Source organism: Arachis hypogaea, chromosome 18 (genome assembly GCF_003086295.3).
Source record: "Arachis hypogaea cultivar Tifrunner chromosome 18, arahy.Tifrunner.gnm2.J5K5, whole genome shotgun sequence".
In the NCBI taxonomy this organism is placed as follows: domain Eukaryota; kingdom Viridiplantae; phylum Streptophyta; class Magnoliopsida; order Fabales; family Fabaceae; genus Arachis; species Arachis hypogaea.
Window position 1 is genome coordinate 119,278,700 of NC_092053.1, and position 72,089 is coordinate 119,350,788.

At 31.6% G+C, this 72,089-nt stretch overlaps 4 protein-coding genes and 1 long non-coding RNA gene across 5 annotated transcripts; 4 read left to right on the forward strand and 1 right to left on the reverse strand.

Annotated features, from left to right (window-relative positions):
* The first annotated feature begins 15,569 nt into the window (after positions 1–15,569).
* On the forward strand, positions 15,570–25,722 carry LOC112769010 (uric acid degradation bifunctional protein TTL). The gene is made up of 7 exons (XM_025813402.3): positions 15,570–16,091; positions 16,165–16,244; positions 16,325–16,510; positions 23,624–23,841; positions 23,932–24,033; positions 25,057–25,150; positions 25,252–25,722. Exons 4-7 carry the CDS (start codon positions 23,683–23,685, stop codon positions 25,503–25,505), a joined length of 609 nt encoding a protein of 202 aa, XP_025669187.1. The 5' UTR covers positions 15,570–16,091; positions 16,165–16,244; positions 16,325–16,510; positions 23,624–23,682; the 3' UTR covers positions 25,506–25,722.
* Positions 20,002–23,338, forward strand: LOC112770352 (uncharacterized). Its single transcript, XM_025814721.3, has 4 exons — positions 20,002–22,007; positions 22,089–22,400; positions 22,490–22,595; positions 22,664–23,338. The coding sequence occupies exons 1-4, from the start codon at positions 20,002–20,004 to the stop codon at positions 23,336–23,338; spliced, it is 3,099 nt and encodes a 1,032-aa protein (XP_025670506.3).
* Positions 25,723–27,204: 1,482 nt separating the features above from the next.
* LOC140181445 (uncharacterized) lies at positions 27,205–30,135 on the forward strand. The gene is made up of 7 exons (XM_072225016.1): positions 27,205–27,229; positions 27,689–28,069; positions 28,571–28,806; positions 28,883–29,098; positions 29,199–29,291; positions 29,389–29,490; positions 29,615–30,135. The coding sequence occupies exons 1-7, from the start codon at positions 27,205–27,207 to the stop codon at positions 30,032–30,034; spliced, it is 1,473 nt and encodes a 490-aa protein (XP_072081117.1). The 3' UTR covers positions 30,035–30,135.
* Positions 30,136–31,094: 959 nt separating this feature from the next.
* Positions 31,095–42,239, reverse strand: LOC112770354 (naringenin 8-dimethylallyltransferase 2, chloroplastic-like). Its single transcript, XM_072224067.1, has 12 exons — positions 42,084–42,239; positions 38,252–38,538; positions 38,024–38,110; positions 36,968–37,042; positions 36,772–36,855; positions 36,262–36,351; positions 35,076–35,177; positions 34,518–34,613; positions 34,341–34,412; positions 33,749–33,844; positions 32,543–32,647; positions 31,095–31,482 (listed from the first exon to the last, which is right to left on the reverse strand). Exons 1-12 carry the CDS (start codon positions 42,133–42,135, stop codon positions 31,441–31,443), a joined length of 1,188 nt encoding a protein of 395 aa, XP_072080168.1. The 5' UTR covers positions 42,136–42,239; the 3' UTR covers positions 31,095–31,440.
* Positions 42,240–58,085: 15,846 nt separating this feature from the next.
* LOC112772772 (uncharacterized) lies at positions 58,086–58,813 on the forward strand. Its single transcript, XR_003187654.3, has 3 exons — positions 58,086–58,179; positions 58,278–58,370; positions 58,446–58,813. It is a non-coding gene; the product is annotated as an uncharacterized lncRNA (long non-coding RNA).
* Positions 58,814–72,089: the final 13,276 nt, after the last annotated feature.

The following is a 72,089-nucleotide window of genomic DNA, read 5'->3' on the forward strand; positions in this document are numbered from 1 at the left end:
TTTTCTCTTTATTAATTCAAATAAAATAGTAGAAGTCTTTAACTCATCATTTTCCAGACAATATTTCAATAAAGACTCGGATTTTATAGAAATTTCGGCAGCACCTCCCCTAAAACTTGGACTTTTGCCACCCGGTTCGGGTCCCAACTAAACCGTTTCTCATTCCTTTTCAACAGCTCAAAACCAGAAATCAATTCAAAAGCAAGCTAAATCCAACAGTCGCCTCACTGGCACACCTCAAGGAAACCATTTCAAAAATCAACTCAATATCAACCAATTTAACTCATTTATAAAGCTTTAAAGAATCGGTTCAGCAATAAAACATTTATCAAAACCAAATCAATTAAAGCAACCCAGGCTGAATTTCAAGAGTATTCTATCTTTCACATCATCAAAATAATTGACTCAATTCAAACCGATCCTCAACAGATTAAACTCATTTCGAATCTTTAAAGAATCAACTTCAAACATTATATTTCACAAGCCACAGAATAATTAAGCCAAACCAACATCCATAGTCATTCGAGTCAATCAATTAATACATAAGGCAGATACAATCACCAAATACACAATATCTCACATCAGTACCCATATGTAATAATTCCAATAATAAACTATAGTTTTTGGAAAGCGCCCCTACCTCAAAACGCAATTCCATAATCCAAACGTCTCACAGAGTCCTTTCCGCCTCAACCCGAACTGACGGTAATCAAAACCTCAGCTCTCAGCCACTTTCGCAATATCCATAGAAACACTAATTGCAACATACAATAACCGAGACTCAATCTTATAGCGATTAATGCTGCAAAACCTCAGCGTATGATAACAGAATAGTAACCGAAAGAGCTTTCATACCGAAAACGCTTACCAAAACTAAGAAAGAACGGCCAAATCAAGCAACAGTAGTCCCGGCGGTGGTTCTGGCAACAATCGCGCTACACCCGATGACCAGAACGGCAGCAATCAGAACTCAACCCGCAACAAGGGAAGAACTACACCGAGTAACGGCAGCCCCGATGGTGGTTCCAGCAACACCCGCGCCACTCCCGGTGAGCGTAATGGTGGAAGAAGCAATGCAGCCACTCCAAATGGCAAGCACGGCGACGAACAACACCAGCAGCGGTGAATGGCAGTAGCTCCGGCTTGGGTCCGGCTGTGGCAACTCGCGATAACTCCTAGCACAAACAGCCTCAGTACAACTCTCATGGCAGAGGTGAATTTTAACGGATAAGGAATGCTGAGGACGGTTTAGTGCTTACCAAACGACACCGCTTCAGTGGCGGTTTTCGGCGGACAGGCACGGCGGCGCGGCCCCAGACAGCAGAGGCGATAGCGAGCACTGGGGTTCAGTGAGCAGATTCGGCGGCGAGAGGAGGCACGAACGACGGCGGCAACAGCAGCACCTTCCTCCACCCCACGCGTGCGCTCTCTGTTCGTGAGCCGCCAAGGACGGCGACGAAGGAGACCTTGGTAGCAACAACGACGCGGCTCCAAGGTGGCAGCAGGAACCTTGAAGGCGTTCGGCCTTCACCGCGATGGCGAGCTCGTGGCGGGCACGACGGTGGCTTCTCCTTCTCCATTTTCGCGCAGCTCCTTTCCTCAAAGCTCGCCTTGATCTCTCTCTTACTCAGGCTAGATCTGCGACTTCATGGTGGCGGCGACGGCAGGACGCGTCGGTGGTGGCGAGGCGGCTGGATGGCGATTGTGACGAGATGGTAGCGGCGAAGCCCAGCACTCCGGTGCGACCTTCTTCCCCCTCGCGTCTCTGATTTCCTTTTCTGAGCTCCTCCCCCGTTCTCTCTGTGTGTGTGATCATTGGGGTGAGAGGGGAGAAACAGGGTAGGGGGTGCGGCTGAGGGTTAGGGAGAAAGGGTAAAATGTTGGGTGAAAATTAGGGATAGGGTTAGTTTAGTAATTTCAATTAAAAATTGGAAACAATATAATAATTGAAATCCAAATTAAATCCAACACTAATTATATATAGAAAATACTATTTTCTCACCAATTTCACAAATTATTTTTAATAAAATATCCAAATCAAATAATTAGGAGTAGTATAATTAAATCCTTTATTTTCCAAAGTAGCAGTATTAATATTGAAAATATTAATTATTTAATTCAAATCATATAGAAATCCTTATTATTTTGCAACTACCAACTTTATACTCTGAATATAGAAAATAATCCAATAATTGTGAAATTAGATAATAACCATAACTTATCTCAAATTCAATAAATCAAAACTTGCCTTAATTATCTTTAATAAAATAATTTCTGAAATTAAGGCTATAAATAACTATATGATTTGAGACTTGATCATAAAAAGACTTTTCAAAGATTCTGGGTCTTACAGGTATCTTTGGCCTTGGTTTTGCTATTGGTATGGAGGGTTTTGTTGATACCGGTTCTGTTGATATTTATTGTTTCACCTTTGATTTTCACCATTGTCTCTGCCTCCTTGGTTGTAGTTGTCTCTCTATCCTTGATTGGGATTGTCTTGCCAACCTTGATTGTAGTTACTACCTTAGTTATAGTTACCGCCTTGTTGGTAGTACCCTTGATTCGGACGGTTGTAATAAGCATTGGTAGCTGCCAAGGTGTAGTCTTCTTGGAGTTGTGGACACTCATCAGTGTAGTGAGAGTAGCGCACAAATTTCACAGACTCTCTGAGGGACTATCTTTTGACATTGTTGTTGTGGAGGAGGCAGGGGGTTGTTGTTGATTGAGCTAGAGCTGCTTGAGTATATTGGTCATCTCTCCTAGAGTCTTGGTGAGAGCAGCGGTCTCACTACTAGAAGAAACTTCCACAACATCCTTGGAATGATTGTTCCTTTGCCTTGCATTTTGGGTAGACTCAGCTAGATCGGTCTCCAGTTGCCACGCTTCTATCGCCGTCTTGTACTTTGTCAGAGAGCCACTACTCGCATCATCTAAGAGGGTCTTGTCTCTAGGCTTCATGCCTTGGCAAAAATAGCTAATCAACACCAACTGGTCAATCATATGATGGGGACATGAGTCAAGGAGATTCCTAAAGCGTTTCCAATACTCATAGAGAGTCTCTGATTCACCTTGGATGATACAGGAAATTTCTTTCCTCAATCTATATGTAACCTCCACTGGAAAGAACTTGTCCAGGAATTCTCTTCTGAGCAAATCCAAGTTAGTAACAACAGCTTCAAGTTGAGTGTAGAACCACTCCTTTGCCTTTTCCTCAAGAGAAACTGGGAAGGCATATAGCCAAACGGCAGTCTCATTCGCACTATGCCACCTAGTAGTTGAGCAGGCTGTTTGAAAATCTCTAAGATGCTTGATAGGCTCTTGAGCAGGTAAACCATAGAATTTACGCAGCAGATTGATCAATGTGGTCTTCAGTTCAAAATCCGCAGTCAAATTCGGATGACGTGCTTGATATGGCTGCAGTGTAAAATCTGGAGCTCCCGCTTCCTTAAGAGTAATTCTTCTAGGAGCTGCCATAGTATCTGCACTTAAATCAACAGAAGAGGCGTCAATGGAATTAGTAGGAGAGGAACTAGTTTCTTCCTCAAATGACGCTTCAGACTCAACCTCAGACAAGATTGGTGAATTGGGTGAAACCCTTTCACCACCCTCAGAGGCTAACCGATGCCGAGCTCGCCTAATACGTGAAATAGTCTTTTCAATTTTAGGATTAAATGCAACTAATCTCGGATCCGGTAATGAACGCATCATTCAATGAAAGAAACATAGAACTCATGGTAATAAAATATACTAAGAAAAAATAAATAATAATTACTACTAATAAACAGAAAACACACCAATAAAAATAAAAAATATAATTATGTAAATATAAAAATATTTACACCAACCAATAATTTAGCACACATATGCAACTCTCCGGCAACGGTGCAAAAAATTGATGGGAGAAAAAATGCCGGTTAAAAAATTCTGATAAAAGTAGCGTTACAAGTACAGTCTTAACCGACAAAAATTTCACTATCAATTTAAAAGTGTGTCAGTTAAAAATAAATAACCGGGAGTAGAATCCCGAGTCGTTTCCCAAAGAGTTGACACAGAATGTAAATTATTGGTAGAATTTTCCTAAATGTTTTGAAATTGAGAACGAAAAATAAATGGCTAGGAAGTAAAGCAATGAATAATAACAAGAGGTGTTATGTATTTGAAATAGAAAGCCTTGGTTAGGGGAGATAATTGGGGTTTCTATCCTTGTTGTCTTCCCCAAGTATAATCATAAAGGTTCATTACTCCCACTTATTTATCCTCTAATAACTGAAGGAAAGTCAAGTGGCTTCACTAACTCTAGCTCACCAGTCCTAATCACTTCATGAGGAAGGACTATAGTTGGTGAGAAATGAGCTAGCCAGCAATGTCCAATTACGATTGATACTTGAGCTTCACAACTCAAGGGATCCCAATTAATCAACCCTAAGCCAAGTTGAGAGTTTAAGTCATTAACATGAATGCCATTTTCATAAACATATAATATGAATAAATAAAAGACATGGTAATTCTGTAACATTAATTAAATCAAATTTTGCACGAACAATAATTAATTAGAATCAAATACGTACTAGAATTAAACATAAAAATAATTCATTGCATTAATAAATTCAAAAATAACAAAATCCAAACATGAATTGAAAGTAACTAAATGGAAAAACAAAATAAGTAGAAGTAATAGGAAGGAAAACTCTAAAGACAATGACTCCACTTGAAGGTAGTAGCAGCTCTCTCAAGATCCAATTCGAAGATGAACTAAGAATGCTAAGAACCCTAGGAGAAATAGTGTTTCTCTCTCTAGAATTCAAAACTAAACAAAAACTAAAGTGAAAGTGAAGTTGTCTTTAGTCTTAGCTTGCCCCCTGCCTCTAGTCTGTATTTTTTGGATTAAAACTGGGTTCAAATCAGCCTAGAAATCGCCCTCAGCAAGTTCTGTTAAGTGCAGCACGTGACGCTTTGTCACGCGTACGCGTCGCTGAACTCCTGCGCTGGTCACGTGTACGTGTCAGTTACGCATACGCGTCGCTGTAAGATGCTCCAAATCACGCGCACGCGTCAGCCATGCGTGCGCGTCGCTCCTCGCTTCTTAGCTCCTTAGTTTCTTGTGTTCCTTCCACTTTAACATGCTTCATCTTTATCCTTTGAGCCATTCATGCCCTGTAAACCTGAAAACACTTCACAAACACATCACGGCATCGAATGGTAATAAAGGAGAATTAAAAATTAACAATTTTAAGGCTTAGAAAGCATGTTTTCAATCGTAACACAAAATTAGGAAGGAAATGAAAAACATGCAGTTTACATGAATAAGTGTGAGAGAAGTTGACAAAACCCACTCAATTCAGTCCAAAATATATCATAAAATAGTGGTGTATCATTTAGTAACTACTCTCGCGAACTCTTGTAATAAACTCTTCTTATTTGTGGCGCTTTTGCCAGGTCCTTACACTTACGAAAGACATGTGACTAACAATGGGAACGATTGTATCTGAGGTAAGCATGATCAACGAATTTGCTGAGTGGCTACTGAAAATTGGTGATGGGTTGGTAGGGGACTCAACGGATGGCAAATCAAAGGTGGAGATTCCAAAAGACATGTTAATAAATGATAGCGCAGATGCATTTCATGAATTGGTGACATTTGTCTACCCAAATTGTTGAGCAACATTAACGACATGGGATACTTCAAGGAAAGATCAATTCTTGCACCCACGTTGGAAGTGGTCAACGAGGTCAATGCATACATAATGCAACAATTAAGTGGCGAAGAAAAAACTTATCTTAGCTCTGATACGTTGTGCATTGAGGAAGGGAACATGGAATCCGAGTTAGAAATGCTAACCTCAGATGTCCTAAATGCCATTAATTGCTCTGGACTACCTCCACACCAACTAACACTGAAAGAAGGCGTGCCTGTTATGCTTTTTGCGTAACATTGATCAATCAAGTGAGTTGTGTAACGGAACAAGACTAATGGTAGGAAGACTAGGCACTCATATAATTAAATGTATGACGTTGACCAGAGACAAAACTGGGCAGGTGTTACTAATTCCGTGCATGAACATGATACTTAACAACTAGACTCTTCCGTTCAGATTTCAATGGAGACAATTTTCAATTATCGTTTCGTTTGCTATGACTATAAATCACAAGGACAAACGTTAAGCACAATTAGATTGTACCTACATAGGCCAGTTTTCAACCATGCACAATTGTATGTTGCTTTGTCATGAGTAAAATCTAAGAAAGGGCTAAAAATTTTGATTCAAAATCATTCATCTGTACTTCCCAATACAACGATAAATGTCGTATATAGAGAAGTCTTTTCGTAACTTAGGCTGAAACAATGATCATGTATTTTATAATTTTTAATCCATAAATTATGAATTCAATAAGTGTAATCTAGAGTTAAACCCCAAAATGGTCCCTAAGATTCCAATTGCACCAATTACGTCCCTGAGATTGAAAAAAATGCACCATATTAGTCCCTGACCTATTTTCCATTAACGACGTGATGACATGGCATGATGATGTGGACTGTAAGTGACACATGTCACTTCATGATTTGGCCACGTATAATGGTATGATGATGTGGTTACCAGTGACACGTGGTATGCTGACGTGGATGGTTGTGCCACATGTCACAATGTTATTTGGCCACGTGTCCGTTTGTGCCACGTGTCGCAACAGTATTCGCCAACGTGTCATCCATTATGTCATCGTTGTATATGCACCAAATTAGTCCCTCACTTTGCATTAAGTGACTCATTTTAGTCCCTGAAATTGAATGTCGTGTACCAAACTAGTCCCTTCACCAATTTTTTCTCATTTTTTTAAATTTAAAATTTTAATATCTTGGATACGCTAATTTCAATTCTATTTTTTCATATATCGTTTAAATACAAGTGCTTTCATAAAAATTTTTAAGATTTTACTTTTTAGTTTTAATTATATAATTGTTTTTAATAATTTAACATTGGTAAATTTTGTAATATATAAGTATGTTATTATAAAAAAATAATTATATGATTGATTAGACACATTTATTTTCATAAAAAAATATGTGTTTTTAACAATAAATTAATAATTAAAATAAACATTTTTTCTCTTATGAAATACACGTTATGTGTAAATGAGCTAGATTGAAGGCACTTCAAGCACCCTCACTACCATCTTTGACCTCTGTAGTCTAGACGAAAGAGGTCAGAGAAGGTAATGAGGGAAGCTTGAAATGCCTTTACATCAACTCCAAGACGGCGGTTTTTAGGGATATCTGCAAGGAAATTTTTTTTTATAAAAGTACCGAAAGAGGTCGGAGATGGTAGTGAAGGTGCTTGAAAAGCCTTCACGTCAACTCTAAGTCGGCGGTTAGGGTATTCGCAAGAGAAAAAATATTTTATAAAAATATTTTTATTTGAAGAACATGTGAAAAAATAGAATTAAAATTAATGCATTCAAAAATATTGAGAATTTTGAATTTATAGAAAAAAATGAGAAAAAACTGGTGAAGGGACTAGTTTGGTGCACGACATTCAATTTCAGGGACTAAAATAAGTCACTTAATGCAAAGTGGGGGACTAATTTAGTGCATATACAACGATGACATAATGGATGACACGTGGATGAATACTGTTGTGACACGTGGCACAAACGGACACGTAGCCAAATGACATTGTGACATGTGGCACGACCATCCACATCAGCATGTCACGTGTCACTGGTCACCACATTATCATACCATTACACGTGACCAAATCATGAAGTGACACGTGTCACTTACAGTCCACGTCATCATGCCATGTCATCACGTCGTTAATGAAAAGGAAAAGTATAGGGTACCAACATATTATCTGCCAACTTCTGCCAACTCTTATTTATAATTGTGTTTCATGAAAGTGTGTTCATGGATGTGTCTAATAATTAATATATTTTAAATACATATATAAAGAGACACATCCAGAAAATATATCTATAAAGATACTTCTATTAAACACAGCTATAAAAAAGACATTTTTATTAGACACATCTACGAACACACTTCTATGAAACACAATTATAAATAAGAGTTGGCAGAAGTTGGCAGATATGCTGTTGGTAACGTAGCGGAACCGTAATGAAAAATAGGTCAGGGACTAATATGGTGCACTTTTTTCAATCTCAGAGACGTAATTGGTGCAATTGGAATCTTAGGGACGATTTTAGTGCATGACGTCAATCTCAGGGACCATTTTAGGATTTAACTCGTGTAATCTATTCAACTACTGACCCACATTAGTTGAGTTAAAAATGAGTCTATATTAAAAAATAAAAACAAAAAGTATCACTACACCAAATTTAATAAATAACTACACTTATTTTATAATTTTTATTTAAGAAGTCATGATTAAATAAAATAATGATATTTATTTATAGAGAAAGTATAGGGAGCCAATGGCTTAAGCGTACAATGTGTACAATGAAAGTTTAAAAAGTATTAAAGATATGACTATTAGTGTTACATTGTCCTATCAGGTTACGCTTTTGGGATGAGTGGTTTCATGACATGGTATTAAAGTTCCAGATCCGGAAGGTCAAGAGTTCGAATCTTGGTGAACCCAAAATCAGCTTTTTATAACATGAGATGTTTATTATCCCTGGTATTCGGATGGTTATTCTGAATAGTATAGGTTGGTATCCGGATGATTATTCTGAATAGTATAGGTGATGTTCATTTTATTCATAAACCAAAGATTTAGCCTATTGTACATATTGTACGCTTAAGCCATTGGCTCCTTAGCACTACTCTTATTTATATAATTTTTTGATAGTCACTAAATATTTAAATTTTTAAGTAATAATATACACTCAAATCTATTCCTTTGAATGTTTTTCTTATTTTCAATTTCTCAGAACCCTTAATGCCATTGAGATGAGAAGAGAAAAGATGAGACGGTAACAACAGCGTTCACCTTCCATCGCCGTTCACCTTCCTTCGCCATTCGCGTTCTTCGCCGTTCACTTTCTTTCGCCGTCGCGTTCTTTGCCGTTTGCGTTCGTGTTCCCATTTGCGTTCGTGTAGAAGCCACTTTGCTCTGCTTCAAACTCTGCGGCGGAAATGCCCTCCTTCGTCGCCGCTGTGAGTTTCTCAGAACTGCCACCACATAATGCTCTGCTTCAAACTTCTTGTTCTTTGTTATGAATAAGTAGCTATTTGATTTGGTAGTGGTTTGGATTTTTTTACGAGACTGAATTAAAGTTTAATTTCACAAGCGCTCAACATGTTCGATGAAATGCTTCAACCAAATGCTTCACTGATTTTTATCATTAGTCCTTTATCATTAAGCCCCTTTTTTTGTAGAGCTATGAGATCAGTTGTCATCTATGAGTCAATTATTTATCCGAATGATTAACTATTTTCACTTTTACTAATTATTCTGCTGGTCTTTCAATTATAGTAGTAGTAGGTATCATGTTAACAAGCCTAGGTTCATGTTTTCTGAGGCTTCTTTTTCCATGTTTGTTGAATGCTTTAGCCCTTGAACACTAAAGTCTGAAAGACCATCTTAACTTTTTTTTACCAAAGATAGGAGACTCGAACCCGCAACCTCTTAATTGAGTATGGGGAGACTATGTCATTTGAGCTCTAATTCATTGGCAAAGACCATCTTAACTTGTTTTTGTATGAGAATATAATATAATATGTATATTTATTTCCATTAAAGGTCATGTGTTGTGTTAGTTCATAGTTATGTATATATTAAGGGTGTGTTGAAGCCTCTCGTTGAAGTGAAAAGAAAAACATAAAATAAAAAAAATAAATAAAAAATAGTGATGAATATGGAAAAAGGAGTTAGTAGGCAAAGGATTCGATGGTCCCAAAACGTTTAGACGATTAAATGGTCCCATAACAAAATATGTTTTTTTAAGTTTTTTAATAACTGCTAAATAGTCCTTATTTAATTTTAATTATAAATTAGTCCTTTATATATATTATTTAATTATAAAATCTATTTTTTATTTTATAAAATTTTTTTTATCATTCATCTATCATGTTTATTGAGAATCAAAAACTAAAACAATAATAAATTAGATCTTCCATTAATCGTAATAAATATTTTACAATCTTAATCGATCATAATTTTATCATTGATCCAATTACATACGTATTGGGTTGGAAAATCGTGTTTGTTAAAAATTCAATCGATTGGAATTGATATACAATCGATTGAATTTTGCAAGGTATGTGGGATTTTTCTTATTCAATTGATTGGTCATATTACCCAATCGATTGAAATCATCCAAGTAATCTGGGTTTAGTTAATTCAATCGATTGGTTCTGTTACCCCATCAGTAAATTATTATTTTCGAAAACTCCATTTTTCAACTTTAATTCCCCAAATACGAATTTTTTTATGCAAAACAAGTTCGCCGCACTATAATTTTCATAGAGTTTGTCTAACCCGGACGAACTTCACTTTAAATTCTAAAAAAAATGGCTAACTCAAGTTCTTAAACTTCACAATAGATAATGACAACCATTATCATCGTTTCCAGAGTACACAAGAATATTGGAGAAATAATAGTTTTTTTTAATTTATAATGAGAAAAAATCCTGGTTAAATATGTCTTATTCCGTGTATTTTTGGAGACGATGATAATGGTTGCCATTAATGTTGAAAAAGCCATACTTGTTATCGGTGTATTTTTGTGTATTCCTATGTACTCTTGTAGACGATGATAATGGCTTAAAAATTTGAGTTTCGTTGGTTTTGAAATAAATTCGAGTGAAATTTGCCGGGGTTAAGCAAACTCTATAATGTGAACTCTATAAAAAATATAGAGTGCGGCTAACTCGCCCTAAATAAAAAAAATCGTATTTGAAAAATTAAAGTTGAAAAATGGAATTTTGGAAAATGATTTTTTTTTTTAAATGATAAGTAAAAATGATTTTAGTGTTATAGGAAGTGTACTGGAATTTTTTTCATTGGTAAATTTTGAAGATGTTAGGTATATTTACAGACATTGGGATGGATGAGTAATACTATGAGGACGATGACATTAACCAACAAAAAGAGCTAGTATGTGACCAAGATATGATGGATAAACAATATGAATCTGAACAAGATTTTGGAGATGAATTTAATAACGGAATAACAGAACCAATCGATTGAATTAACTAAACCCTGCTTTGATGATTTCAATCAATTGGGTAATATGACCAATCGATTGAATAAGAAAAGCCTCACATGCCTTGCAAAATTCAATCGATTGAAGTTTGAAAAGCCTGACTTTCAATCGATTGATTTGTGCATCCAATCGATTGAATTTCTAAAAAACACGATATATTTTTTCAACCCAATAAATATGTAACTAGATTAATGATAAAATTATGATCGATTAAGATTGAAAAATATTTATTACAATTAATGGAATATCTAATTTGTTATTGTTTTAGTTTTTATTCTCAATAAACATGATAGATGAATGATAAAATAATAATTTATAAAATAAAAAATAGATTTTATAATTAAATAATATATAAAGGACTAATTTGTAATTAAAATTAAATAAGGACTATTTAATAATTATTAAAAAAATTTAAAAAATATATTTTGTTATGATACCATTTAATGGTCCAAACATTCTGGGACCATCGAATCCGGTGCCGAGTTAGTACATTTTACAAAGGAAGGGTGAAAAAGGTTGAATAGTGTGTGACTCTTTTTGTTTTTCTTTTGGCTACTCTTTTAACAGTTAACCTATTTCTTATTGTTATTAGAGGCTTAGACGAGATTTTAGATAAGATTCATTCATATAGTGATATGTATATAAGTAGTGCAACTCTTTAATTTGGTATGTATGGCATATAAATACATATTTACGAAGAAAGAAAAAGACACGTGGTAAAAATATCAAATCAAATCTTACATATCCCAATGAAATGAATGGCACTACCACCATTTCTTGCAGCTTTGATTAAAGGCACTAAGGCAGATGAGGGATGGGGTTACTACTGGGTTTCCAATTCTCTGTTTTCTCTTTCTTGTTCATTTAACAATTTTATGCATAATCATACTGTGGTACTGGTTACATAATTATGCTAACATTTTATGCATATTCAATTTCTTACTAGTATACTCGCTCATTAGTAAATTTTATGCATTATTGGTGTGTCTTGCTTGTCATTAACAAACATGTCTTAATACCTTGTTCCTGATTTTATAGTCTGCAATGTTAGGTTGAGTTGTAGAAAAAATAATTTATCCTAGTTTTTTGTGTGTGAAAAGGGGTTAGCCTTGGCCCAAGAAGGATGTTGCTGCCTTGTGGCATAGAGTTCATTGACATTGTAAGTGTAATTTGTGTGAAAAATTGAAAGGTTCCACCACTTAGGAGTGTAATTTTTAGGTTAGACTGAAATTCATGGGACATTGTCAATGTGAAGTTTTTCCCTTTTACAAGCTGAACAAAAATTTGATATTAGTCCATGTAGAGTCTTTCTTATGTTGTAATGTTAAAGCACTACGAGTCTATGACTTTATCTTTTCAAATATGCATGTCTTGTGGAGTTGGATTTGATCACAGGGTATGCATTTATCATTTAGAATAGTTGGATTGAGGTCTGTAACAGTGAGAGCTTGCATTAACTTTTCAAACACTATTTATGCTTCAAATGGTTCAACGATTCATTACCATATACTGAGCCTATTTTAAGATAATTAACTCTTCCTAATACCCTGCAAAATGAAGCCACATCTAGAATTAAAATCTGATATGATTAATTAACTTTGGTAATTATAATTCTTAAAAGAATCATATTCTAGAAGCTTACTCATCAAGAGATATATAATATCTTTAATTTCAACCTTGCTTAATACTCCAATGCTGCAGATTAGTAATATGTACATATAATATGAGAAGTAATTTGTGCTTTTTGTAATATCTTTTGTGAAAGTAGGGAGAAGATTCAGACAAGTATTGTTGGAAGTGAGAGAGTTAAAAGGTGGAGCTTCCTTGCGACATCGCCACATTCAATTAGTTTTTTTCTTCATATTTATTTTTACTATGTAGTTTTTCTATATTTTTATTGCATTGTACTTTTCATAGTATAGTATTTATTGCATTACAGATAGAATTAAGGCTATACTCTTGTTTTTAACTTAGTTTTCACTTGAGCATTGTCTTATTTTGTATTTGGTTACTACAGGGATTTTCTTCATGGAGCCGGAGGGGGCCAATGAGAAGTGTGGCCGAAATGATATAAAAGGTATTGCTTTTGAGATGGAAGGGAAAACTGAGGAGGAAGTTGAAAGATATGCAAAGTTCTTCAAAGACAGATACAAGGAATTAAATGGTACGCATTGTGACAATTAAGCATTCTTTTGTCTGTCATTTCTGTGTTTGGTTTATACTTGTTCTTTGAAATTTGTTTCTGATTAATATATGTTATTCCTAATTTACACATTTTGAATCATTCTTTAGATTATGATAGAATTATTAAAAACATTGAGAGGGGAGGCTAGAATTTCACGGAAAGATGAAATCATGAAAGCTATTGGGAAGTTGGACAAAACAAAGGGAAGTTATACAATGAAGAATGTGACAGGTTCATGGTTGGTATTATTCTTTTTTAATGTTAATAATAATAATTTCACTTTTCATTTAAACTCCAGAAGTCTTCTTGTGTTTTTTTTTTTTTTTTTTTTTGCAGAATTCTTTTTTACTTCATTATAAAACTTGCATATATGAGGAGCAAGTAAATTTTCTTGTGACCTGATTTTCTTATTGAGGTAAGATAAGGATATACATTATATTTAAGTTTATGGACTTGCATACTTAATTTTCATCATCAGCAACTTCTAAAATGATTGTAGTTTATAATCATAGTCTCTTTAAAACTTGTTGATTTGTTAGCTATCCTAACATATTCTCTAAAATATTTTCTTTATATTCTCTAATACGACCATCTTCTTTTGCAAGTAATGAACCTCAACAACATAGACCATCCAACATTTAAAAGAGTTTTACAATTGAATTGTTAGCTTTACATGATTGGATTAAGTTGGAAGTTTTTGAATTTACATCTTATGGATTATGATTATGGAAAACTTTGTAGAATTTAACTTTTGAAATACATTGTTGCTATTTTTGTAAAACTTATGGAATTGAGTTTGAATTTGTTGAAATACAATGCTATTTTTGGAGAATCCAACTTTTGATAATAGAAATAAATTATTATTTTATTAGTAGACACATAAATTATTATTTATAATAAAAAAAAGTTTTGATGTTGGAAAGATTATGACAGTTTAAAAAGTCACTAAATACAGGAAAAAACTGTCACAGAAATTAGTAATTTAGTGACGGTTTCAAATCGAAAAATCGTTACTAAAAATAATGTAACGATTTAAACAGTCATTAAATATACTTAAAATTTGTCGTAAAAACTAGTAACTTAGTTATGATTTCAAATCGTTGCTAAAAAATTTGTAACGGTTTAAAACAGTCAAGAAATATAAGAAAAAAACTATTACTAGATTTAGTAATTTAACGACAGTTTGAAAACGTCGTGAAATATAGCACAAAAAACACATTGACAAGTGTTACAAATTAGTGACAGTTTTATACTTCAAAAATCGTCACAAATAATTTAGTGACACTTCTTACCAACGGTGGTGCAAAACTGTCACTATATCAATTGGCGACACTCAAATTTGTGGCGCTTATTTTAACCGTTGTGAAAACATTTAGTGACGGTTAAAACTGTCCCCAAGCATTAAAAAGACCGTCGACAAAATGCTATTTTGTTGTAGTGTATCAATCAAGGCGAGCAAACGAATACGATAGGCATATAGAGCAATTAGATTACTAAGAAAAATTGTGTAGTGCTTTATATTTTAGTAGCATGTTTGTGGCATGTATTAAGAGTTAGAACATATAAAAGGAATGTTGTGGTTATTAATCATGAGGTTTGTGTTTTAATCTTGTTATAGTCCATGATTATGAATCTATTTTTGATAGCAATTTCAAAGAAAATGGATAAATAGTGTCATTGAGTATATCTTTATTTTGCTTTTGTTAATGAATCAAGTTGTAATGAACAATTAAAAAAATAGAATAAATAAATATTATAAATATAAAATTATAAATGTTAAGTTAAATAAAATAATTTAAGTTATTATCTTATTATCTCCATATCTTTATCTATATGTAAAATTTAGTATACCAAAAGAATAAGTTAAATTTTTTAAAACACTGAATTGAGAGTCACATCTTTAGCGTAATATTAGTTAGTCATCAAGTTAATACCGTTACATTTTGAGTGAGTGCAAGCATTCACCACATTAGATAATTGTCTCCATGTGAATTATTTAAGGAAGATTCTTGAACTACTTTAATTAAAAGCAAAAATTGACTTTATAACAAATTGAAATATCATTTATCCGGTCAAAACAATAATTTATTTGAAACCAAAATATGAATATTAATGACATAGAACAATAATAGTCATAATAATAAAACTTATGATGGTCATTCATTGCTGTGTTATTTGTATATGTGTAATGAACATACATGAACATATTCCCCATTTGAAATGATGGGTAGACTCCGCATGATAAAAGCTGATTATTAAATCAAAAATCTCCTCTAGAGGTGTACACGGACCGGGTGAAGTTGGGTTTGATGTGACTTAGACCCAGCTCGAAATATATACCGAGTCTATTTATTAGACTCGAATCTGACCCTAGACCCAATGAAACCAACACACTTTCGGGCCACAATTATACCGGGTGAAAACCGGGTGAAAATCAGGCCATTAACATTATATCACTACCACAGAAGCGGAGAGTAGTGGCGAAGAAATAGCAGCTGTGGCCAAAATCGCCGCATATTGGACGGATAACTGCAGAGATGACCGGCGGTCTGGATAAACGACGCAAAACGCTCCTAGATAGCGGCTGGGCAGCGAAGACCGCAGCTAAATCAGGATATATATCGTCAACATTCCTCGTCTGACCCTATATTCTTGGCGCGCACCAAAGCAGAGCAGAGGCGCGAAACACACCCACCCCCTGTGCCACAATATACCCGGCGACTACTTCCATAAACGCCGCTAGGTGAGTTTTAATTCAGTCTTCCAATTCCCCCTTTTATATCACAACCAATAATCTCTTCCCCCCAATTGTGCAGAAACCCGCGAGTTTCTTTTAGCAGCGCGCCAACCAAGAGCAAGAACAGAGCCGTGAACTTCAGCGCAGGAACCCACCCAGGTGAGGATCTTATCATAATTCAATGTGCCCATTCCCCCCTGTCATCTTATACCCTTTAATTGAGTCCCCCAATTTTGCAGAAACCCCTAAAATTTTCGAGCTATTGCATGTCATCCACAAGTCCTGAAACCATACTCTCTCAGCCATTGTGTGTAAAATTCCTGACCTTTGCTCCACCTTGCGCTTTCGTGTTGGTCGTCGAGCCGCACAGCTGCCATCAGTGCTTCTCTCACCGGGGTTGAAGTTGAGCATCTCCCCCTTCACTGGTTCGTTCATCCATATTGACCTCTTTTTCGTGTTTTCATTCTTGGTTCAGACTTTTGAACAATAATTTGTCTATATCTTCTATGTGTTGGGGTTAATTGCTGCTGTTTAGAGTTAGGAATTTGATTCATGTGACTTGATCCACTATGAGCAAGCTCAGCTGCCTAATCATTTATCTGTTGTTGTCATTACTTTAACTATTTGAACAATAGAGAGTTGATTATCTAGATAGATAATTCAGTATGATTAATTAGTGTATTACTCTATGTATGATTAGCAAGAATTGAGTATGATGAGTTAGCATATTACTTTGTCTATGATCAACAAGAATTGAGTATGGTTAATTATTATATTACTCTATGTATGATTAATTAGCTATGTTAAAAGATTAATCTAATTAGAGTATACATACAGCTGCACATCTGTGTATGATCAGCCTGAATGAATTGATCTGTTAATATTACTATGGTTGTCTACCCCTAATAACTTACTTTTTACTATGGACTTAGTATAGACCTTGCTTGTTTAATTTAATTTATCATTTATTTAATTGACCTCAATTTCTTTGCCTTCACGAAAGTTTTCTCTTTCTTTTTCATTTTTGGTTAATACAGTTTACCGTTTCATTGCAAATGAAGACAAAATTTCAATTGAACTCAGTTATATGCTTCATTATTGTTACTATAATTATCATTGTTATAGCATCTTCCTTCCATGGCTCAAATCCTCATAATGGTATCCCAATAATCAGCTGTCAGGCCCATTATCTCTATTCTATTATGCTTGTTCCCTGCAGAAAATTAGGATTTTCAGTTAGATTTGTTGGTCAAAGTATTAACTAAGTAGTTAGTGTGTTTCTCACAAATACTGAATTTCTATTTGTGGAATTTTATAGCAAAATTCTTTAAGTCATGGAATACAAAAAAAAAAAACAGGGCTAATATATTCGATGGAGGGTTGGTGGATTGCCAAATAAAATTAGCAATGTTTATGTTTACCAAAGAATTACTTATTTTTGTTTTCTCAAATGTGATAATGTGATTCTTCTGCAGTTTGATTTTTTTTTTTTTTGTATTTGTAAATTCAGTACTTAGTAATAATTGGTTACTTAGTTTTGATTATTTGATTATAACGTTTAATTAATTGGTGTTAGTTTTTTTTATGAACTGTGATATTACTTCTGCAGTTTGATCTCAGTTCAAGTGAGAACATTTAAATTTATTTTGAACCTTGAGATGTGTTTTCCAAATCTACTACTACTAGTGCATTTCGACAAAAATGCATTTGATATAGTTTTACCCGGATTGGATTCTAGCCTCAACTAATTTTATTCTGTTGCATTAACAAAGTGGTTTTTTTCCAAACCTTACAATAAAAATCTATTTGGTTAACACTTATAAATCAGTACTATGATAAAACCTTTCTTTTTATTCTTGTGTTTCTTAAAACTGCCTTCGTTTTTTACCTTCAACTTGGCTGATTTTTTACTAGCATGAAAAGTTATCTAATATTGACTTTTTTTGGTATTTATTGTGCTATGTCTATTTATTTTATATGTAATACTAAATGTAATCTTATAACAACTATTTCAAGGTGTTTTTCCCTTGTGCACACACTAAATTTTCAACATCGTGTACATGATTTTTTTGGGTGGTGCTATATGATATGAATGTTTTCTGCATGAGAAGTGTTGAACATTAGTGGTCTGTGATGTAAAAATATATTATTAAGAAGCTGGCTGATATCATTAGAAGAGGTGAAATTAAACTTTGTGAAGCTGAATTTGTTATTTTATTAATTATGTATTGGTACATAGGATTTTGCTGCATATTGGTTAAAATAGCTTAGGACAAATTTAGAGTAAAGCACTTGTGCCATGCTTATACAGTGCTACTCTGTTAACTCTAAGCATATAATAACAGATGGTAAAGGGCCAAAGGGCTAAAGTGATAGTGTCCCAATTCTTATATATAACAAGCTGAGTGTCTTTTTCCTTCTTTTCAATTGGCGAATAGAAGATAGTGTTAGAGTAATTAACATCTGTGTCACAACACATGTTTGAAATGCTCATCTACATGATGCATGGGCTTCACACACAGCTTGTGCCTTTCTTTCCTCTCATCATTTACCATTTTTTAATTCTTGTACTATTGTTTTTAAGTTAGTCATAAAATGGGGCTTTTCTTAAATAAGTAGTTAATTAAGAACCCATCTTTAAATACTCTTTGTTAGCTAGTAAAAAAGATTCTATTATGTTTTGTTAATTAAACAAATATTATAACTTTATGCCAATAATTTAAGGTTACGATTTAGATCTTATAATAAGTTAATTTTCCATGACCAATTTTAATCAATAATTTTCATTGCTTTATGATTAAGATCAATGATCAATCAAGTACTAGATCACATGTAGTTTCAGTTAATATATAATTTTATAGGCATAACCAAACCAATTGCTTAGCTTTTCAACAAGTAAAGAACAAAAATCCTACTCTTTCTGTCTCTCGCATTAATAGTTAATACCAAGAGCATATCATAAACTAATCTGTTTCTTTTTTCATGATAAATCCAATTTGACCTCCACTTTTGACTTTCAAATTCCAAACACTACTCCAGGCCTCCAGCATATAATCTTTGTATATTACATTAGTTTTGAATTTCTTTTTCCACTATACATGATGCCTGTTGACAATTTGCTATGCTTATACTAATTCAAAAAATTCAGTGCTATTTTCTTTTTTCATGACTGTTTAGTTATACCTTTTTTTCATTATCTTTTAAATCTAACTTTCATTCCTATTTTCTTTTTTCATTTTTTAAGGAAGCTTTTATTTTCTTTTCACTTTTTGGACTTGGAACCAGCAATTCTTTCACCCAATAATTATTTAAAAAGCACAGAATTTTGTAATGAGTAAGCCTCCTCCCTAATTCCTTTCGTGTGCTACATGTTACCTGGGATGCAAGTAACTTTTATTTCTGTTTCCGTTTTGAGTTATTCCGTTACTCTCTACATGTTTTTGCTTGTAATATATTGTCAAATTTATTACGTATGGTGCTCTCCCATCTCATTATTGTGATAAACTGTTATTGATTCTCTTGACACACTCCCCATTTTTTTGATTTATTTTATTACAAGTTTTATGTATTTTTTTACTATTTTTTTATTTGTTTCTGCTATTTCATTCATTTAGACATTGATAAGAGTTGGATTACAAAGCCTAGAGGGAATGCAGAATATAGGGATGGTCTAAATAGATTCCTTGACTTCGCATTTGCCAATGCATCATCCGATGGGATGATACATTGTCCATGCCCTTTGTGTGGGTTTCGGTGTTACCAAACTAGAGAGGACGCGTACGATCACCTTCTGATGAAACCCTTTCCCCCTAACTATACCTTTTGGTTACATCACAGCGAGAGGATCGTAGATGAGAGATCCAGCGCTAGGGAAGAACTAGAACCTAATGTAAATTTAGGAGATCAAATGCGGGACATGGTCCACGACGCATTCAACTTCCCGGGATTACAGAGTGACGACGAAGACTCGAGGAATGGGCATGTCGGAGACGTTGCGGAGGGGTTGCCGTACTTATCTGATGAACCTAGCTGCGAGGCTTGTGCCTTTCACGACTTGCTTGAGGACGGCGAGCAGGGATTATATCCGGGATGCTCAAGATTTTCGAAGCTGTCTTTCTTAGTTAGGCTGTACCATATAAAGTGCATGTGCGGAGTGAGCGACAAGGCTTTCGGATTGATTCTAGAGCTACTGGGGGATGCCTTTGAGCATGCAAGGATTTCGAAGACCTTGCACGATGCCAAGAGGATCATAAGGAAGCTCGGCATTGGGTACAAGAAGATAGATGCATGTCCAAATGACTGCATGCTATACCAGGGTACAGACCAAGACTTGTCTAGATGCAAACGGTGTGGGGCATCCAGGTGGAAGCAAAAGACCAGGAAGAATTCTTTAGTCAGAATCAACGCCGTTGTCAAGAAGAATGGAAAACCTCTACCGGTGAAGATTCTCCGTTACTTTCCTCTGATTCCACGGTTGCAGCGATTATTCATGTCCAGCAAGACATCCGTTGACATGTTGTGGCACAATAGAGGAACCAACTCTGACGGTTCCTTGAGGCATCCCAGGGATGGCGAGGGTTGGAAAGTATTTGACAGGAGATATACTGACTTTTCTGGCGATCCGCGCAATGTTCGCTTAGCCCTAGCTAGTGATGGCTTCAATTCTTATGGAAACCTCAGTTCAAAGTACTCAATATGGCCAGTGATTCTTATTCCGTACAACCTACCCCCATGGATTTGCATGAAACAAACCAACTTTATTCTCTCTATGATTATTTCTGGTCCTAAAATGCCTGGCAATGACATAGATGTCTACCTACAGCCCCTGATCGATGAGCTGAAGGAGTTGTGGGCTGGTGTTGATACCTACGACGCCAGTGAGAAGAAAATGTTCAAGATGCGAGCTGCACTGATGTGGACTATCAGTGATTTTCCTGGCTTAGGCAATTTATCTGGCTGGAATACTTACGGCGGGAGAGCTTGTCCCACGTGCAATTTGGATGCCGAGACTATGCGACTCACCTTCAGTCAGAAATGGTGTTATATGGGTCATCGTCGCTTCTTGAATCGCGATCACAAATATAGACAGGACCGGAGTAGATTTGATGGCAAGGTAGATGATAGATCCCCACCTACCAAATTGACTGGTAGGGATGTCCTGAGACAATTGGAGGGTGTTCCTGTCTCACAAGGCAAGGTGCAAGCGGTGGGCGGTAAAAGAAGGCACGGACAGCAGACCGTGGTGCAAGACGAGTCTCCCTGGAAAAAGAGGAGTGTATTCTTTGATTTGCCGTACTGGGAGAACAACGAGTTACGTCACAACCTTGATGTAATGCACATAGAGAAGAATGTATGCGACAACATTATTTTCACCATGTTGAACGAGAGCGGTAAGTCCAAAGACCACCTAAAAGCTCGAAAAGATCTCCAGTTGATGGGCATCCGGCAGGATATGTGGCCAGTTGAAGGTGGAAAGTATCCCGCTGCAGTCTTCACCATGCGGAATCCAGAGAAGGATGTCTTTCTTAGGACAATCAAGAATGTGGTCTTTCCAGATGGGTACTCTAGCAACATTTCTCGCTGTGTTGATTTAAAACAGCGCAAGTTATTCGGCTTGAAGAGTCATGACTGCCATATTCTAATGGAACATCTACTGCCAATTGCATCAAAACATGTGTTGCCCACCCCAGTGTCCGCCGTCTTAGCTGAGTTATCAGCCTTTTTCCGAATAATATGCAGTAAATCCATAGATCCTCAACAACTACCTCTCCTTCAGGATCGTGTAGTCCATACCTTGTGCCACATGGAGATGATATTTCCACCTTCCTTCTTCACAGTTATGGTTCATCTAACGGTGCATTTGGTCGAGGAGGTCCGTCTCGGTGGCCCAGTGCATTACCGGTGGATGTACCCAATTGAGAGGTATTGATCCACTTAAGCTTTCTCGACCTGTTTATAAATGGATAGCTGTCATCTAGTAATTCGTACGTTATGTTCTTAAAGGTACCTATGTCGTCTCAAGCAGTACGTACGTAACAGGGCACAACCGGAAGGACCGATTGCAGAGGGCTACTTATCCAAAAAGATTCTCACATTCTGTTCTAGATATCTAGATAATGTCGAGACTAGGATCAACCGACCAACGCGCGTTGACGACTGGCCGATCGATGCTCCACCGAGCGAGATTGCTAACATGTTCCCAGTGGTTGGAAAGGCGGTCGGGGCAAGTTCATTTTTTACTCTAACAGCAACCGAAAAGCTTCAAGCACATCGTCATGTACTGGTCAATTGCATTGCTGTAGAGAAATTCTTGGAGTAAGTACAAAGCCTGAGCTATAAAATTATACAATGAGCCAATTTGGTACTGATAGTACTAAACTTGAACAAACCTTTCGTATGCACAGTGAGTACAGAGCCATCACAAAGAGAAAACTGCGAAGTAGAACAAGGTCCCAGTCTCATATAGATAGCGTTGTGCACAGGGAATTTGCCAACTGGTTCAGGCATAAGGTAATCTTTCATATCTCAGGATCCTACTACCCTTTGACGCCCTATTGCCTCTAATGGTTCAATTCCAGGTCCCATTTGGAAGCACCAATCATTCGAACGAGTTGCAGTGGCTCGCTTGCGGTCCCCTCGCTCAGGCCAAACGCTATCCAGCTTACAATGTCAATGGATTTAAATTTAGGACCATGTCGAGGGAGGAAGGGATGAAAACACAGAATAGCGGGGTTTATGTCACTTCGGATACTAGAAGTTATGCAAGTAAATGGGATGCCAATGTTGCTGTCGGCGGCATCTCGTATTACGGGAAATTAGTAGACATCATCGAGCTAAATTACAGTGGTCAATTCAATGTAGTCTTATTCAAGTGTATTTGGGCAGACACCACGTCGGGCAGAGGCATCCGACAAGACGTTCTGGGCCACACCTGTGTCAATTTTGCCAATCCGATTCACACCAGTGATCGAGAAGACGATGAGCCGTATATATTGGCATCTGAGGCTCGTCTTGTTTTCTACGTAGAGGATGAGGTGGAGAGCGGATGGAGTGTAATAGTCCATGTGAAGCCAAGAGATTTGTTTGACATGGGCGAAGATTATGAATATTGTGAGGTCGACCTTAATCCACAGGCCTGTATGACTAGCTTGCCTGAATTTGATGTCGAACGGCTGCGGTTGACAAGAGACGGCGATTTAGAGGAGTCCACTAGTGAAAGGGTTGAAGATTGTGATGAGGCTGCCGATTCCTAAAAAACTGTTCTCCACCATGCATGTAGCTCATATACATGGCAGTTCTGGATATATACTACTGTCCTGATTCACCTACGATAGATATTGGATTTTATTTTTGTCATATCATTAGATAATAGGTTGATTATAGTGACTTATTTGAGATTTTTTAAAACTTATCCCCTCATATAAAGCTCTTTTATTCAACTATGTCTTCACAATGCTATTACCTCTCCAACTAGACTTCTTATAATCACATTTTTATATTGTCCTTGTACATTCTTTCTATTTTTGGTGGACTATCAGGGAAATTGGAGAGCAGAGACTTCTTTCCCATTACTAGAAGCCGTTGGTTCGCAGAGAAGATGATAGCTGAGTCTCCATTCTCTTCCTTGGACCACGCAACATCCTTTGCAAGACAGGTGTGGTTTAAAGAGTCCCGCATACAATCATGGTTGGATGCCTTCTCTGGACAAAGTCACCTCTATCGAGCCATATCTCATGCGCCGAGATCAATGATGAGGGTTTGTTTGTTGCTGCCCAATTTATTTTTGTACTCCATTTTCTTATTCATGGAAAGCAACCATATTCATGTGATAATTCTAAAACTTTAGGAAATGCTTCATTGGGACCGAAAGTACCGGGCTAAATTTGGGTTTGAGTTTGTAACAAGTATGGAGACGTGGTTCTCACAGAAGATACTTGACGAGGTGAAGGTAAATATTCACTTATTACCTTGCTATTTATTTAACGTATCACAATTTTACTCACCCTCGTTATTTTGTTCATTCGGTTACCATTTTTATACTTAACTTCCTTTGAGCTGAACAAGTATCTCTCTTCTTGCTCCCCATAATTATTATTATTCCCTAATATTAAAAAATAATAATAATAAGATCATAGTTATAAGAGCATATATATATGAGTTAATTATTCCTAGAGCTATATGTAAAAAAATGAGTAAAGTTAAATAATATTTTAATTTAACTTAGTTTCATTCTAACCTTAGATAATGTCAATTTAGTTTCAATTTAATTTAATTAATTTAGTCTATCTTTAACTTTTTCCTTTTTTGAAGAAATTTTTAAATTAAACATTTTAAGAAGCAAAGACTAAACGGAATTATACTTCACTATAATTTGGTAACTTTAAGAGTGAAACTAAAACTAAGAAAAAAAAGGAGGTAAAGATTTTTATATTGATTACCTGGCAAATCCCATGGATCGTAGTTGCAAACATTGATCTCAGGATTGATTGAAGCTGGCAACTGAAAAGAGAAAACCTTACATTTCAAATACTGAAATAGAAGCTTCTCTTCTGTTGGTTGGAACCGAAATACAGGTGGCAATAATCTCACTCCATTCTTGTTAGGTTCAAAAATCAAACCAAACCAGTTGAGAATAAATGTAGCCCGCAATAATGCAGGAGTCGCTTATATCTTGTATCAATTTGAGACCTTAATCTGTGTGCATGAGGCATATTCTTTGATCTGACTTGAGCAGAAAGAGCACTCCAAAAGATTCATTCTGTTTCTGGTGTTACTGGTGTTCTCTTTCTTTGATGCCATAGTCTTCTTGCTATCTAATCTGTTTGCTATCTCAAGAAATAAAATGTAATGATTCTACTGCTGAGTCACCTGATTTTTTATGTTTTAGGTTCGGAATCATTTGAATGATTTTACATTGTCCCAGGTTTTTACAAACAGTATTTCTACATTATTTTTGTGATGTGTTGTACAGGCACGATATGAAAATACTCTTGTTGTTGAACTGGATATTGCAGCACAAGAGGAATTCAAACTCATAGAACACGGACTTGAACGTCTATGGGAACGTAAGAAAGACAACTTTACTTGTTGTTGATGTAATATGATTATGTTCATACACTAATTCTTGAAATTCTGCGCCTATTTTGTGCTACGATGTACCTCTCAGGGTTATCTCGATCCCAGATTCAGGAGGTATCCGAAGCTACTGGAGAGGTGGTTCCGGATTCATTGGAGAAAGAGGACGACATCCCCTCCGGTGGCTCTGAAAAAGCTGATTCTGCTGGACAAAATGCCTCGATGCTGTCGTATGACCTCAATAAAACGCCGGAAGAGAATGATTATCCTTATAGTGGAATGTCTCCTGATAAGAAAAATGCCTGGCACCTAGCTATGTGGGCGACTAGATACTTGAACCCTTGAGGATATTGCAATAGTTTAATTGAAGAATTAGGATTCAGATTTATAGGATGCCCAAGAATTGTTTTTTGAAGTTGTCGTGACTTTATAATTCTTCAGATTGTTATTAGGGATCGTTAGTATGCTGCATTGAAGGTCCTTGGTCTACTGCTTTACGTATTTCTGCACTTTATTAAAAGACTATCGCAAGATTCTGATTATCAAAAAATTTTTGGCACAATGATGAGCGAAATGTTTTGCTATGATATTTTCCAAACAAACTAACAAATAAAAATCTATCTATTTTTTTTTACTTTCTTTTGACGTCTAAAAAAAGTACCTAGAAATATGCTAGTAATTATTATTATTATTGTCATTAATAATATTATTAATATTATTATTATTGATAGTTATTATTATTTTAATAATTACTCACCTTATTATTATTGTATTCACGTCCTTCTTATTTTATTAATTATTATTATTATTTAATATTGGTATTTATTACTGTCTATTATTATTATTATTATTATTATTATTATTATTATTATTATTATACTTTTTTTGGCCTCATATATTTTTCATTTTTCAACTTAATGTTCACAATTTTTAACACAAATACATCTCTATCACATATTAGGTATGACTTTCTATCTATTTATATTATTTTTCATAAGCTACTTAAAAAAAGGTAAAACTTTACCAATTCAAGCCTATTCTTATCACCACTTAATATGCTTACGGTTATTATTGTTCATTTTACCCTATTATTATTATTATTATTATTATTATTATTGTTATAAAATGTTAAAATGAAAACATAGATTGCTAATCTTAAAGGAATTAATAGCTAGTGAGGGCTAAATTTAAATGTTAAATTTAAAGTTAATTGAAAAACAAAAATGAAAAAAGCTGTTGATAAAATGTAGAATTTAATATTATAATTATTATTATGTTTAACCCACGTACCGTATTATTATTACTATAATTGTTATTATGTTAAAATTTAAAATATCAACAGCAAATTTACGTTGTGCAATATTTTTTGGTTTTAAGATTTCTCAAATTATATTCTTCTCGGTTATGTTCTGTTTTTTTGGCAAAATATTTTCATGGTTCAAATTATTATTATTAGAATTAATATTATTAGTTCCCTCTAACAATCAAAATTAGGGATTTCGTTTAATATCAAATATTTCAAACACCCGCCAAACTTGATTACTCCTTATATGAAATACCCCTCGTCCGTAACCCACCCCTTCTTCTCAATCCTAATACACCCGAGCCATACCTCATAGCACTTAGCCCTGAATACAGTGAACGAAGCCCCACCCCCAAAGAGGAGCTCTCAACTGTCGCGTTCTGGCACCTCCCCACCCCCAAAGAGGAGCTCTCAACTGCTGTTAGGTCGTCCAATCGGGCCAGCTGTTACATCGTCCTCTCACTGTTGTGGTAATCACCAGTTCTCTATCAATTTATGATGGTATAATGTTTCTTTGATTGGACGTTCTTACTGCATATGAAGATTGTGCATGTTTCGATAATGGGCTGATTCTGGTTTTCCTAATTACGCATGTCTCATCTTTTGATGAAATCCCACTTCATTATTTGAATCTAGGTCAGTGATTATAGCCCAATAGGTGGTATTTACTTATATGGTTAGAGATTTGAGTGTATTGCTAGTTTAGATTTGAAAAGAAAGTTCTTCTATGATCAATGAAGTATGGAACTAGAGGTTCGTGCTGTGGGTTGGTTCTCTAAGAATCAATTAATAATCATCACACTACTGTATAGAAACCAGTAAATATGGTTAGTACACCAATTAGTGTGGAATAAAATAGGGCTAATTAATTTTTTTTACTGTGCAGCTCCCAGGACTGTAGTTTAGGAGCAGGATTTAGGTAGTAATTGGACTGCTGTGAATGAATGTTATGTATAATTTGAATGTCCAACTTTTAAATCCAAAGGTAGTAATTGGACTGCTGTGAATGAATGTTATGTATAATTTGAATGTCCAACTTTTAAATCCAAATCACTACTACTTGTAGTATATAAGGACCTTAAACATAGATGTATATCCAGCTCACTCTTTATAAGTTATTGTATTAGTTTTGATGTTGTCTCTTAAGATTGGACACTAATCAAAATTAGTTCAACAGCATTAATTCCTCAATTATTAACGTGAGTATATATCTTGTTGTCGTCAGGAGTTTACAATGGCTCGGAAAGGTCGATTCACGAAAAAATCAAAATTGGAACCAGGATCTCAGCAACCACTGGAGCGAATGCGATTTTGGACTCCCACCATGATGGCTCTCAAATTCTTCCGACCAATGGTGAAAGTGTCCCCGCTAGTGGTGATAGTGTCCCCGCTACTTCACGCCCTTTCCGTCGCGAAGTGAACCAAGGCCTGCTCCAGACGAGCACAAATAGTACCCAAAACTCGCTGACAGGCCATCTCAACTTGGAGGCTAATGCTATTGAGGAACCTCTTGTCGAAGAAGAAGTTGACGAGCTCCATGATGCTCCTGTGGTTCAGAGTCGCAGAGGACGCAAGACTACAGAGTTTTGGACTGTTAAGATCATAGGTATCTTTCCAAATTATTTTTCTTCCATCAACATCATTTAAGCTCCACCCATTATTAATTTACACAATACTGAAATTCGTTCATCCCAAATGCTTTCAGTTGCAAAACAGGTCAATGACATTTGACCTTCTCCATTTGTTTGCAGAGTAATTTTTTAATTTCTTGTATCATAATCTTTAATTGGATAAAATGTATTCTGTGGCCTGTCAAAATAATTATAAAAGATTTTGATTTATTATATTAATTTTATTTTTGCCTACATTTCAAATAAAGCGATAAATTTGTTCTTATTATTAGTTTTCTAAATTAAAAGTCGGTAATTTTTTTTAAATTTGTTTCAAGTGTTGCAAATCTACACCAATTTATGCATGTTATATGTTGAATTGATCCATCATAATTCTTTTGTTAGGTGTATACTAAGGTAGTATTTTAATATTATTATGTTATATGTAAATTTTTTCGCATGCTGTCCACAACGCAAATGTTATATTTGGCTTATAGATTCTGACGGCACAATCAAGCCGGCAAAACTAAGTGTGAGGGATGCTATGGCACGGCCTAACGGTAGGAAGATCGTGCTCAGGTTCAACAACGCAAAGCAAGCAATTGGAGATGAAGCTGGACTATTGAGTGGCGTGCTTGGTCTGTTGGGATCTGATTATGGAAAATTTTCCATCTGTAGGAAAAGTTGGCATCAGATTAAAACTAAAGACAAGGTTTATAACGAATGTGTCAAGGTAAAAGTTTATATCCCGGGTAAATTAAATTTGCTTATTTTTACAATTTTATTGACAACTTGTATTATCTGTGTAGCAAATTTTTCACTTTGATGAAGACAGCGAAGGAATTATTAAAAAAAATATGTTGAAAAGTATGGGGAAGGCTTGGAAGGAAACAAGGCTGAGGTTGTATGACCGTTTTTATGAGCCAACATTCACTATTGATCAAAATCTTGAGAATCGACCGCCGGGAATTGATCGAGAGCATTGGAGATGGTTCCTTGACTATCGCGCCGAACCTGAGACGAAGGTAATATACTGTATCGTTGTTACACAAGAATACCAATTATGCTGCATTGAGTCCTTTTCTATTAGATTCTAATCGCCCTTTGTCTCTGATGGACCAATAGGAGAAGTGTAGGAAAAATACGGAGAATCGATCAAAAAAACAATATACCCACAGTGGAGGTTTGAAAAGCTTCACACGGCGGATGGAAGATGAGGTAATTTACTTGTTTTGTTTAGTTATGCTAGTATCTTTGTGACTAAATTTTCATTGATTTTGTGGAAAATTTTAATGCAAAAACTTTGTTGTTACAGTCAGAAGAACAAGGAAGAATAATCGGTAGAGGAGAGTTATGGATTAAGATGCACAAAAAGAAGGATGGCTCATATATGAATGATGAAGCAAGAGCAATTGGTGTAAGTAGTACTTGTTAATTGATAAAGGTTAACACAAGTCAATTTAGGAGAATTACCCCTATTTTTTTTTTGTGATTTTGGTTGATAGTGCATATCTTTCCATGTTACTAATTTGTGTATGTAGGAAAGAATTGAGGATATTGAGCAACAGGATGAGTCTGCCAGAATGTTGTCTCAAAATGACTCCATTGCTCAGGTTTTCGAAAAAGAAAAACCGGGTAGAGTACGTGGTGTGGGTTTTGGACCGACTCCTAGTCAACTCTTCGGTCCGAATTCACATGCGCCTGGCAACGGAGTCCAACTAGAGGAGACCCAGAGGAGGCTGCTTGAATTGCAGGCAGAGCTGGAAGGCGAGAAGTTGAAGAGGAAGGCGATGGAGGACGAGGCAGCAGCAGAGAAGAAAAAGATGAAAGTAATAGAGGACGAGGCAGCAGCAGAGAAGAAAAAGATGAAGGCGATGGAGAGTGCTCTGATTTATCTGTTTCAAAGGCAGGGTGTGGAGCTACCACCAGACATCGCTGCAGGGATGAGTTTCATAGAATGATAGAGTGAAAATAGAATATTAGGATTGGAGTTATTTTGCATTGAAGTAAACATTTTATTGAATTAGACTGAGCAACTCTATGAAAGAGATTTATTTACTTCGTATTTTGATGGATATATTAATTTGTTTTGCTTATATTTAAATTTTGTTTTTGCTTCAATTTTATATTCTATTTTTGAGTTTCAAATTTTCACTCTTATAATAATGGAAAATAAAAAATAGTTAAAAAGAATAATTCAATAATATTATAAATAAATTACGCGTGTTTTATTTGAAAAACGAAAATTTCTTTTTTTTATTAAATTAGCGGCGGTTTTAAACCGCCGCTGTTTGGGTTCAGATCAACCGCCGCTAACTTTTAACATAAACTGATGTCCCATTTGACGGTGGTTTAAAACCGCCGCTAAACTTGTGGAAACTTGGACTCGTCATGCCAAATTGCGGCGGTTTTAAAACCGCTGGTAAATATGAAGGAAACCGTGAAAGACTCATTTGGTGGCGGTTTTCAATTTTGTGCCGCAAAAAGTTTGATTTAGCGGTGGCTATACCAGCGGTTTATGAAAACCGCCGCCAAACCCAATCCCGGCGCCCATATCCATGGCCTTTTATAAACCGCCGGTATTTGATTTTGCGGCGGTTTAAAACCGCCGCTAATCAATAAAAAAACCGCCGCCAATACGCGGCTACCTTGTATTACGTTGATACCTTCTTGTAAGCTAAGGTGTAAAAATATCCAAATTTCCAAGACTCTAACCATTATTTGACATAGTAAAATTCACTTAGAAAAATATAACAACAATCAACCCTTCTTCAAAATTAAAGCATAACCACAATTAATACTAATATTGTCTAGTAACACCAAATATTTAAATCAAGAGCAATGCTAGGGGGCCAGCAACATTTGTGATTGGTAGCCATCAACTAGCCATCAATGATGATTTGATGGTGTGAGATTGGTGTGAGATTTCATCCAATGGCTCACCTTTCTCTGCTGGTTACATGCTGGCCAAAATGCAATAAAATTGCTGGCCCCCTAGACTTTTCCTTAAATCAATACAAATAACACAATATTATGCATTAGTCTAAAGTCTTATGCATTTTAAACATAAAACATTAACTTATAGTCTTATAATGACAAATAATACAAAATATTAAGGTTTACAATACTTAAATTCCATATAAGAATAGTCATGATCTATCACTAATAACACAAAATATTAATTGTGTATGATGACCGGGCCGAGTTCGGGTGATCCGAGCTATGGTCCGAACCCGACTCGAAATAATGATCGGGTCTATTTTTGAGACTCTTACCCGACCCTAAATCCGATAAAATCACACCAAATTAGTTCCTAAAGTGTTCAGGACCGAGTTGAACCATATACACCCCTAATCTCCTCAATTCTTCATCGTACAAATAGTACGAGGATGTTTTCCACATACACAAGCTGTGACAGAAAAGATTATAGAAATGATAAATTAGTAATAATATATCTCAATGTGTATTCTGAAGTCAGAACTTTAGTCTTCACAAGTACAATAACTTTAATTTAATTTGTCCATCTATAGAGTATATAATAGAAACATTCAATCATTTTAATCACTAATCTCAATCATACAATTAGTTTTAGTAATTTGTTTCGATTATATATATATAAATGTATCACTTTTATTATATAAAAGTATCTTGAATACGTTTGAAAACATTTTCATGTAATTTTAATAACACAAGAATATACGATACTTACGTACTTAACATAATCCTGTAGTAATTTTTCTTTAATAAAAATATTACTGTATTATAAATGAATTTCAATTAAAATAATACATTTTAAAAATATTCTTAATATGATTTTTACTTACAAAAATATCTGTCAGATTATAAGTTTATTTTTTTTTTGTTTTCAATCCAATTTCTTAGTTTCAATATATATATATATATATATATATATATATATATATATATATATATATATATATATATATTTCAATCATAAGCGTATCATATAACACATCAAAGTAAGATTGTCATGTTTACGTTTCTATTAACGGTGTTAATTAATAATCTTAAGATATAACCAAAACATATTTAAAATATTAAGTACAAAATTTGAACTAATTAAACATTAGACTAACTTTAAAATTTTGAAAAGTTTCAAAGATAAAAAATATAGTTACCCTGTAACATTTTCAACTATAACACAATGAATAGAAACTACAAAAATATATGCTTATTATAAGATACATAACATACATTAGGAGTTATATTATATTTTTACAGTTCTATATATATTTTCTCAAAATTACTAACTCTAATAATTTTGTATTGGAATAAAGTAAAATAATTTTTTAATAATTTTTGTCATAGAAAAAAAGAAAGAAAAAAAAAAAAGCCTTTTCCATTACGTAATCAACTTATGGTACAAAGTTAATTATGAAGCAAAGTGCATTATTTATCTTGAAGATCAATACCTCCGTATCAATTCATTAAGTAAATTTAATGCTTACCTTAAACACAAACATATGAAATGCCTGCAACGAATCTTTATTTGATAAATCTACAGAACTGGCATGATTCCAAACGACCAAAACCATGATGGCATGTGCCAAAACCTAAAAATTGAAAATTACAGTAATTTTAAGGCATTACTACAATGATCAATAATTTCACTTTTTTCGTTTGATATAAATCAATCACGTAATAGTAGAAATAGGAAATTTCAAGAAATACTTTCACTTTGGAAATCCTAATTATTATAGTCGGTTTGGTAAAATTTATTAAAAAGATAGTTGTGCTTGTCAAAAACATAAATATCTTATTTTGTATTTAATAAATTTAAAAAATCATATATTTATATTTTTCCTTCAAGAGTTAGCAATATTTATAAAAGTATTTATAAAATCATATATATATATATATATTCTTAGTCTTTATTAAATTTATATTTATTACAATCCTTATAACTTTTAAAATCAAACATTAGTGCCAATGAGTTATAGCTCAAATGGCATAGTCTCTCCATACTCAATTAAGAGGTTACCGGTTTGAGCCTCCTATCTTTGGTTAAAAAAAAAAATCAAACATTAGCGTGTACTTTATTGAAAACCACCTTTATTTTGTTTGGAGTTATGTTGTATGGATATAGGATACGACACGACACGGGATACGCGAATTTAAAAGTCTTATAAAACAGGAGACAAGGCATATATATAAAATATAAAGTAATTTTTAAATAAATTATAATGATATTTTGCTATTTTGTTGATATTAAAATATAAATTAATTTTTAATTATTTTTAATATATTTTTTATGTATATAAAATATTTAAAATATTTTTTGTTTTAATAATTAATAATATATACTATTTTTAAACTTATTCCAAGAATGCATGTTAAGAATAAAAATAGACACACTGATACGTGATAGTATTTAAGTATGTTTAAGCCTATCTAAAAAATAATTTTTTTTATGTTTTATTAAGACACTATTGGATATAGAAAATATACATATTAAACGAATATCAATGAATATTATGTTCGAAATGTGTTCAACACACAAATACGATAAATCAAAGAAGAGTCAATGTTTCATAGGTTTGGAGCCATGTATATATAAGCCATGTTCTTGGATAAGAAAAGGCTTGGTTTTTCTTTGGATTAAAATGAATGCAACACATAAATAACTTTAACCAATATAAATAAATAGTATTTACCGTGAAAATTTTGCTCCATAGAGAAGGAGATAATGCTCCCAATGTAATAGCAACTCCATAAGCCATTTGAATAAGTGAAATGCATAACCAAAATACCTTGCAAAAGATTAATAAAACAAATAAATGAAGGTATATGTAATAGCAAAATCTGGTGAGCACTGTTTTGAAGAGGTGTTGTATACTTTTTGAAAAATACAAGTTTTTTATTTTGTATTTGATAAATAAAAAAATACATGTATTTATGTTTGCTTTTTAAAAAATGAGTATTTTTGAAAATACTTAAAGTGTAATTTTTTAAAATTAATTTTATATTTATTAAAATAAAAAATTTTAATATAATTTCATACATAAATAAATTTTTAAATTTATTATTATATTTGTTTTTATTATAATATTTTTAAATTTTAAAAATTATTTACTAAATATAATTGTTGTTGTTTGTGTTTATTAAAATTTATTTTTTATTTCATTTATCAAAACAAATAGATACTATAATTTTTAAAAAAATTATTTTTTAAAAAATTAGTTTTCATAAATTATTTTCGAAAAGTAAAAGACCAAAATTTTAATCTGAGGCTTTACAACAAGGTACCTTCTTAACACCCAAACGTATTGCCAAAGTTTTGAGGCCCAATGCTTTGTCTCCTTCAACGTCTGCTAAGTCCTATTTATTATCATCACATATTGTTATATCATTTGATTGAAAACATCCAATAAAAAGATTAGTGTTCTAATATAAAATATTATATTTAATTGCTTAAAAATTTACCTTTGATACTGATATAACTGAATAGAAACAACCCATGACCAAACAGCCAAGAAGTAGAGATCTTGGATAAACAGCTGCCTGTTTTAGTACAAAGGTCTGGACAACATACATTCATGTATTTGTTCCAAAAAATGTATTAGACTTCCATCAAAATTGCATCATATATAGGAAACTAAATTAAATAATATAGTTATTAGAAAAAAAAAAAAAAAAGGTCTTGAGAGTCAATATTGTACAGTCAACTTCAGTAACTAACATTTACATTAGAAAAAAAAAATCTGATATTTTTAAAAACAAAAATATTCAAAATTTAATTAAAAATATCTAAAATACAAACTCAACAAAAACTAATTAATTTTTTAGTAGATTTTGATACTTATAACTTATTTAACAACCTGGTTGAAATTGATTATATATTATAATATTAATTTCCTATGATCACTTTTTATTGGGATTCTTTTCAATGAAATATTAAATTATTCTTTATGTATATAAAAGCTAATTTATATGAAATATGAAGAATATGTCTGTAAAGATTACAGGTCAGTGGAAAAGTACCTTCATGTGGAGAAAAGCTCCTAAATTAAATGTTGTCAGCAGTGTAATTGTACTTGATATTATTGTAAGAATTGTAGATCTCTTCCATCTCAACAAAGGTAACTAGAGAGAGTTTAGAAATGAAAATAATTGTCAAGTCACCATTAAATAAATATTTCATATTTGAGAACATCAAAAGCATGAGCCCATGTTTTTAATCTCTTAAACATAATCTCATACTATATACAAGGTTAAGTGAAACTCATTGAAAGTAACAAGTAAAAAATTTCAAGTAGATAGGAGGAACTCAAATTAACAAACAAATTGATGATGTAGTTACCTAATAAGTTAATCTAAGAAGCAAAGTGCGTATAGGTTCAAAACAAGATAAACAGAGTGCCCATATGTTCAAAACCTAAAAAACAGATCCCAATTTCTTAAATCCCTTCTTCGGGTTGAAGTTCTAACGAACATCTCCTCATTTGAGTCATTTCCGTGTCTTAACTTGCATGCACTTTTTAGGGTCAATTTTACAAAACAATTATTGACTAAACACCCAAATTAACCTCTAAGGAATTCTAAAAAATTTTAGATTAGATATTTTGATTTTGTTATAATATCATTCATCCCAAAAGTTTAAATTGATATGAAAAAACGATACGAACAGTTATACCTCTAATACTTCTTCTCAAGAAAGAGTGTCTTTTGGATTGTTTAATTTTTACATTAGTTATCTTCTTTTCTTTTATTTATTTTATGATATTTTTTTTACTTTTGAGATTTATCAAAGATTAAATTCTAGACCTTTCAAACATAAAGTTTTAATATTATGTCTTAATACCATTCTTCCCAAAAGTTTAAACTAATAAGAGAAAATAACATGAATTGTTATATTTTTAACATATTTTAAATATTTTTTTCTCAAAAATTTTTGACAATTATTTTCATTAGATAGATTAGTCTTTACTAACTTTCAATCAAATTTTTAATATGCATGCTAAAACAATAAAGGAATTAATTAGTCTATTTTTAAAACAATAAAGGAATTAATTTATTTTACATTAGTAGTAGTTCTCGTCTTCTCGATGACTTGTTGAAAATAAAAATTTATTGGATAAGATGATTTAGATTGTAACACAAATAAGACAAACAAGGCAAGCAATTTAGATGAACAAGTTTTTTCCAATTTTCAAAGAAAGCTACTTACATTAAATGCATAAGCACTCGTTAGAACAGCAGTGATAAGATTGGTCCAAAGCAATGGCTTTGATCCTACCATCCATGTAAGCCCAATACTCTGTACAAAAACCATAACAAATTAGGAGAGAGAGAGAGAGAGAGAGTTAAGGCGAAATACATTGTATTAACGAAAGAAATTTAAAAAAAAGGGAAGAAAGTGGAAATTAAATAGTCACTTTCTCATGCATTTTGAAAATTTATTCAGGAGAAATAATAATTATTAGTGATATGATTATATATGTATCTCTTTTTATTATTTTAAATTTTTGTTAAAAAATAATTTTATAATATAGTATTAAAATTTTTATAATCGAAAATTGTATAAAATTATGTTTTGTCATCTTTTGAAAGAAGAAAAAAAAAATAAAACAAAAAGAATGATTCAAAGTTTAAACAAATTTTTAAATAAGACATTTATTGAAGGAAACGTGTCATAATTGAAGTTGGATGCTAAAAATAATCACTCTAAACATCGTACCGAAAGTAGACAGAATCCCACAATTATAACTCCACGTGTGTAGGAATAATCTCCAGATGCCAAAGGAAGATATGGCTTATTGATCTACAATGAAATAATATTTAGTAGCATAAGTAGCTCAATATATATGTATAAGTAAACCTAGTCTATTGAGGTAATGAAAATCCGTAACTTATTTTTAGTAGTAAGTGCATACCTTATCTATTTCAACATCGGCTAATTGATTCGCTCCCATAACATATTGATGCATGCACAGGACAGGTATCATATACTGAAACATAGCCAAAAATTTTAAAATTAATAAACCACTTCTGAAGGTAAAATAGTACCTTACAGAGTAGAGAAGATACTCTTTCTATATATTTCATTCTTTCTTTTTATTTTTTAACTACAATTGTTTTAACCAGCTCTTTTGTTTTTCCATGTTACTTTATAACATATTTTGTATATTATATGAATAATATAATTAAATGAAAAATATTAAGTGACAAAATTTATAAGTGGACAGACCTAAAAAGTGTTATTTTTTGATAATACAATTGTTGTATTTTTTGACAAAATTTATAAGTGGACAACAATTGTATTATCAAAAAATAAATAGATCATTCTAAAATATAAGTGGACAGACCTAAAAAATGTTAATAATTAGACAGAATCTGATACAAGAATAATATTAAAAATATTAAATAAAAATAAAATCTTAAGAATAAATTTATTAAAAATGTTATAAATAAAACATTTTTTAGTAGAAAAATAAAAAATTAATTAATGTTGACTAACATTAACTCGGCCGTTATCTAACATTTCTGGAACCAGTCATAACTTATAATGTTGGGACAAGATAAAGGATACGCTATCCCTTTGTTGTCCATCCCGGTTAGATATACTTACTTATCAAGTAATACTTTTCTGGGAAATAATAGATATATAAATGACTAGAAATTATTGGGGTTTTTAAATTATTCAAAAAATAAGTAATTTGAAATTAATCAATTCATATATTAACTAAACATAAATAATATAAATTCAAAATAAACAATTAATTTGGAAGTTCTAATAATTAAAACCAAGAATTACGAACTTGTATTAAATTTATAATTACTCTATGAATTCAAGTTTATGTTATATATACCATAGAATACTCATCTCTCCTTAGATAAGTATCAAATTTTTTTATGAAGCTATTATTATTATATTTAACTACAAAACATAGTATTAAATAAATTGTGCGCTTTTTACTCGAGTTTATCACCTGCAAAAATCCTTTTAAAAATAACACTGGAGATATATCTGAGAAAGTGTCCACTGCAAGAAGCGATGAAGACAGTGCACCTGAAGTCTTTGTCCAAAAATAAGAAAACAAAATTAGTAATTAATAACCGTTAAAAATTTAATTATTCATGTATTTTCTATTATCAGTTAAAATTTTTTATGGAAATAAAATCATGGTAATGATTAATTATTTATTTATGAAACTAACCACGCCAACAAATGCATACAATCTTGTAAACTTGACAAAACTATTCAGCGCATTTCTGATAGATTCCAAAGTGCTTTTTGATTCATCATGAGATTTTAGTTCAGATTCATATGATTCTCCAGAAGATGCATTCATTAAGTATTTTTTCTCAAATTTATCACTTCTAGATGATCCTCCTTCAATGCCTTTGTAATGGAGCTTTGAATTATACTGCAAGGATCTCCTAATACTGTATTCTTTTGTGAGATTCCTATTATTGCACCACAAACCTCTCTTTGCATAAGAACCTAAAAAAATAAAAAAAATCCAAATTAAATTTCACATTAGGACTGGTGTTAAAAATTGAGACAAGTATAATTATTTATTGGTTTGCCTAACATACATGTGCAGATGTGCTCTAGGAGTATATATTAATGTTACCAATTAAGACAATTTATATATAGAATAATATAAAGTTATAATTTTTAATCTATTTATTCTTTATTTATTAAAAATAAAAAATTTATAAACTTCTATTAATAATAATTTTTAATATTTGTCTTTTATTGTATTTTAAAATATATTTTATACAAATAATTAATTTAGTGACTATTTTTTATCTACATATAATATGATTATATAATAATTATGTAAGGTGCTAATTTTGTGGTTTCCATTTTGTAGGTGACTTATCCTTTATTTAATAAATTATTCAATGTCTACTATTTTTTGTGTGTATAAAAATATATAAAAAGAAATAGGGTTTGTACTATTATTTATGAAAATATAATATCTAAAAGTATCATGAAATAATAAATCAAATGTTTGAAAGATATATTTAAAAAAATTATATAGTAAAACATTATATTTATTGTAAGTATGCATTGATTTGGCTTGTTTTGCTTGTACAAAAATATTTAAAAGATAATAAAAATAAATAACATAAAACAGTCTAAAATAATTTGATTTTTATTTATTAATTATTATTAAAATAAATAAATAAATAATATTAAATATAATAAATATGTTATTATAAATATTACATATATAAAATTATAAATACTAAATTAAATAAAATAATAGCTGCTGAAGGTGTCATTTTGTATCATATCAAAACATTTGACCGTCAAAACAAGGTGGACTTATGTTTCTCTGAGTTTGTAGGGACCGATTAAATGCTCCTTGTAACTTTTGGAGCATCAAAATTCCACACAAAAAAAAAATAGTAAAACAAGTTGTATTTTATTTGTTTTTATTATTATTATTATCATTATTTATTTTTTGTATTGGACTAGTATACTAAAACTAAATGAACTTGGGCCAAGACTTTTTTATATTTTTGTCCGGTAAAAAAATCTGGATCATTCTCAAATTAAATTACATTACTTTATTTTGAATTGATATTAGATTACATAAAATTATAAAAAAAAAAGTTAAAAAATGAAAAGACAAGAATATTGTTTTAGAATTAATATTAAAAGATTAAAATATCTTTTAAAAGTAACTAAAAATTTAATTTAATTTTAAAAAGAATAAAATAAGTTTGTAATAAATTTTAAAAAGACAAAAATACTCTTTTTAAGATTAGAGTTATTCAATTATTTTAAAAATAAAAAATTTATATTAAATTTAAAAAGATAAAAGTACTCTTTTTGAAATTTGAAGAGTAACATTAAAATTTAAAAGTCTAAAATATCTATTTAGTATTAATGGTCTTTAAATGCTTTAAAAATAAAAAATTTGTCCTGAATATTAAAAAAATAAAAATATACTATTTAAGATTAATTTTGAAAAGACAAAAATATCTTTTTAAGAGTATTGTTGTTTAATTAAATTATAATTTTAAAATTCAAATTTAATTTTAAAAAGATTATGATCTATGATGCACTGACACAGACACAGGACACGCTGATACGCGAATTTTAAAATCTTACATGACATAGGGACACACATATATATAAAATATAAAGTATTTTTTAGATAAATTGTAATGATATTTTGATATTTTATTGATATTAAAATATAAATTAAAATTTTTAATTATTTTTAATATTTTATTTTAATTATATCAAGTATTTAAAATATTTTTTGTTTTAATAAATAATAACATATACTATATCTAAATTTATTTTAAGAATATATGTTAAGAATAAGACTGGACACGCGGACACGTGATTGTATTTAGGTGTGTCCAGGAGTGTCCGGAAAAGAATTTTTTATTTTTTATTAAGACACGATTGGACACAGCAGACATGCATGTCGGACGAGTATCGGTGAGTGTAGTGTCCGAAATGTGTCCGACACACGGACACGATAACTCAACAAAGTGTCCGTACTTCATAGATTACGATACACTTTTAAATAATTTTAAAATTACAAAAATACTAGTTATCCAAGGGAATTTTTTTAAAATAAATAATTTAATTATTTTAATTACCAAAATATGTAATTTGTAGCATATTTACTAATTTACATCACATTGATTTATCTCATTTACAATGTAAACGAGATAATTATGAATGCATTTTGTTTATAAATAAAAAAACGAGAATAATAAAAATATAAAAATAATAAAAATATTAATAATTTAAGTTAGACCAAATTATTAAAAATAGAATGCTTTAAATAATAGAAAAGATGGACGAAATCAAATAATAGAAAAGATAAACGATTTTGATAATTTAAAAGTTAAATTAACACATTTAACTAGACATATCACATAATTTAAAAGTTAAAAAATTATCCATTTAAAATTAACACATTATTCTTTTAGAAACTAACTCATTTAAATTAGTATCTATCGAATCTATTATTTTCAAATTTATCGACAGTATTTATTTTTATAACCAACTCTTATTTGTTAGCTTAGTGATTGAGAGTGGGATGGTTTGCAAATGGCACAGACCCCTTTTATACCTTTTTTAATAGTTTTTTTTATTTTATTTCAGTAAAAAAATTAACACTAATAAAATACTAAAATAAAAAAAACGTTGCTTAATAAATAAATAAATAAAAATAAGAGATTAATTTTTATAATTATTTTATATTTTTTATTTAAAAGTATAATTTTAAATTAGTGTTAATTTTTTAAATACTAAGTTTTTTACAAAAATATAATTTTTTGACATTAATTGTTTAATGATATTATCAATATATAATAAAAGTTTCATTAATATAATATCCCTTAGAATATTGCGCTAATATATTATAATATTAATAATGTAAAAACATTTTAAAACTCTAAATAATACAAGAATATTGTAACATCCACGGAATTTGTATATATAATTATATAGTTATATACTAGTGGCAGGACTTTAGGGTTCTCTTATGTTTGACCATCAAAACAAGTTGGAATTGTGAGTTAGATTGGTTGACTCACTTAGATGCTTATAGTTTTTACTCAATTTAGATAACTTGTGTCTTGTGATGAGTTGAGTGGCTGAATTCAGATCAAGTGAGTCGATTTGACTCTTTTTATTTTAATTTTTTATTCAAACAAAAAAGTGAAAAACTATCTAACCTGATTAATCTCTATTATTATTTAATAAAAACATAACAATCGTTAAAAATTTTAATCATTCATCCATACACATAAATGAACAATCTTATATGAAGATTAACTTAACTAATAGAATAAAAAATTAAAGATTAAGTTGGTGATTAAAATTTTGTTGACAATTAAAGTAGTCGATTAAGATTTTTAAAATCTAATTTGAGGTTTTACTCCATTATCTTATTGTAAACGATAAAGAATAGAAAAATAAACACAACAATTCAAGAAATTAAATAAAAAGAAAATAAATAATAATAATAATAATAATAATAATAATAAAAATGAAAGAAGAGATACCGGTGGTGGTGGGAGTAGTAGGAAATGATGACCCTAGAAGCCCAAAAGCCATTATTCAATCTAAAGAACAAAGAATGCAATAGGAGCGAAATTCTGAAAATGCAAGACAAAAAAGGGAAAAAGAAACAATCTCTTTGTGCAATCTAGGACATTCATTGCTCAAACTATTTAAAGAACGCAACTGTACTGATAAAGACGGACCAATTTGCTTTGCCGATGCACTGAAAATTCTAAATTCAACAGCTGAATTAAATATCAAATTAAATCAAAAAAGAAAAGGTTAGCTGAGAAGGCATATAATAAACAACACAAACAACGAATTAAAAAAAAAAAGATAAAATTAAGTTTAAATTTTATATTTTTAATTAATTAATTATTATCATATTTTAAATTTTAAAAAATTAGAATTAACTCCCTTAAACACATTCATATTACGAACGGTTCTTTCCATCCCTTTTTAACCTTTATCACGCAGCCTGCACAGTCCTTTACTGGTCCACATTCACATTTCACCGCGGCAGCCATCATCCGTGGTGTTTGTCTTTCCAAAAGTGTTGCTGTCGTGCGAAATCTGCACAGCCGCAGTCATAGTTGTTTCACGATTTTGTTCTTTCACATTTCCTGTTGTTTACGACCTTAGAACTGCCGCCTTCACTGCTGTTTACGACTCAAATTAAAGATGGCTGCCGCAACTGTTGTCTCGTGATCAATGAGCACATTGCCGTTGCTGCTGTAATGATACAATTAATGTTGTTGTTGTTGAATGCGAGTGAATAGGATCGAAAATGGAGTCATCAATTGGTGAAGAAGGTTCTAATGCCTCCAACTATCGAAAATGGAGTCATCAATTGGTGAAGAAGGTTCTAATGCCTCAAACTTCCGACATCAGTGATCATTTTAATCAATCAGAGAGCAGCATTGAGAATTTGAGCGTTAACGAGGGTCAACTTGATGACAAGATATGTAGTGAAAGTTTTATATGGACGCAGATGTTTATTTTTCATGCAAATGAGATGTTTTTTCATAATTCAAATGTATTATTCTTTTGTATTTTATGTGAATTTGTTGTGCATGTCTATTACTTTTTGGAGCTACATTTATTATTGTAACTTGAGAATCGAAACAATTCCGATGAAAATAATATTTTTTTTTGTTTGAAAAATCATTATCCATGTTAAATAAACAAAAATTTTGATTTTATGTTAATATTTCGGAGTTTAAAAAATATAAATTTATGTAGGATGTTTGTCGTTGAATGATTTAATGCAATTGGATGTCTCTTGTATGTGATATTTCATGTGTAGGTTGCATGTTTTTTTTGTTTCGTGATTGATATTTACTTCGTGAAACGGTATCTCAATTGGTTCATTTGTTTGGCTTTATTTTTTATGTTCAATTGCAGGTCGTAGAAGATATAGACGTTACTGAGATAAAAAATGATGAGATAGAACTGAGCCATGAGATTCAAATTGTAATTTATTGTTGATTTAACAATAACGAGATTTTAGAATCCAATATTAATCATCTGCGGCATTGAGCAATGTTTGTTGTGAATTCATACACAGTTCTAAATCACAGTAGTCTTCGTGAAGATGAAATACCAAGGGTTGAATTGCAGTTTAATTCTTTGCAACTGGCGTAGAAATTTTATGCAACCTATGCAAAGAAAGTCGATTTCGTAAGTAATATTAGGATCATAACATTTGTGCTGGTGAATGTAAATTTTTATGTTAAACAGAATGTTTTTTGGCCAATTCGTTAGTTGTTTCTTATCAAATAAGTCGAATGTTCATTTTCTTATGCTTGCGGATGGATTTTTTTCATTCTGATGTGGATATTTATTTGGGTATACCATTAGTATTTTACTTGATTTGGTTCGTGCTGCATGCACATGCTCCACATGTTTCTCTTGTTATGTAGTTTGGATTGAATTTAGTTTAACGTTTCTTGAATTTAAGTTGGGTTCGAATTATGCCATTTAGATATAAATAATTAAGTTAGAAGACTTTGCCAAAAAATATTGTGAACATGGGCCTATTATCACAAAAATTTTACTAACAGGCTAAATCTTATTTAAGTTTGTCATTTACTTGAAATATAAATTAATATATTATAAAATATAGAGTAAATACCCATCTCAGCCTCTGATAATTCTTTTGAAAAATTACGAGGCCTCCCGATAAAAAATATTCTTTCTGGCTCTTGATATTTAATTTCGTAAGACTGGTTAGCCCTCTATTAATGATCTCTCTTCAGAACATACTTATGTGACATGTTAATTACTAATATATTTTTCATTTAACTTTTATAAGTAAATAATTTAAAAATAACTAATATTTTTTAGTTTTACACAATAAATTTTGCTATTGTATTTAGAAAAGGTAATAAAAAATAAAAAACTAACGACTTTGACAATTATCTTTAAAAGACAATGAGACTTCCAACAAAAAAAAAATTCATCAATCCTAGTTAGTTCTTAATGGATAAATCAACGGTTTAACATGTCATATAAGCTTATTCTGTTAATATAGAGAGAAAATATTGACAGAGGGACTAATCAGTCTTATAGAAGTAAATATCAGGAGCCGAAAAGGGTATTTTTTGTTAAGTACGTCGTTGCCTTTCGAGATAATTGTCAAGGGCCGTTTAGGATTTTTTCTCCAAAATATATGTTACTATTAAATTAAGTGTCTAACAAATGAGAAAATTAATGGGTATGTTAGAATTTGTAGTCAATCTGAAATATGTTGGATGTTCATTTTACTAGATATACGGATGATTCTTTTCATTCTAAAGTGGATGTTTATTTGATTTGAATTGAATTTAACTTAATTTTGCCTAATTTTATAACAATAGAATCACCCGAGTTCAAAAAAGAACGAAATATCTATATGTTTGTGCCTGAAAAATACCACATTGTGTCTTATAAAGAAACTCAAATATTCAACAATTAAAACATATTAAAGAGGATTGTACTATTCAACTTCGACTGTTATTTTTTTCTCTTGACAGTCTTTTTCATGGGTAATCCTTCAGCCTGTTGTATCACGCTGGTCCTCATGTTTGGTACTGTAAATGGTGTTCTCACCTCTTTACACTTGTTTCTTGAATAATTGTGGTATAGAGGTTCAACTTAATCTTCCAACATCTTTCGTACTTAATCAACCAATGAATTTTGTGGACCTAAAACGATGTCTAGCATCAATTCCAATCTAAATGGCTTTAAAATATCCTGTATGATAAATTTGGTTACAAGTAAGAGGTTAGAAGCATCAAACAAATGTATATTGCACAGAACATAAGATAATTCTAGTAGGATTGATAAGTTCACATTGTCCCATTTATCTAGTTGACCATCTTCAGTCCATTTTTTTATGAATTTTATGGCATAGATGCCACGATCACAACTACATAAATAGAGAAGATGGATTTTATCAGGAGGGTGAACTACAAATGCAGATATTGGTATGTTTCGATGCAACTCACCCATTTGATTGTTTAGGGACTTTAGTCGTATGCACAAGTTGGGCTGACTATAAATTTGAAGATGTTTAATTATATATTTTGGACAATGTTTATTTTGTTTTAGACAATGTTAATTTTATTATTTTGTTTCAAAAAATTTGGTTTATGATTATGTTTATTACATATTCATAATTTTAATGACTTTAATTTTTGTAAATTTAAAAATTATAATTTTTATTTGTCTTTAGAAATTTGAAAAAATTGCATGTGCCCAACACGAGAAATATTAAAATTTGTATTTTTGAACAAAATAACAAATTTTAAAGATGTAATAATTTGTTGGTACAAAAAATATATTTTTCTCGACAAGGGAGCATTTTGACTGCTAATAGTTTCGACTATAGAAGCAGAGACAGGTAAGATGAAGTCGAAGAAAGATGGTACAAAGAGAGTCGAATTCGAAAGAGTTCTAGGACTTCAATTAAGAACACTATATTATCACATAATTCGTAAAATTTTCAGTCCCAATGACGTAACAGAACATGAAATATAAATGTATATGAGTGTTAGAAGTCAATTTTTAATTTATTTTTTTTGTTTATTTGATTTATTTTATTTCATTTCTTTACATTTTTGTTATTATTCTGTTTTTATTGAATTTTTACTCTTTCATTTGTTGAGATTTTTTTATTTGATTAATTTATTCTTTTATTTTATTTATTATAAATTTACCACTAATAATTTTGATGTAAATTATTTTGACATTATTACTAAAGTAAAAAAAATTATATTTAGTTCGAGATACAAACTTAATTTAATATCATGTTAAAAAATACTAAAAATCTTTTAAGCAAATAAGTTATACAGGTCGATCTAATTAGTTATGGACAAATTTTTCATTTTACGTACTAGTCTATAAAAGTATCGCATAATAGTCTTGTATCTGACTTTGAAGATGAGATTCGAGATTGAGTTTTCCTCAATGAATTCGACGACTAGTATATATTCAGTGGCTTATTGTCCAACTACCACAATTTCAATCTGAAAAGTATAAATTTGGAAATTGGAAGGCAAGAGCAAGAGTGAGACAGGGATTGATGCGGGGATTTAGGCAATTAGAGAGAGGATAGGGATGGTGATAATATATTTTGACTAAAAAAATGTGTGATGATTAGGTGGTGTACGTACTGCAGTATTTGTAGCTATGAACTGACCAAGTGGGGTATTAGGGGTTAAAGGATAGTATTTTGAGAGTAGATCTTTTTTAATGAAAAAAAAATTAGATGCTGTCCAGTATTTAATATAATTTTTTATTGTTATTTTTTTATTTAATTTTAGTTCCATTTAGAGAATTAAAAGTAAAAGATCATACTTTATTCTCTCAAATTTTTTTTTCCACTGAAAAGAATCTATTTCCCTGTATTTTGATACGGGTTTTGACCATAGTTATTGAATCGAACCAATAATTCATCCCATCAAAATATTGAATTATTAATTTAATTGTTGAGTTATTAATTAAATTAGTTAATTTAAATTTAATTAAACAATTATATAAATTTATATTTTTTATAATTAATATTTTATTTTATTTTTATTAAATTTATTATTATTTTTAAATTTTAATAATTTATTAATTAATTTATATCTTGTTCATGCCCTGTCTCAAAAACATAAAGTTAAACCTAATAAAAATAAAAGCCCATCAACTAAGGTAACCTCTTTCTACCTGTCCGACTTCATAAGAGGTCAGATACGACAACATAGAACTGGTTCTACTCATTTGAAAAAACAATTGTATCCTACAATATTTTCTACTATCTCTCTACTCTATTTAGAAGGCAAATCTTAACAAATTTCTGAGATAAAAGAAATAGTTATCCACCAATAAAGGTGAAACTACTAAAAAAGGTGGTTATCTATTCTATTATAAGTACACTGACACTCCTCAGGTATATCCAAGTCCCAATCTACTAAAACATGCTCAAAGCCTTTGCTAACTTAAGTACCAAAATCTCTTGCAAGTACCACCCCCACCTTCTCACGAGGAACTCGAATAGTGGCATCTTGGCTCCAGTACAAGTCGGACGCTGCTCCTCAAAGAGCTTGGACCTCACGTCCAAACCCAAAAGTAATTCAATTTCAGGTAACACTCGGAACATTGACGCTGTTGCCGGAGACCTAGAAGTCTACGTCCCCGTATGGCAGACAACCATTACGAAAATGGTCACACAGTGTCTGAATCGGAACCAGAGCCCCACCATGACGACCTGATGCTAGCATTACCTCTGCCTAGGGAAAGAACAAACTCCACCCACGAAGAAGGAACATTGGAAAACTCTCAACTGTGGCGGATTCATTCACAAATCCACTCGCCCGAAGAGGAAGAACCTCCCCATCCGACAGAAATACTAAGATTAGTTCACGGCCACCGTGGACGATTAGAACAACTCAAGCTGGAAGCTAAATGCCAACAGAAAGCAAAACAAAAATTACGAAAAGAAATACAACGGTGAAAAGAGTTGGAAGAAAAGCTTTTGAGACTGGAAGCCGAACTCCGAAGATGAAGTAATCGCACAGATCAGGAAGAAAGTCCTCTGGGAGGAGAAGATCAGTTTGTTGAAGAGATCATGCAAGTCAGGGTTCCCAGAAATTTCAAAACTTCCGACATGGATCTCTATGACGAAACAACCGATCCGACGCATCACCTCAACAATTTCAAAAGTCAGATGTACCTAGCCGATGCCTCTGATGCGACTCGTTGTAAAGCCTTCCCGACAACTTTGACCAAAGCTGCAATGAAGTGGTTCGATAACTTACCTCCCAAGTTGGTAGCTTCTTTGACAACCTAGCAAGGAAGTTCCTTACCAGATTTTCAATATGAAAAGACAAAGTGAAACACGCTCCAAGCCTGCTAGAGGTCAAACAAGAGGTCGGAGAGACACTCCGAGACTATATGAAGAGATTCAACAAAGCCTGTTTGAAAATAAAAAACCTACTTACTGAAGCAATGATAATGAAGTTGGTTAATGGCCTTAAAGAAGGGCTCTTCTCCCAATTCATATCCAAGCGACACCTGACTTTCTTTGAACGAAGTACAAGAGTAGGTGGAAAAATACATCAACATGGAGAAAAATCCCGACTTAGAGAGCCTCCCTTGAGGCCCAACCTGTCTTACCCAACTCGGGACAAGGAGAAAGAAGCTAAGAAAAAGGAAGAGTACAACTCGGAAAAATCTCAAAGGTATCGTAACTACATCCCACTCCAAGTTTCTCTTGTAGATGTATATAGGGAGATATGCCACACTAAGAAACTTCCACCTCATCGCCCTATCAAACATAAAAAGGTAGAAAGTCGAACAGAATACTGCGAGCACCATAAACTTTATGGATCATAGAGAAGTTGGCCAGAGAAGATCGGCTAGACAGGTACTTAGCCAAAAGATCAGATGACCAAAGAAAGAGGAGGAAAAAAAGTGAAGCATTTATAAGAGATAAGGGACAAAAAAGACATTTTGTATCCCTCTTTAAAGGCCACGCATGGATCCCTAGAAAACTGTTGTGTAACATATGCCACATCATTAAGGGAGGCAGCGTTTCAAAATTTTGAAACACGTCGAGTACTCGACCTCTTGAAGGTGGTGTACCCGATTAAGAAAACTAGAACCACAAATACTTGAGTTCGGCTTTGTGAAAAAACTCGGACTCAAGCAGAGACACTGTTCATACCCTGTCTCAAAAACATAAAGTTAGGTCCAATAAAAATAAAGGCCCACTAAATAAGGTGTCCCCTTTCTACCTACCTGACCTCATAAGAAGTCAGGTACGATGACATAAGACTGGGTCTACTCATTTGAATAAGCAACCAAATCCTAAAATATCTCCTACTATTTCTCTACTCTATCTAAAAGGAAAACCTTAACAAATTCCCAAGATAAAAGGAACGGTTATCCACCAATAATGGTGGAACTACTTAAAAAGCTAGTTATCTATTCTACTACAAGTACATTGACACTCCTCAATATATTCAAATCTCAATATGCTAAAACCTGCTCAAAACCCTTGCTAACTTAAGCACCGAAGTCTCTTATAGGTACTATAAGACCTAAGACTTTTGAAAAGTCCTATTTTAAACTAATCTCAAATTATATATTTATTTATAGTTTTAATTTCAGAAATTATTTTTAGTGAAAATAATTAAAGGCAATTAATTGGATTTGAAATAAATTAAGATTTTTATCCAAACTCTATACTTATGGATTATTTTTCTATTCATGATTAAAGTTCTAGAAATTCGAGAAATAATGAGGTTTGACTATTTAAATTAGAATTTTGTCTAATTTTATAATTATTGAATTATTTTCTATATTTAAATTATAAAATTGGTAGTTATGAAATAATAAGAATTTTATATGATTTTATTTTAGATAATTTAATTTATATCATTTAATACTTTAAGTTAAAGATAAAGAAAATTAATTATATTACCATGAATTTTCAATTAGAGTAATTTATTGAGAATCAATTAGTATTTTTATACCACAAATAATATTTTAAAGTAACTTTAGAGATTAAATTAGTTTTTCAAATATTAATACTTTATGCTTCAATTTTATTAAAATTATTTTACTCAAATTAAACTCAAAATCACCAATTCCATATACAAACCCTAACCCTAATTAACACACATTTTTCCTTTATTCCAAATAAAACCCATCAGAAAAAGAAAAAGAAAGAAAGAAAGAAGCAAAAGAATGAAGAAAAGAAAGAAGGAAAGGGGAGGAAGGAAAGGGAGGAAGAGAGCGCCGGGGAGGAGGAGCTATCCGCATACGCCACCGTCGCGCACCACCGCTACGTTGCCGACGAAGAGGAGAGAGCGAGCAGCGCCGAGGAGGCTTCGAAGATCCGTTGCTGCCCAGCCTGCGTCCAGCCCGTACCGTCCTCTCCGTCGAGGTCTTCACCGTCACCGTCGCGGGTCAGATCTGAGGCGAGAGAGAAAGCCGCGAAGGAGGAGGGAACCACACCGTCTGTGAAGCTTGGCTTGCTGTCGTCCGTGCTCGTCACCACCGAGGGTTTACCGCTGGTGAGGAGAAGACGCCGTCGCGTAGGTTGCTGCCGTCGCATCTTCCAGTTGTCTCTGCCGTCATGGAGAAGCTGCCGCCGCCAGATCCGCCGCTGCCGAAGCTCCACATTACCTCTGCCACCCGAAACCCTACTGCCAACACTGATTTGCGGGCGCCATTGCCGTTGAGCTCCTCCACCGCTGTTCGGGTCACTAGGAACGTGGCGGTGATCATCGGAACCACCATCGGAGTTACCGTTATTTCATTCAGCCGTTCATCCTTGTTTGGGTAAGCGATGCATTCCGAAACCTTTAAATTAGTATTTCTGTTTTAAGTTGTTTGAGGATCTGAGGTCTTGGTGTCATAGGATCGAGTTACGGGTCTTGATTGCTGAGTTCTATGGCTGTTGCATATAGCATCAAGGTGCTGCGTCATCACCGGAGCTGCTGTTGCTCCGTTTTCTCGATTATTCGTAAGCCCAGTAAGTCGTTCCTTGTTCCAAACTCTTTTAGTTGCTGTTCTGTTATAGATTATTGAGTTTTACATGACATTAATATTTTAGGATTGAGCTAAGGCTGTGTTTAGAGGTTGTGGCTACTGCGGGGACGGTCAGTACTGATGCTGTTGCTGTGCGATAGGAATAGAAATGCAGTTTGTCGCGTAGTTGAATCGCGAACATGGTATGGGTTTTTCTTAAAATCTATTTTATATTACAGAGTTGTTATAAATAGATATTGATGCAAAAAGATATGTTTCTATGATTATATTTGTCTTGTGGATGTGATGATTTGTTAGACTGAATTATTGGTTGCTTGATTGTGTGAGTGGTATATGGTTGCTGATAAGAAATTGGTTTGAAATGTTATTTACTTTATTATTATGAAAAGTGAATTTTTTTGGTTTTGGAATTTATTTGGTAATTTAAACGAGTCGATATTTTGGAAATGATTTGAGATATGAAAATAAATTGATTCTCGAAGCTGTTTGATTTTTGAGTTAGTCTGATTTTATAAATGATTTAATATTTGAGTTGGTTTGATTTTAAAAAGAGTTTTATTATTAGAATTGGTTCGATTTGAAAATAATTTGATATTGGAAATAGTTGAATTTTGAAAAATGATTGAGATTTGGAAATGGTTGAAAAAAGGTTTGAGAAATGTTTGGATGGGACTCGAAAAAGGGTGGCAGTGTCTGAGTTTTAGAGGAGATGCTGCCAAAATTTTATAAAATTGGAAGTTTCGCTTAAAGTATTATCTAAAAAGATTTGGAATTTTAAGATTGATTTATTTAACAAAGAAAGAATTGTGTTTTGAATTGGGATTATTGATGAACAGAATGGGAAGAAGGATGATGATGATTGACTTTGAAATATGATTTTCGAATGAATTTGGAAATGAGATATGGATTGACGAATGATGATGATATTGAGAATGACTTAGATGTCGATGAATGTTGAATGAATTATCCATATGGCTTATAAATTTGAATTATCTGAGACACGAGTTCCCTAGGTAAAGTACCGTGGCTTGTCACCATGTGTACTAGGTTGAAATTCGATACTCTGTTGACCCTACGACGTAAGGGTGACCAGGCACTTATAAATTTTCGGGAATGGTACCCCCATTGAGCGATTTGATATATATATATATATATATATATATATATATATATATATATATATATATATAAAAGCTATGCATAGACTCATGGGGAATTTGCGTCGGGGGACAGTCTAAGGTTTTCGGACTTGTCGGGTTGGCTGGATAACCGACAGATGAGCTCATTAGCCATAGGACAGGCATGCATCATATGCATTTGTATGGTTTGCTTGGGTTTGAACTTGTTTTGGTTTGCCTAATTGTTAAACTGTTCTTAACTGCTACCTGAACTATTTGCTGTAACTGTTACCTAAACCTGTGCTTTCTTTATATGTTTTGCCTGTGTTTGTTCTGGTGTGCTACTTTTAAGAATGAGCTTTGGTGCTGAATTGATGATTGTGTTGATTGATTTCGTGGTTGGTCTTTGATTAAGATTTTCTTATAAAAAAGAAAGGTTTTGGATTTCTGAAAGATTGAATATTGTCTCTTTGAAAAGGTTTGAAATGATTAACTATTGGTTTTTAAAAGATTCATAAGCAGTGATAATCACTGAACTTGAAAACAGTTTTCTTATTAAATATCTTCTTATGACAACTCTGAAACTCCGTGGTAAGACCGTGTGGTTAGGTTCTCACCCCTACAACTTTACCTTTTCAGGAACCGGATGAAGAAACATTATGAAGAGTTATACTGCGTTTGGTTTATATGTTGTTGTATTAATTAGATTATTTTCTTCCCTCGTCTTTGTAATTACAATTTTGTAAGAGGGATAGGAGTTGTATATTTTATATGTATATTATATTATAAGATATTATGTAAGAAGTCTTGTATATGAATCTATGCCTGCTTATGTTTTTTTTTAAGATAAAGTATTTATTTTCGGTTTTCAAAGAAATCAGCGATACGGTGTCGAGTCACAGACTCCTATTTTAATATTAAGTATATAAAGTAGTCGTATACTTCTTGCAATCAGAGTGGCGCAACTGGAAGCGTGACATTCTAGTAGTGAGGGTGTTACAGGTACCACCTCCCACTTCCTCACGAGGAACTCGGACAGCGACATCTCGACTCCGGTACAAGTCAGACATTGCCCCTCAAAGAGCTTGAACCTCACGTTCAGGCCCAAAAACAACTCAGTTTCAGGTAACTCTCGAAATATACCTATTATATATTTTAAATGTTTATTAAAAAATATTATATAATCATAAAAAGAGAAAATATATTACGATTTACGAATAAAGGTATTTTTTATCTTTTTATTAGTTTGTAAATATTTAACAAAAATTAATATTTATTTAGTAATTATGCATAATAAAAAATTGAATAATTTGAAAAAAAAACAATACAAAACCAAAATTAATATTAAATAACTATTAATCGAATATATATATATATATATATATATATATATATATATATATATATATATATATATATATATGAATTAAAATAACGTGGCTTGGTGGCAAAGATTAATGCAATGTTTGGATATAAGATGAAAAATGAAAAAAAAAATGAGAGAAAAAAAAAAGTAAAAAAAATTATTATCTAGATAAAGAGAAAATAGATGAAAAAAAATAAAAGAAGAATATTTTTTTGTTTGGATGGAAAAAAAAATAAAAGAAAAAATTATAATAGAATAAAATTACATTAATACTTTTATTTATATATTATATAAATTATAATGGATTAATATAATTATAAAGGGTAAATTTATAATTTTATTTTTCTTTGCACATTTTTCGTCAACTTTCTTTTCATCTTTGACTTTTATGCAGATTCCACATTATTTTTTCTTTTTCACTCAATTTTTTTTATTTAAACAAAAAAATATTCTTTCATTTATTTTCTTTCCCTACATTTTCTTTTCTTTCAAACTTTTTTGATCCAAATAATGTACAAGTCTTTGATGTCTATCTTGGAGCAGAAACCCTCCTCCGCGTCAGTTACTGTGCATGTTTATAGTGAATCGCTGTGCGATTTATAGCGAACCGCACGACTTTTTGATCCGCGTTTTTGATCAGTTTTTTTATTAAACCAGTCAATCTAATTTAGAATTAATAACTATAATTTTGATGGAGAAATAATTTTTTAAAAATAAATACAATAGATAAATAAAATTAAGATTATAAATTATTATTATACATATATAAATAGACATTTAAAGAAAAAGATAATCCTAACGGATTATTTTCTTAACAAAATTAATTTTCAGTTTTGTTTTTACTATTTTAACATTCGAGTAGGATTTTTTTTTGTTATCATTTATTTGGATAGAGATAAAAAAAAAGCAAATCTTATTTCAATAAGTTTTACGTGTAAACCTGCATATGGATGAAATTCATTTGCTTGAAGTTAGATTAAATTTGTTTGGATGATTTTTTTAACATGATTTTTATTTTTAAATGTATGTGTTTGTTTGAAGTAATATTTTGTATCTTTTATTTTTAATATTTATCGTTGAGAATTGATTGTAAAATTTATTTTTTTTAATTCTTCTTTTTTACTTTCTTCCTTTTTAACATATAGATTCATCTTTATTTTATTTTTCACCTATCTTTCTTCACTTTTCTCATTTTTTCTACATTTAAAATCATCTTTATCTTATTTCTCAACTAATTTTTTTTCAACTTTTATCTTCATTATTATTTTACCTTCTTTTATTTTATTTTTGTTTAATTTTATAAATTTATTTGTCTTTTATTATTATAGTTCATAATTATTATTTTTTTTTATCAAAGATAGGAGACTCGAACCCGTAACCTCTTAGATAAATATGAAGAGACTATGCCATTTGAGTTATAATTCATTGGCTATAGTTCATAATTATTAGACATTATCAATTATGTATAATTTATTATAATATGCATATAATATTTAAGATAATATTTTATGTAATATATTATAATTTAAAATTTTGTAATATAAAATTATTTTTAAAATTTAATTTAATATTTATTTTTTTGATAATTTCACATCTAAAAATAATTTTAATCATTATTATTCAAATAATATTTTATTAATTATTTTTAAATTAAAGTATCTAAATATAAATCACGTTAAAACAAACTCAACTTTAATTTACAAAAGTTAAACTAAACACACACTAAGTTTATTGACTCGATCAAACTATTGTTAGATTTTTTTTTTTTTTTTGGTTTTTCACGGTATCCCCTAACCCGGCAGGTCAAGGACTAATCCGTCGCGGTACTGAGCTCCATTTAAGGGTTTGCCGCTGGCCAATGGGTTGCTGCATGCACAAGGCGGGATTCGAACCCCCGACACTTGCTTAAGCGGACTAGTGAGCTAACCACTAGACCAACCCAACTTGGTTAAAACTATTGTTAGATTAAATTTCGTGAGTTTGATAGTTTGGGCTAGTATTTTTTTGCTTTCAGCCCCAATTTGACACTGAAAAGCCTCCTAATCCCGCTCCAAATGACTAAGGATCGAAGACACTTACAAAGGTTTTTGGGTAATTCACCTAAAAGATGAAATAAAATTTAATATTATCTGAATATCCTAAATCAAATAAAGTTATGTGCATATTTTTATTTTATATAAATTGAAGCAATTAAGCTAAATTTAAGTTATTTTATGTAAATCAAATTAAATATATTACATTTATATACATTTCTAGTAAATCGAATGAATAAACATCAAATTAAAACAAAATTTAATAAATTAAAATGATTAGATTCGATTTATTAGTCAAATCACGTTGAAAAATTTTAGTCCAAGATAAATCGAATGAAGTTGTTTCGATTTACTTCAAATTATTAAGACAAAATAAAACGAGTCTAATAGATTCGATTTACTAAATAGGATGAACTAATGTAAATCGAATTCTCTTAATTCAATTTAGGGTATGAAATTTAAGGTATATAATATTGCAGTTTGGGATATTAATGTTATATTTTTACTTTTTTATTCTTTTGAGTTCAATTAAAAAATTAGTAATTTTTAGTAAATACCAATCAATTTTTTAATTATATTCTTATTATAAAGTTTAAATATTAAACCTTAAATTTTGAATTTTAATTAATTTAAATTCTAAACTCAATTTCCAAAATTAGAAGATCAAAAAGTAATTTTACAATTCAATTTTTTATTATTTTTAATTAATATTTTTATTTATTAGTCTAATTTTTTTAATCTAATAATCTAATAATACATTTTAAATCCACGCTCTTAAATATTTCTAATTAATTAATGATAAAAAATAATAAATTTTACTTACCATGGATTGAAACTCCCCAACGTGGCTCCACTAATAAATCTAATCTAGTCACTTCAATTTACTAGGTTTTGCCCTAATTCGATGCCTATTCATTCAATTTACTGATTTACTAGAGATTTACATAAATTAAATGTACTCAATTTGATTTACATGAAATAATTTAAATTGAGTTTAATAACTTCAATTTATACAAAATAAGGACATCTATGTAACTTTATTTGATTTAGGACATTCAGATAATATTAAATTCTATTTTATTTCTTTAGGTGAATCACCCAAGGGCTTTTCGATCCTAAGAAATTAGATTTTAGCAAATGATGATTTCCTCTTTTTTTCTTATCTTGGATTTTAAAATTTTTTACACCTAGGAATTTAGATTTTAAAATGGAGTTTTTCTCCAACTTCTCAAATTTATTCTTAATATAAATTTTTATTTTATATTTCTATTTCATGGTTATAATTATTTTCTTTATGTTTGAGTAATTTTTTTATTCATTCGAGATTACAAATACCAAAATTTATGTTTGAACTCCAATAGAGTTTTATTCAAGATATTTTTTAAAGCAAACAGCTCAACACAATTGTAATGGAGCAACCAAGAGTCATTAACTAAATAAAAAACACACAAACTTAACAAGAACCACAACAACACAAAAACGATCTCCATGTCATCTCCGGCATAGTCATCAACAACTAAAGGGATCCCACCACTCTATTCGAAGACATGTTGATAATTTCTTCAACTCCTTTGCTTGTGTGCTAAAAAATCCGCCTATTCCTTTCCAACAACAGGTTCCATACAATCGCGCAGAAGCACCTTAACCGGTGATTACGCTCTTCCATGCTCCTCGGTTCTTCTGTCCAACTAAGGAAATGCTCTTTCATCGATCTCGAATAAGACCATCGTCGGCCAAAGGCTGAAATCCAAACACTCCACACCTGCCAAGCAAATACACACCCTAAAAACAAGTGATGTACATGTTCCACATCATTATTACAAAGAACACAAATAAGATCTTCCTGACTGATGATTCCAAGCCGGCTCAGCCTGTCCTTTGTATTCACTCTTCCTATCAGAACAAACTAGACAAACAGCTCCACTCTAGGCGGAACTAGCCCCTTCTAAATAGTCTTGGTGAAGCTGTAGTTAGTTACCTCCTCTGGGATCAGTTCATCATGCATCACCTGCACAAATGAGTTAATAGTAAAAACACCTCGTCTATCATATTTCCACACCACTCTGTCCTCTCTGTTATATATTAATTTCACATGTCTCAACGCCTCATGCAATTCACTCAGGAGTTCCAACTCCCATTGAAAGAGCTCTCGCCTCTATTGAAAGTTCTAAATCCACTCAAACCCATCCCAAAAACCGTACTCCTCTATAACAGATTGAGTTTTATTCAAGTTAATTAACCTTATAATGAAATAGTAAAGGTAAAATGTTATTTTTATTTCTTCGTACCATTCCAAACTCATACTTTGAACACTACTCACAGCTTAATTTTAATGTTGCAGGAAATGTTCCATTTTGAAGAAGATAGTAGAGGAATTATAAAGTCTATAATATTCAAAATGCTAGGAAGGGCCTGGAAGGAAACGAGGAACAGATTATACCATCACTTTTATGACCCCAAACTTTCACTTGCAGCAAATATTGAAAAATGCCCAGATGGAATTACTGCGGACCATTGGAGAAAGTTTCTCGATTATCGCAATAGCGAAGAGACACAGGTAATATACTTTTGTTTCATAACAGACAAAGTCCATTTATGCTTCATTTAGTTTGTCTGAACTAGTGTCTAGTAATTCTTAATTTGATGGCATGACAGGAGAAGTGTAAGAAAAATGCCGAGAATCGATCAAAGCAGCTTTACACCCACACCGGCGGATCGAAAAGCTTGGCAAGGCTCGGAGAAGAAGAGGTAATCTAATTTTGGGAATGTTTTAGAACTATCTGTTCCTCTACCTTATTCACTTTGTCGTCATTATTGGTACAGTCGGAACGACAAGGGAGGATAGTTAGTAGAGGAGAGTTGTATCTCATAACGCACAAAAGAACTAATGGCTCCTATATCCATGATGCAGCTCGCGCTATTGGAGTAAGTAATGTGTTCAATCCTATGTTTTAGTTTTTAAAATTTTATTGGAAGTCTGTGCGGTTAGCGACTAGCTAATAAATGCTCTTAATTGCTTATCTATGTGTGTAGGAAAGAATTGAGGCTATTGAGCAAGGCGATGAATCTTCTAGACTGTTATCCCAAAATGATTTGCTTGCTCAAGCTCTCGGAAAAGAGCGCCCGGGTAGGGTGCGTGGCATGGGGTTGGGGCCGACTTCTAGTCAAGTCTTCGGTATGAATTCCCATCAGCCGAGTAATGTCTTTGAAAGGGAGGAGACCCAAAGGGTGTTGCTTGAACTACAAGCAGAGTTGGCAGCAGAGAAATTGAAAAGGAAGGCAGTGGAGAATGAAGTAGCAGCCGAGAAGACCAAAAGACAGGCAGTGGAGGATGAAGTAGCATCTGAGAAGACCAAAAGACAGGCAGTGGAGGATGAAGTAGCAGCTGGGAAGGTCAGGATGCAGGCAATGGAGAGTGCTTTGTTATGTCTACTTCAAGGGCAAGGTAGGAAGCTGCCATCAGACATCGCCACATGGATGTGTGCGTTGGAGGGACAGAATAGAAAGTAGATCTTAGGATTGTGAAACCTTTTCTTCTTTCAGATATACACTTTTATTTTGTTGATTATGCAACTCTTAGTAAGGAGTACACTTTGTTGATATTTGGATAATTATATTAATTAAATTAATGGTTTTTCTATTGTCGTTTACCCTGCAATTTATTTTTCGGGATTTTAAATAATTTAACTTATTAATATTAAGAACGATTTAAAAAAAAACGAAAAAAATGTACATTGAAATAAAAAACAGCGTGGATTGCCAGTGTACAAAATAGTATTTTTGCGGCCATTTAACCGGAAAATAGTGGCGGTTGCGTACTAGCCGTTAGAAATATGAAAATTCAGGTTAGAAGATAGCGGCGCCGCCAGTTACATTTCAAAAAACATTGGCCGTTAAACCGCGACGTTTTCAAACCGCCGGTAAATGCATTAGTCTTTAAACTGTGGCCATTAAACAGCGGCGGTTTCAAACCGCCGAACATTTCGTGTCGATCACAGATTTTCAGATCGCGGCGGTTTTAAACCGCCGCTAAACATTGCGACGCTAATCTTGGGTTTTGCGGCGGTTGTGCCAGCGGTTCCTGAGAACCGCCGCAAAATCATATAACCACCCCCTAATAGGCGACGCTTAACAAACCGCTGGAATCCCGTTTCGCGGCGGTCTGAAACCGCCGCAAATAACTCCAGGAACCGCCGCTATTTCCCGTTTTCCTTGTAGTGTTATTTTTTATTTTTCATTGTTAAGTTAATTATTTTTATATGCATAGTATTGGTGAGTTATCAGTTAGACAATCGAAGTTCTTATGATAGTTAGTACATTCAAGTTCATGATTCAGAGGATATATAGTTTAGGCTTATGATTGGATGGATTATGATTGAGGTGAATAGAGTTAAGATCTTGATAGACCGAACTATGAGTTAAATGAGAAGGACTTTTTATCTACAATGGTACTTTGTTCCTTGTTGTCTTTCTTACTCGAAACAAGAGGTTATTGTTGTTCTGGAGGATATCATTTTCAAATAAATTAAAAATGGTGGAGATTGCAACCTTCAAGGTCATGAAAGTCCATATAAAGGTGATATAAAGAGGATAAGGTGTTTATACTCTGTTGGAACATTTGAAATGATAATTTACTTTGCTGCAAAGATTTTAAAGACAGGAATTATGATGATGATCGTTACGAGTGCTAAAAATCGGTTTAAAAAATTTACAAGTTTAAAGTTTAAGATTTGTTGTAGTTTTAAATTGAAATTTAACACTCTCTAAAATTTAGTAAAAAATATCATAATTTTAAATCAATAATAAAAAATTTAATTTCTGATTGTTCTCTTTTAGAATTACAATCGAATGTATTATCATTGGCTATGAAAAAATCCGAAATTTATTCGTAGTTAACGAAAATTTAAATAACAAGAAATTAAAGAATAAACAATATCTAAATAACAAGAGAAATTAAACTAAGAACAATTAAAGCAATTAACTAAGAATTGAAAGTAAATTTAAATGTTAAAAGATTTTGACAAGGATTGACAGTTGAAAATCACTATCTTCGTTACTAACCACAACATGATAATTACAATGAACAAACTCAATTTGTCAATCTGTACAAATTAAGAAAAGTTAATTAGACTTAAGTAATCCTAATCTATAAGTTCTAACTAACTTACTCATTGAATTAGTAAAAGATTAATGTTAGTGAAAACATTAATTAATATCTCTAAATTATCAATCAATTTAGACATTAATGATTTAAGTTCACCCAATTTTCAACCTAAGTTAAGAATGCAAAATCTACTTTATAATTAAGTGAAATATTTTATCAAACACTTAGAAGACATAAACATAAAATATAAAAAATTACAAAAAATAGTAAAAACTAGAATTACCTAATATAAAAAAAATCAATGATAACAACTCAGATAAGCATAAATAAAATATAAAATATTAATTTCATTGAAAAAAATGAGAATTAAATATATTCATAAACTAAAATAATAACCTAGAGAAATTAACAACAGATTCTAAACAAAGTAGAATAGCAAAATAAGAAATTATAAACTAAGAACTACAATTAACAAAACTAAAACCTATAACTAAAAAGAAAATTCATAAGAAATCTTTACATTCTAAAGAAAAGTTGAAATTTCTTTATCTAGAATTTAAGATCCTAAAATCATAAAAAAAAAATGAGTGTGTATGAAAGTGTATGTGTTTCCTTCATGAATGGCTTCAAATATAGCCTCCAAGTAGTTTGAAATGGGCTAAAATGGCCCCTAAATCGCGAGTCACGTGCCATTTTAAATGAGGCACGCGATCAGACTTGTGTGTTCGCATAAGTTAAGTGGTACGCGTGTACCAGTCTAAATTCCTTCTTCCTTCGTTTTTTTCGCAAAATCTTTACTTCTACATGGTTTTCACCTATCTTTCCAAGCCATCATTGCCTCTTAAATCTTAAACAACTTGAATAAATATATCAAGGTATAGAATGGAATAAAGGTATAATTAATTTGATAATTTTTGAAGTATAAAAAGTATGTTTAAATCAATTAAGCACAATTAGAAAAAAAATCATAAAAACATACATTTTTAAGGAATAAGTACAAATTAAGTTGATAAATTCTACTCTTTTCAATCTAAAAATCATCATAAAATATGAATTTATCGATCAACCTTATAATGTATTTGAAGAGCAAGTGCTTTCCTCCACTTGTCAAGGTTAAGATGTTTGAACTGATTCTTTGAGATACTTTAGTATTCTACAATTTCTACTTTATCTTCTGCTTGGGCAGAAGTACTTTGATCTTTATGAACCAAGAAAGAAGAAGAACATGGTTGATTTTGGAATGATTACACAATGCATACCTCTAACAAAGGCTAGTGACCAATGTTTGACAAATTCTTTTTTTTTTAATAATAAATGCCAAGGTTGGTGGATATGTCTAAGTTTTAGGAGTGACTATGCCAAGGATTTTCTAAGATCCTTAGGGAAATTAAGTTCTAACTCCTTGATTCCTAACTAACTTAAAGTAGATTCTATTGTTTAGTGGATAAATGAATGGTGTGATTGTTATGTTAGTGATGCATGGACGTCGATCAATCTATGAATGGAATGTGATCTGACAAAATTGATGAATATATTGGGATTGTTATGAACCTTGGTGATGGTTGTTTGGAATCATTGCGATGGTGGTGTTGGATGTTAGGGTGGTCCAAAGCTGAGAGTAGGTTTCTAAATGGAATAGTATTTGGGACCTCTTTGGTTTCAAGTTAATTAAATCATCGGTTTAATAACTAAATTGATGTATTGATAAAGGTTAAGAATTCTTATAGGTTTGGATGCTTTGATGAAGGGTTTAGGTGTGAAGTTAAAAGTTTAAGTGGATTTTAAAATTCTTTTGGTGAACTGATCAGAATGGTACTATTCGATTGTTTGAGGGTTTAGATAATAGTACCTGATGTGAAGATATTTAGATGAAGATAATTAACGCTAGAAAGCTTTCTCCCCTAACGCCATCTTCTCGTCCACTTCCTTTTCAGTCTATTGTGTTTTCATGTTCTCTCTCTAACACCAATTATCAAATTCTGTTTAATCATTGATCAGTCAAGTTATAGCTTACTATATCCCATGATAGCCTTACCTATCACATAGCTCTCTCTAACACCAATTATCAAATTCTGTTTAATCATTAATATTATGTAATAGGCATGGTGATGGTTTCATCCCCCAATCCACGTTGAGGATGGTAGTTTCTATCTCGTTGATAGATGTTGATGAGTACGGTTTCAATGAGGATGATAATACCTAACACTCACTTGAGTGCCAGAGCGATGGTTTCTCTATGAAATTTGTATTTCTTTTACAAATTGTTTAAAATTAAAAAGAAAATATTTATCCACTAATATCTTTATGTTGAAATTAGTTTTAATTTTACATGCAGCAACTACAGTTAAAAAAAGATTTATTATGAATAGAAAAAGTATACGGTACTAATATATTATTTGCCAACTTATTATCAATAATAATTAATTATTATATTTTAAATATATGTATAAGGAGACACATCCAAAAATACATCTATAAAAATATTTCTATTAAATACAGCCATAAAAAAATATTTTTATTAGACACATCCATAAAGACACTTCTATTAAACATAATCATAAACAAGAATTGATAGAAATTGATAGAGAATTCTTGTTGGTAACGTAACAAAATTGTTTTTTTTTAATAAGTTTGGGTTGTAATGATTTCTTCTTTTTCTGTTAGATCTGAATTATATTTTTTTAAAATTTATGCTTATACTTTGTTCATAGAATGTGGACTTTGAAGTTTTTCTTAGGTTAAAAAAGAAAAAATTCTTTTCTTTATTTTTTCTTTCCTAGATTCTTCATGTTATGGCCACATAAAAAAGAACAATTTTTTTTTGCAAAATAATACATCTTTGTCCACAAAATTAAGTTCTTACCACTTAATATTTTTTTTTTTGTTATCTCTTGAAGCTTGTCGTAGTTGGCGAGTTGATTTTTTAAAAAAATAAAAAATAAAAAAAGCTGAAATCCCATAACCAATTATATCATCACCACTAAACTCTATTTTGGGATATTATTCCAAGAATAAAAATTTTGTAAGTAAAATTTTTAGCCTGATTTAGTCATTATTTTTTTATTTTAAAAGATCTTTTTTTTTTTTCAAAAGAAAAGCATTTGCTTGTACGTGAATTTTATATTATAAAAAAAATTATTTGTGTTGTTAAAAGAGTAGTGTGATAAGTATTTAGAAAGAGAATAATTAAAGAGACAAAATTTATATATTACAGGTAAAATACAGTGTACTTTGTCTTATGCCACATATAAATAATGTATTGATTAAGTAAGTTAATTGTATTTATGCTAATTAATTATTGAAGATAATATTGAGCATGGTATAATTTTTTTTAATCATTGAACTTTTTTGGATGCATACTCTCTCTCTCTTTCCATATCACAGTAACAATTAAAATTTTTTTTTTTTAAACTAATAAATCTAAACTAAAGTTAATACAAAAAGAAATCTAAGCTAATAAAGTTTCTTCTAATTCATGTCACTTAAAAAAGAAAATTTAATTAATTATGTTTATTTATATAATAAATATCATCTGAAAAATTAATTTTTACACACAAAAATTTATTAATATTTATTTTATTTTAAATTAATGAATGTATGATATATATTAAAAAAATTATCATCCTTCTTCAACACATCTTCATCATTTCAAAAAAAATTAATCATACAATTTTGTTAAATTCGTTTCAGACATACCTTTTTTGTTTAATAAAATAACAAATATTAAATATTTATTCAATAACATAGTTTATTCATTGTAAAAAATTAATAATTTAATTATAAATAATAAGTTGCATCTAAAATGTTCCATAATAACTTGAAGTATTTAATGTTTCTTTTCAGAAAAAAAATATTTTTTTTTGGAATATACAATATTAAAAGATTTTTCTTTTTGTGGCATTTGAAATTTTCTTTTAATTATTTTTTATAAACAACTGTAAATAGATATTTTAACGTAAACAAAATAATAAGGTAACGTCTACATAATACTAAAAAAATAACCATGTTTTTGTATATTTTTTTTGTGTCTACCATGTTTTTCTATATGTCTGGTATTACATAAATTTTGGGTACGCATATTTTTAGTAGTTTAATTTTAATATATTAATAGTGTAAAATATTTTACACTGTTGTACAATTATATTTGATTTTTTGGACGACAATTCACGCAGTCGATGTAAAAAGTAGTTATTCTTATTAATGTAGCGTTACGTCATTAGATATACGTGTAAAATTATTTTATACTGACACTACATCAAAAATAAATTTATTTTTAATTTTTTTATAACAAAAAATAAAATCTCTTGTTACAATTTCCATTCTTAAAAAAATTAACCCTCCCAAAATATATATTCTCTCTTTCTATATTATAGAAATGGCCGTATTACAAATGTTGTTTTGTCATCAATATTTTTTTAATAATTAAATATAATTTTTTTGTTTTATTAATTAAAAATAATTTAAATATATAAATATTTAATAACAAATTATTTTTTATAAGATGTCAAGAATATGTGGTGTTTGAATAATATTTTTTAATAAATATTTATATGTATTTAGAGAAATATTGACAGATATATTAATATAATATTTAAATTAAATACGTATAAATATTATCATTAATTTAAATGTATGTAAATACGTAAAGTTATGTTTTTTGTTGGTTAAAATATGTAGACACATTTTTATATTTGTGAAGTTAAATATATTTAAGTCATAAAAAAAACAAAAGGATATATATATTAGAATAAATAAATATTAATAAATTATTGTGTGTAAAAGTTAATTTTTCAAATGGTGTTTATTGTGTAAATAAAAATAATTAATTAAATTTTCTTTTTCAAGTGACATATATATGTTGGAAAAAAAATTATTAGTTTAGATTTGTTCTGTATGAATATTAGCTTAGATCTATTGGTTCAATTTTTTTTTTCGGTTGTTACTGCAATGTGTGGTGAGTATATTTAAAAAACACATATTAGGCCTAACATTATTTTCAATAATTAATTAACATAAATACAACTAACCTATTGAAATAATATGATTTTTGCATATCGCATAAGACACAGTATACTGTATATCACTTACAACATATATATTAAATTTTGTCTTTTTAATTATTCTCTTTTTAGACATTTATCACATTATTTTTTTGACAACACAAACATACAGTTATAGAAGGTATAGAGTTAGTCTTGTTTGTATTATAATAAAAAAATATCTTATTTTTTTATTATAAAACAAAAATTAGAATAATTTTAAATAATATTTTATATTTTTAGATTATTAAGTTTTTTATGTGTTAGTCAAATAATTTAAAATTGATTATATTTTATAATAGTAAACTTTTTTTTTTTAATCATAATGTGTATATAATATTTGTGTCCACTACAAAAAATTTATGGATGCGTCCGTCGTACGTGTGCGATTAAATGTAATGTACATCGAGAGTGAATTTGATTATTCAATACTCTGTATTCAAGGTTTTGATAATCAAAAAATGCGGCCAAAGAATAAAATAGATACGACTCATGTTGCTATTGTGTTTGGGGTCATGTAATTAATGATGTAATTTAATGATCAAATGTAGTATGACCATCGTTTTCCATTTATATAGACCGAAAGAAGGAAATAAATAAATAAATTATTAGGATTTTGCTAGTCACAAATATTTGTAATCGCACACGTTGAAATCATTATGTGAAACAATGAGAGAATCTAGAAGTGGTATTAATGTGTCATTTTTGTTACAAAATCTCAAACCTAAAACAATTAAAACTTCAAGTGTTGGTAGGGTTAGAGTTATCTAAATTCTAAAATAATGCATATTTTTTTTTTTCATTTTTTGACTACATGGACAGTTACGAGGATTGAAGTTAGAACTTTATCCATAAGTCTCTTATCACTAGATTAGGGGGTGACATAAATCTTTTATCACTAGATTAGTACTATTTTTAATAGTTTATGCTAAATTTTATTGATTACTATGAAACTATTATGAAAGGTGTGCTTAAGAGTGTTAATTATATTAAAAAGAACACATCAGTCAACAAAAAACATAAATAAATAAATGATAACAAGCTTTATCTACTTTATTTTAATCAGCGCTAATATGTACATTTTTTTATACTCTTTGCAATATATATATATATATTGCAAAGAGTATAAAAAAATGTACATATTAAAATATATCTTGTTTATTAAAATATTTTAGTTATATTTACTTTTAATAATCTTTGCATATTTCTATTATGATAGTGTATATAATTTTCATTTTAGTATTTTTACTATCACATAAATTCTTTTTTTTTTTTCTATTTCACCCTAAAATAATATTTGACTTAAGTAAAAATACACATACAAGCTTTTAATAACAATTGTAGCACGCCCTTTACAGAAAAACCTCTTTTGAATTTGTATAAATTTTTTTATGAACTTTTTGAAGCTCTTACTTAATTTCAAATAACAAAAAATTTATAATTGAGGGCAATACGATTTTGGTTTCTAAAGTAGGGGTTAAAAATTTTTTTCGTCTTTGGCCTTTTTTTTTGCTACAAAATGGTCCTGAAGATTTAACTTAGTTTTAAAATCGTCCTTTTTACCAAATTTTTAATTTTTATTCCGAAAATACCCTTAATTAAAAAAATAAAAAATAAAAAGAAAAAAGGAAACTGGTTAAGGGGGAAGGGGGGTCACGCTTCATGGGCCAGGGAGGGGGGGGGCGTGGGTGGGGGTTCCAGGGGAGGGAAGGTGCGGAAGGGGAGGGAAAGCGCCGCTGTTCTTCGTCGCTGCCGCTACTGCTCCTCATCGTTTGGTCATACTAACGGGAGAGGGGAGGGGTTCCAGATCTCATTCGCACTAACGGCCAGAGAGGAGAGAGTAGAGGGAGAGAGGAAGAGAAGCGGAGAGGGAGAGAAGAGAGGAACGGAGGCGCTGAACTGCTGTCGTCGTTCGCGAACCGCCGTCGTCGTCGGTCGCCATCGAGCCCTGTCCCCTCGCCACCGCTGGAGTGAGGTTGCGTCAACGCCAGCAGATCCGCGAGGTTGGACGGTCGTCGATGCTCCTTGCCGGACGCCAGCAAATTGGTGTTTCAATGTTGTTGCTTCTACTGTCTGTTTCTATTTTTTGCTTCTGCTTTCTGCTTCTACTTCTGCTTCTTTTTTGCTTTTGTTGTTGTTGATTCACCCTTGTTGATTTACCATTGTTGTTGTTTTATTGTTATTGCTGTTGTTGATTCACTATTGTTGTTGTTGTTGTTGATTCTGCTTCCTGCTTCTGCTTCTGTTTCTCCTTCTGCCTCTGCATCTGCTTCTGCTTTCTGGTTGGTTTTGGGGAAGAAGGGGGTAGGGTATTTTCTTCCGAAGGACGATTTTAAAACTAAGTTAAACCTTCGAGACCATTTTGTAGCAAAAAAAAGGTCGGGGACGAAAAAAAATTTCAGCCCCTATCTTACAGACCAAAATCGTACTTAACCCTAATTGGGGACTGTAGATTTTGAGATGAGATAAAGTGGGTATGAAATTTTCAATAGAGGAGGAAACTCCGTCAATGAGAAACAGACAGTTTGAATCAACTGCTTGATATCTTATACGTTATGAGATTGATAGCAGGTGTACAAGATAGAGTGGTGTGAAAATTTGACAAAAAGGCATTTATACTACTAATTTATTTGTGCAGGTTTTGCAAGAACATACTTTGACGGATGATATCCTTAGCTACAAGTTCACAAATGAAATCTGGAAAGGACTAGTGTCCCCTCGAGTTGAGTTGTTTACTTGGTTTGTGCTAGTAGGTCGAGTTAATACAAAGGATCGTTTGAGTAGATTGGGTATCATTGATCAGAATGATAACGTTTGTGTTATGTGTAACAAAGAAGTTGAATCTGTACAACATTTATTTGTTACGTGTGAATATGCTTGCCAGGTATGGTGCACATGGATTACTCATGTGGGTCGTATTTGGAGCATTCCAGGGTCCATAAAAGAATACTTTGAGAGTTGGAGGATGACGCCTATAAAAAAGACGAGTGTAAAACATGGTTAGTGAGATTCTTCTCAGTTATATAGAATATCTAATTGTGTAGAAATAAATTCATATTTCAGAATAAGGCAATAGTTGTAGTGGATTGCATTGTTAGATCGTTTTGTTGCTCCAAAGAATGATGTAAAAACTTACTCATGTTGTTGATGGTTATATCGAAGATAACATAAAAATTATATCGTTTTTTTTCTGTCTTTTATACTTTCTACCGTGTGTGTTGAGTTTGTTTCTTCTTTAAAAAAAACTTTTTTTTTTTATTTTCTAAAATTTTTTTGAAGTTTAACAAGAATAAAATTTTAGATTTTTCAATCATAAAAAATTTTAATATTATATTATAAAACTATTTTTTAAAAAATTAAACTAATAAAGAAAACATATAAATTCTTTAGTATAACAATCCGAGAAAAAGTTGAATATTGCAGTGAACTAATAATAACACATTTTCCTCAAAAAAAAAAAAAAAAAAAAAAAATCAAAGACACGCAACTGAAATCAGCGGTCAAGTTCATCTATTCATGGTGTATATAGCACATCGGTACAGATATATTTCGATTTCAATATTGTTTGACCTTTGACACTTAAATTGTTGGACAGTCTTAGGGTTTGTAATTGATAGTCTTTGCGACTAACATTCTTCTAATATACAACAATGACATCTCATTGACATTGCATTTGAACTATACAAAAACATATCATTTTTATTAAATAAATTAGTCTTTAACAAAAAAACCTTGACAAAATAGTCTTTATTCTTTTAAAATATTAAAGACTTAATTTTTGACAAAATAAAATAATAAATTAATTCTTAATTTTTTAAAAAAGATAAATTAGTCTTTGACTATTCTAAAAAGTAGTATGATTCACAAATTAAATAGTTTAAAATTTTCAAAAATAAAAATAAGTTTGTCTATTTATTCTTTTAAAGACTAATTTATTTAGTATGTTAAAAAATTAGAAACTAATTTGTCAATTTTATTTTGGTTATGGACAAATTTATGCTACAAAACATATTAGGGAGCAGTAATTTAAACTTTCACTCGTTATTCTTAGATTCTTTACAAGGAATTAAAATGATAGAAAAAGAAGAAAAAACAATCTCCGCATTGTGTCATCAGTCATGAAATGTTGTATCATTATATGCACATACTCACTCTTTCCTCTCTAACCGTGGAATTAAAATCAGCTCTAAAACTATTGTAATAAGGTTCAAAGATATTCCCTTACTGAACATATGGAATACCATATTCTGGAGTCAAAGAAGGAAGGAAAAAAAATCTTCAAGAATGTGAGCGAATAGTCAATTTTGACTTGGTCAGAAACCTATCATCCCATAAACTAATGGGTAAATGACAAACAATTCAAATGGCATTTTTGAATATTATATGATAGTCATAAAAACAAAAACTTTACTTGCATGTTTGATTTTGACAATGAAATTATGTAAATCGAAATTAATCAATTTAATTTATATATTTTTTATATAAATCAAATCGATTGAATTTGATTTAGTTAGAAAAATGGTAAATTGAAAAAAAAAAATATATATATATATATATATATATATATATATATATATATATATATATGGAGTTAATACTATAAATTGATTTCAATTAGTTTGATTTAGCAATGAAATTAACGTATATAAATACGAGCAGAACGTTAAATTCTCATTAAAGTGAGTCTCACAATGGTTAGTGAAGATAGTTTTAGTTTTTGTACATTGTAGAGGGATGATTAAAAAAATGCGAGGACAAATAAAATTTATTGATAAGGATCCGTTGAATGTCTTTATCAAATCTTTTATGAGTTTTGTTGAGTTCCAGAATGCTATAATCTAAAAATTGGGACTGCATGGCATGAAACGGATGGAGAAGTTATTTTATAAAATTCCGATTTCTGTTGTACGAGATGGTGTAAAGTACGACTCCTTTATGATAGACAGTGATAAAGATTTGCAAGTTTGTTTCACTGTTGTCGTTAGTTTTTCGAGTTGAGGACCCATGAGCTATTGGCCAAGTTTGGAGATGTGGTATGTAGTTAAGGAAGATTGAACCAGAATCCTCAATATTTAGCAATATCAGGAGCCTCTAGTTTAATGCCTATTGATGCCTTTTCATTTGTGCCTGTCATTGCACTTAAGGCAGTGTTGGTGTCATCTCCGTCCTTCGTAGCTGATCTAACCGCGATGGTGATTGACAAATAGGTGATAATCGGTCTTCAGGTCAGTTTGTTATTGCGATGGCCGGTACTCCTGTTATGATCCTGGTTTTTGGGAAGGGTGGGGAACCAAATGCTGTCGAAGATGTATTGCAGGATGATGATGTAGATCCTGCTATGATTGATGAAGATAGCGATGATGATCCAGGGAGGAGTATTCCAGTTAGAGGTCGTGGAGCATCTAGCTCGGAAACTCAGCAATACCCCCACACTTTTCGACTTTAGACTTGGAAGCCATGACACGACATGGGTTACCAGATGTAGCATTCGGATTTAGGGCCAGAGATACACAGGATACAGAAGGTCTAGCTGAGTTCCAAGTTGGTTAGCAGTTTCAAAATAAAGAGGAAGTTGTCTTAAGCGTGAAGACTTATAGCATCCGTCGTGGGTTGAGTACAGAGTGCTGGAATCTGCTCATATCAAGTACCATGGAAAGTGTAAGAAGTTTGAAAACGGTTGCACATGATTGATTCCGGTCACTCTTTGCCAGCAAAAAGGCATTTGGGAGTTAAGAAGGTATAATGGACTTTATACATATTTGTCCACATCGATATCTAGTGATCACAGGATGCTTGATTATCATGTTATATCTGCTTTTATACTGCCTATGATAAGAGTTGATGCGGCCGTGTCGACCAAGGTACTACAGAATGTGATAGAGGCACATTTTATACCGACTTACAGGAGGGTTTGGTTAGCTAAGTAGAAGGCCGTTGCGCAGATATATGAAAATTAAGAAAAGTCATATAATGAGTTGCCATGATAGGTACCAGGTGTGCAGATAACGATGCCAGGTAGTGTTGCAGTGTTGATCACAGCAAAATAGATCAGTGCTGTAACAGCCCTCCATAACGCCATATGTAGGGAATCTAATAACCTGGGATGCACTATCTGAGCAACCTCTGGTGAGCTGTAAGGCATCCACGCGAACTGTTAAAGAGAAATGGTTGATGAAGGTCATAAATAAACAGTAAAAAGTTACATAACTTAACAATAATAACATGAAAGCTAAAATACTCACATCCTCGGCCTGAAGTAAATCTATCATAAGCCTCCAATGTGCGACTCTAAGCCCCTTCTCGCTCAATGTTGGCTTATATCCT

What these genes read in the sequence shown, in the direction of transcription:
- LOC112770352 (XM_025814721.3), top strand. Translation starts at nt 20,002, where the DNA reads ATGGTCCACGACGCATTCAACTTCCCGGGATTACAGAGTGACGACGAA. An exon ending in GCTGTAGAGAAATTCTTGGA is followed by an intron (nt 22,401 to 22,489) that starts GTAAGTACAAAG and finishes TCGTATGCACAG; the next exon opens with TGAGTACAGAGCCATCACAA. An exon ending in CCAACTGGTTCAGGCATAAG is followed by an intron (nt 22,596 to 22,663) that starts GTAATCTTTCAT and finishes GTTCAATTCCAG; the next exon opens with GTCCCATTTGGAAGCACCAA.
- LOC112769010 (XM_025813402.3), top strand. Translation starts at nt 23,683, where the DNA reads ATGATAGCTGAGTCTCCATTCTCTTCCTTGGACCACGCAACATCCTTT. An exon ending in CGCCGAGATCAATGATGAGG is followed by an intron (nt 23,842 to 23,931) that starts GTTTGTTTGTTG and finishes CTAAAACTTTAG; the next exon opens with GAAATGCTTCATTGGGACCG. An exon ending in ACTTGAACGTCTATGGGAAC is followed by an intron (nt 25,151 to 25,251) that starts GTAAGAAAGACA and finishes TGTACCTCTCAG; the next exon opens with GGTTATCTCGATCCCAGATT.
- LOC140181445 (XM_072225016.1), top strand. Translation starts at nt 27,205, where the DNA reads ATGGAACTAGAGGTTCGTGCTGTGG. An exon ending in TTTATAACGAATGTGTCAAG is followed by an intron (nt 28,807 to 28,882) that starts GTAAAAGTTTAT and finishes TTATCTGTGTAG; the next exon opens with CAAATTTTTCACTTTGATGA. An exon ending in CACGGCGGATGGAAGATGAG is followed by an intron (nt 29,292 to 29,388) that starts GTAATTTACTTG and finishes TTGTTGTTACAG; the next exon opens with TCAGAAGAACAAGGAAGAAT.
- LOC112770354 (XM_072224067.1), bottom strand. Translation starts at nt 42,135, where the DNA reads ATGGCTTTTGGGCTTCTAGGGTCATCATTTCCTACTACTCCCACCACC. An exon ending in TGTATGCATTTGTTGGCGTG is followed by an intron (nt 38,111 to 38,251) that starts GTTAGTTTCATA and finishes TTTTGGACAAAG; the next exon opens with ACTTCAGGTGCACTGTCTTC. An exon ending in TACGTTTGGGTGTTAAGAAG is followed by an intron (nt 33,845 to 34,340) that starts GTACCTTGTTGT and finishes ATCTTTTGCAAG; the next exon opens with GTATTTTGGTTATGCATTTC.